The sequence below is a fragment of the Hyla sarda genome, chromosome 3 (genome assembly GCF_029499605.1).
Source record: "Hyla sarda isolate aHylSar1 chromosome 3, aHylSar1.hap1, whole genome shotgun sequence".
NCBI lineage: Eukaryota > Metazoa > Chordata > Amphibia > Anura > Hylidae > Hyla > Hyla sarda.
Genome location: NC_079191.1, coordinates 81,315,052 through 81,387,140, shown reverse-complemented (window position 1 = coordinate 81,387,140; position 72,089 = coordinate 81,315,052). Strand labels below are relative to the sequence as shown.

General features: G+C 44.3%; 1 protein-coding gene across 2 annotated transcripts; it reads right to left on the bottom strand.

Annotated features, from left to right (window-relative positions):
* Positions 1–16,882: 16,882 nt before the first annotated feature.
* On the bottom strand, positions 16,883–57,681 carry AMOTL2 (angiomotin like 2). Of its 2 annotated transcripts, none has more exons than XM_056564400.1 (10): positions 57,659–57,681; positions 25,959–26,753; positions 24,775–24,928; positions 23,783–23,927; positions 23,254–23,346; positions 21,012–21,307; positions 20,612–20,907; positions 20,326–20,510; positions 20,060–20,212; positions 16,883–18,112 (listed from the first exon to the last, which is right to left on the bottom strand). In XM_056564400.1, the coding sequence occupies exons 2-10, from the start codon at positions 26,645–26,647 to the stop codon at positions 18,054–18,056; spliced, it is 2,070 nt and encodes a 689-aa protein (XP_056420375.1). In that variant the 5' UTR covers positions 26,648–26,753; positions 57,659–57,681; the 3' UTR covers positions 16,883–18,053. The 2 variants fall into 2 exon arrangements, with proteins under 2 accessions (XP_056420375.1, XP_056420374.1); XM_056564399.1 differs by lacking the exon at positions 57,659–57,681 and adding an exon at positions 28,311–28,477.
* Between the last annotated feature and the right edge of the window lie 14,408 nt (positions 57,682–72,089).

The following is a 72,089-nucleotide window of genomic DNA, read 5'->3' as shown; positions in this document are numbered from 1 at the left end:
CGCTGCACTGTCATGGCCGTTGGGGATGCGATTCGCACAGCGGGACGCGCCCGCTCGCGAATCGCATCCCAGGTCACTTACCCGTCCCGGTCCCCTGCTGTCATGTGCTGGCGCGCGCGGCTCCGCTCTCTAGGGCGCGCGCGCGCCGGCTCTCTGAGACTTAAAGGGCCAGTGCACCAATGATTGGTGCCTGGCCCAATTAGCTTAATTAGCTTCCACCTGGTCCCTGACTATATCTGACCTCCTCCCATGCACTCCCTGGCCGGATCTTGTTGCCTTGTGCCAGTGAAAGCGTTTAGTGTGTCCAAAGCCTGTGTACCTGAACTTCTGCTACCCATCCTGACTACGAACCTTGCCGCCTGCCCCCGACCTTCTGCTACGTCTGACCTTGCCTCTGCCTAGTCCTTCTGTCCCACGCCTTCTCAGCAGTCAGCGAGGTAGAGCCGTTGCTAGTGGATACGACCTGGTTGCTACTGCCGCAGCAAGACCATCCCGCTTTGCGGCGGGCTCTGGTGAAAACCAGTAGCCTCTTAGAACCGGTCCACTAGCACGGTCCACGCCAATCCCTCGCTGACACAGAGGATCCACTACCTGGAAGCCGAATCGTGACAAACACAATCTTCGGGAAGTAGTTTTAATTTTAACTGTTTAAAAACAAAAGTTATTCATACAGATTTGACTATTTTGCTGCATATCTGAACATTTTACCCAATAGCCAAGTGGGTGGTAACAATCTTAAGTTCAGAGGTAGAGAGTGGTGAAACTCATGTTACACTGCTCAAAAAAAATAAAGGGAACTAATCATATGAAATACTTTTATCTTTAAATAGTTGAATGTGCTTACAACAAAATCACACAAAAATTATCAATGGAAATCAAATTTATCAAGCCATGGAGGTCTGGATATGGAGTCAGACTCAAAATCAAAGTGGAAAACCTCACTATAGGCTGATGCAACTTTATGTAATGTCCTTAAAACAAATCAAAATGAGGCTCAGTAGTGTGTGTGGCCTCCACGTGCCTGTATGACCTCCCTACAATGCCTGGGCATGCTCCTGAGGGATGTTCTCCCAGACCTGGACTAAAGCATCCGCCTTCTCCTGGACAGTCTGTGGTGCAACGTGGCGTTCGTGGATGGAGTGACATGATGTCCCAGATGTGCTCATTCGGATTCAGGTCTGGGGAACGGGCGGGCCAGTCCATAGCATCAATGCCTTCCTCTTGCAGGAACTGCTGACACACTCCAGCCACATGAGGTCTAGCATTGTCTTGCATTAGGAGAAACCCAGGGCCAACCGCACCAGCATATGGTCTCACAAGGGGTCTGAGGATCTCACCTCGGTACCTAATGGCAGTCAGGCTACCTCTGACCCACCGCCAAACTGGTCATGCTGGCAGATGTTGCAAGCAGCAGAACATTCTCCATGGCGTCTCCAGACTCTGTCACATGTGCTCAGTGTGAACCTGCTTTCATCTATGAAGAGCACAGGGCATCAGTGGTGAGTCAGCCAATCTTGGTGTTCTCTGGCAAATGCCAAACGTCCTGCCCGTTGTTGGGCTGTAAGCACAACCCCCATCTGTGGACGTCGGGCCCTCATACCACCCTCATGGAGTCTGTTTCTGACCGTTTGTGTGGATACTTGCACTTTTTTGGCCTGCTGTAGGTCATTTTGTAGGGCTCTGGCAACGCTCCTCCTGCTCCTCCTTGCACAAAGGCGGAGGTAGCGGTCCTGCTGCTGGGTTGTTGCCCTCCTACGGCCTCCTCCATGTCTCTTGATGTACTGGCCTGTCTCCTGGTAGCGCCTCCATGTTCTGGACACTATGCTGACAGACACAACAAGCCTTCTTGCCAGAGCTCGCATTGATGTGCCATCCTGGATGAGCTGCACTACCTGAGCCCCTTGTGTGGGTTGTAGACTCCGTCTCATGCTACCACTAGAGTGAAAGCACTGCCAGCATTCAAAAATGACCAAAACATCAGCCAGGAAGCATAGGAACTGAGAAGTGGTCTGTGGTCACCACCTGCAGAACCACTCCTGTATTGGGGGTGTCTTGCTAATTGCCTATAATTTCCACCTGTTGTCTGTTCCATTTGCACAACAGCATGTGAAATTGATTGTTAATCAGTGTTGCTTCCTGAGTGGACAGTGTGAGTTCACAGAAATGTGATTGAATTGGAGTCACATTGTGTTGTTTAAGTGTTCCCTTATTTTTTTTGAGCAGTGTATAAGAGTTGGATTTTGATCTCTGCTATGAATGGTGGATGATCCAGTGTTATCTACTGGTTATTTCTTGTCTGTGCTGAGAAGAAAAGTGTTAGTGGGAAATGATCTGTACTGAATATGAAGCCTCAGCTTAGTTTTATACCTAGTGGCCAGAATGGAGATTTCAGGATTATTATAAAATATTGATAGAAAAATTGACAATTAAACATAAAACGTCGCCAAGAATTCTTAACACATATGGGTAACATAAAAACTTGATTTTATGACACATTCCCTTTAAGGTCCATCAGCATGTTTTTGTGCTATGGATTTAAAGGGGTTATCCATTAGATAAACAGAGCTGATTTCTTCCAAAACAGCGCCACCCCTGTCCTCAGGTTGTGTGTGGTATTATAGCTCAGTTTCATTAAAGTAAATGGAGCCAAGTTGTAATACTACACACAACCTGAGGACAGGTATAGTGCTGTTTTTGAAAATAAAAAAAAACATTTAAAAAAAAATTAAAAGAAAAAAAAAAACAGTTTTTCTATCCCAGGATAACCCCCTTAGCTACTGATGTGTCAATGTAGAAGTGAGAGATGAGCAGCTCTGATGCTAATAGTAGCGTTCCCCCTTTTGGATAGTTGGACATACTTTACAGGCACCAGACTGGATTGATGTGGAATGTTGGGAAGAATGTTGGGAAGAATAAGTAAGGGGGGGGGGCACCTCAGCAGATATTCCTGGCAGACTATCCAAAAAGGAGTACTAGAACATTTGACTGACACTTTAGAGATGTGGTGAACATAAATGTGTGTGTATGTATATGTGTGTGTATGTGTGTATGTTCCAGCATCACGTCCAAACGGCTTAAGATATTAACATGAAACTTGGCATACATGTTACTTATATGTCAACAACAAACATAGGATAGGTGATTTAACCCTTACTCACCCCCATTTGCCAGGGGTGGGGTTTATGTTTAAAGTCCCATACAAGTCTATGGAAAATATATGTTACTGCATAACTTCCAAACGGCTGGAGATATTTCGATAATACTTGGTCACATGTTACTTATATGTCCACTTAAAATATAGGATATTTAATTTAACCCTTAATTACCCCCATTTGTCAGGGTTTTTGTTTAAAGTCCCATGCAAATCAATGGGAAATGTATGTTCCCACATATCTTCCGTACGGCTGGAGATATTTCAATACCTGGTACACATATTACAGGTCGGGATAGGAGGTCAAGATAGGAGGACGGGAAAGGAGGACGGGATAGGAGGTTGAGATAGGAGGTCGAGATAGGAGGTCGAGATAGGAGGACGGGATAGGAGGTCGAGATAGGAGGTCGAGATAGGAGGATGGGACATGAAGACGGCATATGAGGTCGGGATAGGAGGACGACATAGGAGGTCGAGATAGGAGGACGGGATAGGAGGAAGGTATAGGAGGTCGAGATAGGAGGATGGGACATGAAGACGGCATATGAGGTCGGGATAGGAGGACGACATAGGAGGTCGAGATAGGAGGACGGGATAGGAGGAAGGTATAGGAGGACGGAATAGGAGGTCGGGATAGGTGGACGGGATAGGGGACGAGATAGGAGGATGGGATAGGTGATCTGAATAGGATGTCGGGATAGGATGTCAGGATAGGAGGTCGGGATAGAAGGTTGAGATAGGAGGTCGGGATATGGGGTTGGGATATGAAGTCAAAAGATTCTTCTGTTTATTTTCCTCCACAACAAAGATTAGGAAGGAAAAACCGGACAACACCGGGTACTCAGCTAGTCTATATATATAAAACTCAATGTGTGTGTGTGTGTGTATGTATGTGTGTGTGTGTGTGTGTGTGTGTGTGTGTATGTATGTATGTGTGTATGTATGTGTGTATGTTCCAGCATCACGTCCAAATGGCTAAAGATATTAACATGAAACTTGGCACACATGTTATTTATATGTCAACAACAAACATAGGATAGGTGATTTAACCCTTACCCACCCCCATTTGCCAGGGTCAGGGTTTTTATTTAAAGTCCCATACAAGACTATGGGAAATATATGTTACTGCATAACTTCCAAACGGCTGGAAATATTTCGATAATACTTGGTCACATGTTACTTATATTTCCATTTAAAATATAGGATAGTTAATTTAACCACAACTACCCCCATTTGTGAGGGTCTGGTTTTTGTTTAAAGTCCCATGCAAATCAATGGGAAATGTATGTTCCCACATAACTTCCTAGATATATTTCAATAATGCCTGGTAGACAAATTACATATATGTCAAATAAAAAGATATGATAGTTAAATTAACCCTTACCTACACACCCTTACATAAAAGGTGTTTTTTTGTTTCAAGCCCCATTCAAGTATATGGGACTACCAGTACAATACTCCACAAGCTCCGCTCTGCATCTCCTGGTGAATGTGTCAATCCGGCTTGCAAGCCACACCCCATCTTGCAAAGACACGCCCACATTTTAAGCCCCATCCTTTTAATTATCTATCCTTTTTGTGCATCGGTCCGGCTTGCAAATCACACCCAGTCTCACAAAGCCACACCCCCTTCTTTTTCAGTTTACAATATCTTCATCACAAATCAGTCCCACCTGAGGACAGGATATGAGGATGGGATATAAGGACGGGATATGAGGTCGCGATATGAGGATGGCATATAAGGACGGTATATGAGGTCGGATATGAAGACAGGATGTGAGGACGAGATATGAGGACAGGATATGAGGTCGGGATATGAGGATGGGATATGAGGTCGAGATATGAAGACGGAATAAGAGGTTGAGATAGGAGGTCGAGATATGAGGATGGGATATGAGGATGGAATATGAGGTCGAGATAGGAGGACGGGTTAGGAGGTCAGAATATGAGGACGGGATATGGGGTCAGGATAGGAGGTCAGGATATGAGGCCGAGATAGGAGGATGAGATAGGAGGTGGGGATAGGAGGACGGGATAAGAGGTTGAGATATGAGGACGAGATAGTAGGTCAGGATATGAGGTCGGGATATGAGGACGGGATATGAGTTGAGATATGAGTATGGGATATGGGGTTGGGATATGACAACAATATATGAGGACGGGGTATGAAGTCAAAAGCTTTCTCCTTTGTTGTCCCAACAAGGATTAGGAGGGAAAAAAAAGGGGCAACACAGTTTTCTTATATAATGGATCAGATTATTATTCTGTCAACGTGTCAGATTTTTGTTTTATAGACAAGACTTCCAGAAAGGTTCAGGAACTCCTCGCCGATAACCGGGAAAAACACTACGGAGGTGTATCGACTATGGATTAAACATTTTATTATCCAAGATGCAGTGGCGTACCAAGGGGGGGGGGGGGGGGGGCGGGGGGCCCGCCCCGGGTGCCGCTCTCAAGGGGGGTGCCAGGGGCGGACTGACCCGCCACCGCAACTACTGAGGATCTGGGACACTCGTCCCAGATCCCCAGCAGACAGCGGTGCCTTCTCCTGTATGCGCGATAAACGCACATACAGGAGAAGGCGTCCCGCCTCTGCAGCTTACACAGAGGAGACGTGACCTCCGCCCCCACGCAGCACGCAGTACAGACGCCGATGACGTCACTCATCCGGCGCCTGTACTGTGGAGGGGAGAAGACGTGGGCCCTGCAGCTGAGGAGATCGCTGCATGGGATATCAGGTGAGCATCCTTTTTTTTCTTCTTAATCTTAGGGAAGGGGGGTGCTCTGCATATACCTATGGGAAAGGGAGGGGGTGCTCTGCATATACCTATGGGAAAGGGAGGGGGTGCTCTGCATATACCTATGGGAAAGGGAGGGAGAGAGGGGGGTGCTCTGCATATACCTATGGGAAAGGGAGGGAGAGGGGGGGTGCTCTGCATATACCTATGGGAAAGGGAGGGAGAGGGGGGTGCTCTGCATATACCTATGGGAAATGGAGGGAGAGGGGGGGTGCTCTGCATATACCTATGAGAAAGGGAGGGAGAGGGGGAGGGTGCTCTGCATATACCTATGGGAAAGGGAGGGAGAGGGGGGTTCTGTGCATATACCTATGGGAAAGGGAGGGAGAGGGGGGGTGCTCTGCATATACCTATGGGAAAGGGAGGGAGAGGGGGGGTGCTCTGCATATACCTGAGGGAGAGGGGGGTGCTCGGCATATACCTATGGGAAAGGGAGGGAGAGGGGGGTGCTCTGCATATACCTATGGGAAAGGGAGGGAGAGGGGGGGGGTGCTCTGCATATACCTATGGGAAAGGTAGGGAGAGGGGGGTGTAGCCTTGCATATACCTATGGGGAAGAGGGGGTGTAGCTCTGCATATACCTATGGGAAAGAGGGTGGGGTGTAGCTCTGCATATACCTATGGGAAAGAGGGTGGGGTGTAGCTCTGCATATACCTATGGGGAAGAGGGGGTAGGGTGTAGCTCTGCATATACCTATGGGGAAGAGGGGGGTGTAGCTCTGCATATACCTATGGGAAAGAGGGTGGGGTGTAGCTCTGCATATACCTATGGGGAAAAGGGGGTAGGGTGTAGCTCTGCATATACCTATGGGGAAGGGGGGGTGTAGCTCTGCATATACCTATGGGGAAGGGGGGGTGTAGCTCCGCATATACATATGGGAAAGAGGGAGCAGTGTAGCTCTGCATATACCTATGGGAAAGAGGGGAGTAGTTCTGCACATACCTATGGGAAAGAGGGGGGGGGTAACCCTGCATATACCTATGGGAAAGATGGGGGTTGTAGCTCTGCATATACCTATGGGAAAGAGGGGGGGAGTGTAACTCTGCATATACCTATGGCAAAGAGGGGGGTAGCTCTGCATATACTTATGGGAAAGAGGGGGTGGGGGGTGTAGCTCTGCATATACCTATGGGAAAGAGGGGGGTGTAACTCTGCATATACCTATGGGAAAGAGGGGGTTACCTGGCTACCTACCTATCTGCCCTTTTACTGTGCAGGACACCACGGAGGGTATTATTACAGTTTGTGGATCTATAGATGGAAATATTGTAGAGGAGGGGAGGGCACTGAAAAAATGCAGAGTCTTACATGTTTTTCCTGCAGATGCTAAGAGATCCACATGGCGGTCTTATCCGGACGGAGAAGAAAAGGAAAGAGGACGACGCTGATCAGAAAATACGTAATTGCGAGTCCCAAAATGTAACTGTAATCACTTATATGGTATACACATCCTGTGTACAGCTGATATCTACCGCCATATGGTCCTGTATATAATCACTTTTATTGTATACAGATTCTTTATAGTATACTGGTCTGTATATAGTGGTTTTATTCAGTACAGTATGGCGGTATTGTCCAGTTATTGAGTGGTGGTATATATTTAGTCCTTGTATACCAGTATTATTGGTCATGGAAATTTACCTACGTTAAAGTGTTTCTTATATATGTAAATTTTAATTTATTGTGTGTGGGATTTGGGTGGAATAGGAGCGTGGCAGAAGATTGACGAGCTGCAGAGCCTTGCAGGGGCCCTTGCCTTTTTTTTGGTCCGGGGGCCCCGAGTGTTGTCAGTCCACCCCTGGGGGGAAGGGAGGGAGGGGGTGTAATTAAGGGGGGGGCCGTGTGTGTGTGGGAGGGGGGGGGGCAAACACAGGGTCCGCCTCGGGTGCCAAATGCTCTAGATACGCCCCTGCCAAGATGCAATGCGTTTCACTGCTGTCACGATGCCGGCTGGCAGGTAGTGGACCCTCTGTGCCAGAGAGGGATTGGCGTGGACCGTGCTAGTGGACCGGTTCTAAGCCACTACTGGTTTTCACCAGAGCCCGCCGCAAAGCGGGATGGTCTTGCTGCGGCGGTAGTGACCAGGTCGTATCCACTAGCAACGGCTCACCTCTCTGGCTGCTGAAGATAGGCGCGGTACAAGGGAGTAGGCAGAAGCAAGGTCGGACGTAGCAGAAGGTCGGGGCAGGCAGCAAGGATCGTAGTCAGGGGCAACGGCAGAAGGTCTGGAAACACTGGCAAGGGACACACAAGGAACGCTTTCACTGGCACTAAGGCAACAAGATCCGGCAAGGGAGTGCAAGGGAAGTGAGGTAATATAGGGAGTGCACAGGTGATAACTCTAATTGGAACCACTGCGCCAATCAGCGGCGCAGTGGCCCTTTAAATCGCAGAGACCCGGCGCGCGCGCGCCCTAGGGAGCGGGGCCGCGCGCGCCGGGACAGAACAGACGGGGAGCGAGTCAGGTAGGAGAGCCGGGGTGCGCATCGCGAGCGGGCGCTACCCGCATCGCGAATCGCATCCCGGCTAGCAGCAGGATCGCAGCGCCCCGGGTCAGAGGACGTGACCGGGGCGCTGCAGCGGAGGAGGTGAAGCGAGCGCTCCGGGGAGGAGCGGGAACCCGGAGCGCTCGGCGTAACAGTACCCCCCCCCTTGGGTCTCCCCCTCTTCTTGGAGCCTGAGAACCTGAGGAGCAGACTTTTGTCAAGGATGTTGTCCTCAGGTTCCCAGGATCTCTCTTCAGGACCACAACCCTCCCAGTCTACTAAAAAAAAATTTTTTCCTCTGACCTTTTTGGCAGCCAAAATCTCCTTGACCGAGAAGACGTCCGAGGAGCCGGAAACAGGAGTGGGAGGAACAGATTTGGGAGAAAAACGGTTGAGGATGAGTGGTTTGAGAAGAGAGACGTGAAAGGCATTAGGGATACGAAGAGAAGGAGGAAGAAGAAGTTTATAAGAGACAGGATTAATTTGACACAGAATTTTGAAAGGACCAAGATAGCGTGGTCCCAACTTGTAGCTAGGGACACGGAAGCGGACATATTTAGCGGAGAGCCATACCTTGTCTCCAGGGGAAAAAACGGGGGGAGCTCTTCTTTTCTTATCCGCGAACCTCTTCATGCGTGAAGAAGCCTGTAAGAGAGAATTTTGGGTCTCTCTCCATATAATGGAAAGGTCACGAGAAATTTCATCCACAGCGGGCAGACCAGAGGGCAAGGGGGTAGGGAGGGGGGGAAGAGGGTGACGGCCGTACACCACGAAAAATGGGGATTTGGAGGAAGATTCAGAGACCCTGAAGTTATACGAGAATTCGGCCCATGGAAGGAGATCTGCCCAGTCATCCTGGCGGGAGGAAACAAAATGTCGCAAATAATCACCCAGGATCTGGTTAATTCTTTCTACTTGTCCATTGGACTGGGGATGATATGCAGAGGAAAAATTTAATTTAATCTTGAGTTGTTTACAGAGAGCTCTCCAGAATTTAGACACGAATTGGACCCCTCTATCCGAGACAATCTGCGTAGGCAACCCGTGAAGACGAAAAATGTGTACAAAAAATTGTTTAGCCAACTGAGGCGCAGAAGGAAGACCAGGAAGAGGAATGAAATGTGCCATTTTGGAGAATCGATCAACGACCACCCAAATAACGGTGTTGCCACGGGAAGGGGGTAAATCAGTAATAAAATCCATACCAATCAGAGACCAAGGCTGTTCGGGGACAGGCAGAGGATGAAGAAAACCAGCGGGCTTCTGGCGAGGAGTCTTATCCCGGGCACAGATAGTGCAGGCTCGCACAAAGTCCCCAACATCCGTCTCCAGAGTTGGCCACCAATAGAAGCGGGAGATGAGTTGCACAGATTTCTTGATGCCCGCATGACCTGCGAGATGGGAGGAGTGACCCCATTTGAGGATTCCGAGGCGTTGGCGTGGAGAAACAAAGGTCTTTCCTGGAGGAGTCTGTCTGATGGAGGCAGGAGAAGTGGAGATCAGGCAGTCAGGTGGAATGATGTGTTGCGGAGGGAGATCAACTTCTGAGGCATCCGAGGAACGAGAGAGAGCATCGGCTCTAATGTTCTTATCGGCAGGACGAAAGTGAATCTCAAAATTAAATCGGGCAAAGAACAGAGACCACCGGGCCTGGCGAGGATTCAGCCGTTGGGCCGACTGGAGGTAGGAGAGGTTCTTGTGGTCGGTGTAGATAATAACAGGAAATCTTGATCCCTCCAGCAGATGCCTCCATTCCTCAAGTGCTAATTTAATGGCTAGAAGTTCTCGATCCCCGATGGAGTAGTTCCTCTCCGCTGGAGAGAAGGTCCTAGAGAAAAAACCACAAGTGACAGCATGCCCGGAAGGATTTTTTTGTAGAAGAACAGCTCCAGCTCCTACTGAGGAGGCATCAACCTCCAATAGGAAGGGTTTGGAAGGGTCAGGTCTGGAGAGCACGGGAGCCGAAGAAAAGGCAGACTTGAGTTGTTTAAAGGAGTCTTCTGCTTGAGGAGGCCAGGACTTGGGATCAGCATTTTTCTTGGTTAAAGCCACGATAGGAGCCACAATGGTAGAAAAATGTGGAATAAATTGCCTGTAATAATTGGCGAACCCCAAAAAGCGTTGGATAGCACGGAGTCCGGAGGGGCGTGGCCAATTTAAGACGGCAGAGAGTTTGTCTGGATCCATCTGTAGTCCCTGGCCAGAGACCAAATATCCTAGAAAAGGAAGAGATTGGCATTCAAACAGACATTTCTCAATTTTGGCATAGAGTTGGTTGTCACGAAGTCTCTGAAGAACCATACGGACATGCCGGCGGTGTTCCTCTAGATTGGCAGAAAAAATTAGGATATCGTCCAGATATACCACAACACAGGAGTATAATAGATCACGAAAAATTTCATTGACAAAGTCTTGGAAGACGGCAGGGGCATTGCACAGTCCAAAGGGCATGACCAGATACTCAAAGTGTCCATCTCTGGTGTTAAATGCCGTTTTCCACTCGTCCCCCTCTCTGATGCGGATGAGGTTATAGGCGCCTCTTAAGTCCAATTTAGTGAAGATGTGGGCACCTTGGAGGCGATCAAAGAGTTCAGAGATGAGGGGTAAGGGGTAGCGGTTCTTAACCGTGATTTTATTAAGACCGCGGTAGTCAATGCAGGGACGTAGGGAGCCATCTTTTTTGGAGACAAAGAAAAATCCGGCTCCGGCAGGAGAGGAGGATTTACGGATAAAGCCCCTTTTTAGATTCTCCTGGACGTATTCGGACATGGCAAGAGTCTCTGGGGCAGAGAGAGGATAAATTCTGCCCCGGGGTGGAGTAGTACCCGGGAGGAGGTCGATAGGGCAATCATAAGGCCTGTGAGGAGGTAGAGTCTCAGCTTGTTTTTTGCAGAAAACATCCGCGAAGTCCATATAGGCCTTGGGGAGACCGGTTACTGGAGGAACCACAGAGTTACGGCAAGGGTTACTGGGAACCGGTTTTAGACAGTTCTTGGAACAAGAGGACCCCCAACTCTTGATCTCCCCAGTGGACCAATCCAGGGTTGGGGAATGAAGTTGAAGCCAGGGAAGTCCAAGGAGAATCTCCGAGGTGCAATTGGGGAGGACCAAAAGTTCAATCCTCTCATGATGAGATCCGATGCTCATAAGAAGGGGCTCCGTGCGGAAACGTATGGTACAGTCCAATCTTTCATTATTTACACAATTGATGTAGAGGGGTCTGGCGAGACTGGTCACTGGGATGTTGAACCTGTTGACGAGAGAGGCCAAAATAAAATTTCCTGCAGAACCAGAGTCCAAGAAGGCCACTGTAGCGAAGGAGAAGGCAGAAGCAGACATCCGCACAGGCACAGTAAGACGTGGAGAAGCAGAGTAGACATCAAGGACTGTCTCACCTTTGAGCGGAGTCAGCGTACGTCTTTCCAGGCGGGGAGGACGGATAGGACAATCCCTCAGGAAGTGTTCGGTACTAGCACAGTACAGGCAGAGGTTCTCCATACGGCGTCGTGTCCTCTCTTGAGGTGTCAGGCGAGACCGGTCGACCTGCATAGCCTCCACGGCGGGAGGCACAGGAACAGATTGCAGGGGACCAGAGGAGAGAGGAGCCGAGGAGACGAAACGCCTCGTGCGAACAGAGTCCATATCTTGGCGGAGTTCCTGACGCCTTTCAGAAAAACGCATGTCAATGCGAGTGGCTAGGTGAATAAGTTCATGTAGATTAGCAGGAATTTCTCGTGCGGCCAGAACATCTTTAATGTTGCTGGATAGGCCTTTTTTGAAGGTCGCGCAGAGGGCCTCATTATTCCAGGACAATTCAGAAGCAAGTGTACGGAATTGTACGGCATACTCGCCAACGGAAGAATTACCCTGGACCAGGTTCAACAGGGCAGTCTCAGCAGAAGAGGCTCGGGCAGGTTCCTCAAAGACACTTCGGATTTCCGAGAAGAAGGAGTGTACTGAGGCAGTGACGGGGTCATTGCGGTCCCAGAGCGGTGTGGCCCATGACAGGGCTTTTCCGGACAGAAGACTGACTACGAAAGCCACCTTAGACCTTTCAGTGGGAAACAGGTCCGACATCATCTCCAGATGCAGGGAACATTGGGAAAGGAAGCCACGGCAAAACTTAGAGTCCCCATCAAACTTATCCGGCAAGGATAAGCGTATCCCAGGAGCTGCCACTCGCTGCGGAGGAGGTGCAGGAGCTGGCGGAGGAGATGACTGCTGAAGCTGTGGTAGCAACTGTTGTAGCATAACGGTCAGTTGAGACAGCTGTTGGCCTTGTTGCGCAATCTGTTGTGACTGCTGGGCGACCACCGTGGTGAGGTCAGCGACAACTGGCAGAGGAACTTCAGCGGGATCCATGGCCGGATCTACTGTCACGATGCCGGCTGGCAGGTAGTGGACCCTCTGTGCCAGAGAGGGATTGGCGTGGACCGTGCTAGTGGACCGGTTCTAAGCCACTACTGGTTTTCACCAGAGCCCGCCGCAAAGCGGGATGGTCTTGCTGCGGCGGTAGTGACCAGGTCGTATCCACTAGCAACGGCTCACCTCTCTGGCTGCTGAAGATAGGCGCGGTACAAGGGAGTAGGCAGAAGCAAGGTCGGACGTAGCAGAAGGTCGGGGCAGGCAGCAAGGATCGTAGTCAGGGGCAACGGCAGAAGGTCTGGAAACACTGGCAAGGGACACACAAGGAACGCTTTCACTGGCACTAAGGCAACAAGATCCGGCAAGGGAGTGCAAGGGAAGTGAGGTAATATAGGGAGTGCACAGGTGATAACTCTAATTGGAACCACTGCGCCAATCAGCGGCGCAGTGGCCCTTTAAATCGCAGAGACCCGGCGCGCGCGCGCCCTAGGGAGCGGGGCCGCGCGCGCCGGGACAGAACAGACGGGGAGCGAGTCAGGTAGGAGAGCCGGGGTGCGCATCGCGAGCGGGCGCTACCCGCATCGCGAATCGCATCCCGGCTAGCAGCAGGATCGCAGCGCCCCGGGTCAGAGGACGTGACCGGGGCGCTGCAGCGGAGGAGGTGAAGCGAGCGCTCCGGGGAGGAGCGGGAACCCGGAGCGCTCGGCGTAACAACTGCGCATGCGTTGTATTTTTCCCGGTCAGCGCCGATGAATTCCTGACCCTTTCTTGAAGTCTTGTCTATGCTCTGTGTTACATCAGAAAGGCTGCAGACGGGATACCTGTCTCTACACGAGTGATGTACATAGTTATGTATGCAGGTACACAACCTGAGTTGGTAAGTGACTGCCTACTCCCTTCCCCCTTCACTAAAATACTGGAGCATGGAGCGTGACACCAGTATATAGATAAGACGGTAAGTGATGTCCACCGCTTAGCCCTCCACTCCCTTCCTGAGTATATACCTTTGAATAGGTCACAGAGCATGCACAGAAGACGTTCCAATTCTAGTGACTGGGTCAGGGTCCACTATTAGTGACTGTTTACAAGTTGTAGGTAACTGCAATGAAAATGGACATCCTTTCACTTTTGATATTTCTACTTGAGCCCAGCCCCTGACAGCATGTGCGTCTCAGCTCTAGATGACAGACAGTGGTGTACATAGAAGCAGCTCAGCAAAGATCAACATGGGCTTCCTGACCTGGCATCTTATTTTGCCCCCTAGGACATAAAAGTTTGGTGTTTATTTCTCCTTGCTTTCCATGACCCATGGGCCAATACCCCCTATGCAGTTCTCTAGGGAAAGGAGAATTCCACAGTTTCCTACCAGTAGCAAAACTTAGGCTAGGTTCAGACTACGGAATCTCCGGGCAAAAAATTTCCGCCCGGAGATTCCAAGTGCAGCCGGCACCGACTGAATCAGTCATCGCTAGGACCATGCAGACACTGTAGTCTCCAATAGACTGCAATGTGTTCCGCCAGTATTTCCGCCTGAAGAATAAGCAACGCCATTGATCAGGCGAAAATTTTACATTTTCCGTTCACAAATTCTGCTTCACAAATTCCGAAGTGTGAATTTGTGAACGGAAACCCATTCACTATACTATACATTTTAGTAAGTGGAATCTCTGCCTGCAATTTCAAAGCGGAATTGCAGGCGGAAATTCCGTAGTGTGAACCTAGCCTAATGGTAACAACTAGTACTGGGCCTCCTCTCTCTAAGGGTGCGTTCACACTGAGGAATAGGAGAGGAATCCTCTCCGCAGTGGAATCTGAGCTGTAAGGAACACAATACAGCTTGCATGCTCATAATGAGGCCTTATAGGTCTTTCGGACAGCATGCGTCTGAGTCAGACTTCCCCTTTTATATGAATAAAAATATTTTATAATATTTTATGAAATTATTCAATGTTGGTGATAAAGTGCACTGAAGCTTGCCAGGTTTACAAATATCGGTGAATGCACTGATTCCGAACAGAGAAGGCAAGACAAAAATAGTAGTAGGAGCTGTAATAGGAAGAGAGACAGACAAGAAGGTGAATAAAGACTTGGCAGACGGGGAAGGGCACTAGCACAGGAATGTGTAAACACATCGCGGCATATTTGCTCACTAATAGCTCTTCTGATTATGAAAGGTTGGAATTTTTGCTTCGTTTCTTTCATTCAGCTGTTAAAACTAGGAGTGGAGATGTCGCTTCACATTATCGGTCCCTAAATAGAGGAGTCTTTCCGAGCCGCTAACTTACAAAACATAAAAGTTGAGGCAACCTTATTTTTGAGTTACTGTATGACATAAAGGAAATATTTGTTATTTTTGTAAGAATATTTTTGTAAAGACATCTGTTGCCTACGCACATGGTCTATGCACCATTTTGAGCATAAAGTCGGTTTCTTTGAACACAACAACATAAATTAATTATTTCAGAAGTGAACTAACAAAATAAAATAAAAAATAATGTAAATATATATTATTCAGTCATCGTCCTTAGGCTATGTCTGGCACTGCAGTGTCTACAGTGTCTGGAATTTTTTTTCCCCCCCTAATCTCATGTAACCCTTTAAATGGTTACTCTGCCCCTACACGTTATCCCGCCAGGGTCCCGCTGCTGGGGACCCCCACGATCTCCGTGCTGCACCTGGCATTCGTTTAGAGCATCGGGTGCAGTGCCGGAGGCTCGTGACGTCACAGCCGTGCCCTGCTTGTGACATGGCCTCTCCCCCTCAATGCAAGTCTATGGGAGGGGGCGTGACGTCACGCCCCCTCACATAGACTTGCATTGAGGGGGCATGGCCGTGGCATCACAAGCCTTCACCCCGCATTGCTAGTCATCCGGCATGGACCAAAGTTCTGGGGTGCCGCAGCTTAGATTGCCGGGGTCTCCAGCGGCGGGACCCCCGCGATCATACATCTTATCCCCTTTGGATAGTGGATAAGATCTCTAGGGGCAGAGTACCCCTTTAAGAAAAAGTCGTTTTTTAATAATAATTCTAGCATTGATCCTTTTTATTTTCTCAGGGGAAGACATGGAAAAATATACTAACGCATACCATCTGCAATATATTTTGTTTTCTGTTCATTGGGAGGCGGGGCTTACTCTGTATAACCTGTGACAACCCTTGAATTATATAAAAAAAAAAAAAAAAAAAAAACAATCAAAGAAGACCATAGAAAATCTTAAAAGTATGGCTATGTTCACACGGGAGAACGTCTGTACGCACATTCCCCAGACATCGGTGTGCCGGAAGAACATGTCGGCACTAGGACTGCTCGGAAATGCGCCGTCTCATAAATGGCAATGCATTTCCATGTAGACTCCACAAAAAGAATAGGCATACCCATTCTTTCTGCACTCTCCGGATTCTGGACACATCACAGCAAAATCCCATTTATATCAATGGGACTCTGCTGCTGCGGAATCTCCGTGTGGAATTCTAATGTGGAATTCCTCACGGAAATTAAATCCTGTGAACATACCCTCACTGCTCTTAAACTGATGTGTAAGGGGGCATGCTTATTCTGGATAGAATAATGTCTTAACATGATGCTACAACCTACTTCCATGATGCATTCATGATGAATACTATACAACAAGCATCATTTGTGTAGCAACTTGAATGGAGTATAGGCGTATATCTTATGATGCAGTTGTACCATTGTCCTAGTATAAAGACTGAATGGATGATTGTTTATTGAAAGATATCAACATTAGGAATCTAACTGGGGTATCAAGTAGTACTGTTTGCTTTCCATTTTTACCAAATTGAGCTACAAATGTGTGAAATAAATCTAATGTATATAAACCTCTATATTGGAAGTGACACCTTTAAAGAATACTCTATAGTGGGTTATTCCTAGCAGAGGGCCCAAGGAAGAGAAGCATGATTCTCTGTTTGGCACTTGAGCTATACAGTGCCCCCTTAGGCCAGCACTTGGCATAACACAGTGCATGAGATTTGTATGTTAAGTTAGGTTCAAATGCTTGGTGAATAAAACAAATATGTGACCACACAACTTTCATTTCATTTTAAAATTTATTTATTTAATTTCATATTTAAAATAACAAAATTCCGGTCTGCAACAGCAGAACCAGACGGCATCCAGGCAGCATACATTAAGCGAATAATATTAAGAAACAACAGCCACGCTTACATCTTTAAATACTTTCGATAACTTAAGTAAACTCACAAAAAATATATATCAGATTCATACATCTTTGGAATAAAACAGACTTTCACAGCGCAGATAGGCAGAAATACCAATACAAAAAATATATTACATTTGTAACCCATTCTGATGTGGAAAAGGAAAGGGAGGGACTATTTCTAGAAGAAAATCTTTAGTAAATTGCATTATGCAATTTTCTTCTGATCTAATTTTGTAAACAATGTACAAGAACAGAAATTAAAAATGGTCACCGTTGACCAGCAACAGTAGCCAGAAGAGAGAAAAGGGTCGGAGCAGGGAAGGTTTTTTTTTTTTAGATATAAAATAAATACAATATAGGATCTAGTGGAGATGTACAAGGAATAGTATTTGGCTTGTACTAGTGTGAGCTTTTTTTTTCTAAGTATCAACCTATGAGCATCAGCTCAAGTATTGACCCATGTATCATGGTGAAACAATAGTACACCATGGAAGGTGTCAGAACAAGACAGAAACATAGATGTATAAATACATGGGGAATCAACAGAAGAAGGACTTATAAAAATAAACACATATAAACAAGTATTTACATGACAAATGTTCGGGACGAGAGTCCGACAATTTTAAACCACTTCAAACCCCTACATTTATGTAGGTATTTCTAGCAGCAACAGGGATTGGCCCTTGGCTTTCCAAAGCCAAAAGTAGACTTTATTCATCTCCCGCTCCGTGTATCAAAGCCTGGTGGCTGAGTTGTAGTTCCAAAAGATCAGACACTGTATCACATTAAAATGAAGTTGCATTCTGTCTTCAACTTCAGATGGGTGAAAATCTTAGGAGGTCTTTCTCGATTCTTCTTTTCTTCCTAGCAGCCGGTGCTCACGCAACATTCAAGTCCATCTACATTTTAGGTCGGAGCTTCCAAGCTGCACACACCTTGTTCTGGTAGTAAGACGGCCTCGTAGTTACAGGCTGAACGTGGCATTCATTCCGTGTAGACTACAGCTGATCGACCAGCTATGGTTTTCCTGGTCGTGTAAGACTTTCTCAACATTTCAACGTAGGAAGCTCAGATGAGGATTTCTACCATTTCAGAAATGTTGGAGCTTTTTGCAGTAGACACGGTTTCTGAAAAATAAAAAATAAACTGGTTATTAATTAAATGACAATAAATTGGTTTGATGAAGTTAACTATATATTCATTTTTGGACCCTTTTCCATCACTTCGAAGAGCCCTCTTAATTCCCCCATTAGCAGACCGCCCAATACTAAGCCGGAAAACTGGTCATGATAAAGTCATTATTGTAATGTCAAGTATGGAGCTGACATCTAATGACGCGCAACATTCACGCATTTCATATGTATTGGACACACTACATTGCAATATTTGAGATGCCAGCACATGAGAAGCAGCAGGCCGACAGATATTAATATACATTCAATGGATGTCGTGTCAGCATGAAAGCAGATTGTCTATGCATGACTGGATTTTATCCATCTAAGCACTAGCTATGCACCCTAGTGATTCCATTCTCTGATTCACCCTTCACAAAGGCCATTGAATACACAGATGATGAGACAACCATGTGATCAGTCATGTTAATATGTGGCCACGTAAAAAGGAGGACTGCATTCCATACGATGAATTGTAAGAAGGAGTGAAGCCGGGACAGTGGGCCTTCCTTGTTATGTGAAAGGGTTTGTCTGGGATGATGTATTCAGCGCTATTGCTCAAGAATCCAAAATGAGTGCACTGGGTCACAAAGGCCTATTTTCTTTGGCTGTATCGTGAAGTGGTGGTAGTGGCGGGGGGGACATTCCAGACATGTCTGTGGCCTTATGGGGGGGGGGGGGGGGTTGAACTGACTGTATCTGTATGGTGGGATGTAATGGGAACGTGACAAATAGGAGAAAACCTTAGCACTCTATTGCCTAATTGTTCTTAAAGGGGTACTCCGGCCCTAAGACATCTTATCCTCTTACGGACGGAGTACTCCTTTAGGCACCTTATAACTAACAAAAGCATCTTGGTGACACTGAAACTAAGAGATCACATTACTTTTTGTTTCTAATCTGGGAATTTGTAAGAATATAAATTTTCTTCATTCCATTATATGTCACATATAGTCCTATGTCCTATGGCATTCATCAGATTTGATCCTACAGGACAGTGGTCTTCAACCTGCGGACCTCCAGATGTTGCAAAACTACAACTCCCAGCATGCCCGGACAGCCGTTGGCTGTCCGGGCATGCTGGGAATTGTAGTTTTGCAACATCTGGAGGTTCGAAGGTTGAAGACCACTGCTATAGGAGAATGCGGGCAAGGGATCAATAATGTATTCTTTTGTACATCAGAGATGTTCCCCTTCCCCCTTCTTCCCTCAATCTTTGGCCTCACACCTGCATTCTGTTCCCAGCTGCATAGCTGAGATTCATTGGCATTAGTCATCACCAAGGGAGGCCAAGCCTTGGCAGCGATTGTGAGAGGAGAAAGCTCTCAGCTATGCAAGGCTCGGCACAGGCTCAGCCTGGGGGAGGGGAGGTGAGCGAGTGCAGCTTCTGCCATTGCGAAACGTCTTCTGAGGATCAGCATTGAAAGAACAGGCACCCGTTCTAGCAACACAATGTCCACACTTGCATTACAAAAGTATCGCGGAGTGAAGCCTGCTGAAGGGCGAATAAAAGCCTTGTTGATGGGTTTACGTCCAATGTTTACTGTAGTAGTGTTTACGTTAAGTGTGCGCCAAGAGCACACCCTTTCTGCAAATCCATAGTATTTTGTGGGAACTGACTTGTACTACTGGTATAAGGCTTACGAAAATGATAGGCCCAGATTTATCAAACTGTGTGAGAGAAAATGTGGAGTGATTTCCCCACAGCAACCAATCACAGCTCAGGTAACGAGCTCTGGTAAAGTGAAAGCTGAGCTGTGATTGGTTGCTGTGGGGAAATCACTCCACATTTTCTCTCACACAGTTTGATAAATCTGGGCCATAGTCTCTATTAAAAAAAAATCATTTCAATTTCCTACACATCCCCTCTAAACTGACCTAGGATGGACACAAGAGACCTACCTAATGAAGCTGCGATATTGCCCAGAAGGGAGTCTGTGACAGCTGGTAGCTCGGTTGAACAGTCCGTCTGGGTGCTGCCATCTTTGCTGCCATGTTTCGAGTGCACAGGTAAGATGCTAGCATTGGCAGGTGGGGAACAGTTTGATTGGCTGCCTGGAATAGAAACACAAGACATCGTTAAGCAAAATAATTCTGTTTAGAAGGATGACCGGAACTGTCAGGTCTGGTTTTCTTGAAATGCGTTAGTTATATAGGTGTGTAATCACCTGTTGTTTTCTGTGGCATGTTGACTTGTCGCTCTCCAGCCGATGAGTTTGGAGTTGATACAGATAGAGTGAAGATAGAGGGCACAGATTTAGCCGGTCGTAATGGGCTCTGATAGGGTTTGCGTTGCTGCAAGACCTTAATGACTGCATCTTTCTCTAGTATCTGGGCATGTAGAGCTTTAATTCTGTATAGGAAAAACAAAATAAAAATACACTTAGTTATAAATTTACAGAAAAGGTGAAACTAGTGTAGCATTAAGTAAGAAATGTGGGATAGCCTTCATACCTGTTTTCCATTTCTTGGTGCCTGTGGCTGACCATCAGGAGATCCTCATTGAAGCTATTGTTTGGCGAGTGGCGAGGTGAGTGATTGATGATGGTGGTATCTCGCTGGGCGGCAGCAGTAGCGGCAGCATCCATTGCAAATTGGCGCATGGTGCGTTCTTCCAAGTATTTTTGCTCCCACTTGGTCATGTCAGCCTCCAGGGCTAATATCCGTTCTTCTTTTTCTCTCAGCTGCTCAGACAGTACTTGGACAGAAAGCTCAGGTGACTGACCGCTGCTCTGCAACAATGGTTGTCTCTGTTGGACAAAACAAGTTGTGAGTTTCTCTTGTATTTAATAACAGATTGATAATCTAGTGGATATAGTCAGTGTAAAAAACTTTGCACTAAAGTCATCCCTACCTGCTGAGCCCTTAAGTTTTTCAACTCTTGCTCCAGCCTTGTTCTCAGACGCAGTTCTAGCTGTTCTCTCTTTTCGCAGGCAGCTTGGAGTTGGCTCAAAGCTTGTTGTAGTCTCTCCACCTTTTCCACATATGCCCTCTTCTTGCGGAGCTCATCTTCTGTACGAGCCGCTGTGGACTGGGCATTACTAAGAGCTTTCTCCAATAGCTCGGCTCTCCTCCGCTGGTCCTCATTCGCACTACGCAGTAGGATGATCTCCCTCTCCAGCTTCTCTTTGTCTTGCTGCTGTTCACGACCTGTAAGGAATAAACATGTATCATCAATAACCTGAAACTGTTGGTGATTTCTACAATAGGTAGCTAAGCTGATGAACTCTGAAACAGGTTAAAATGAATCAATTCAAAAAGTGAACTTATGCCTGGTGGGAACATCCATCCAGAAACAAATACAAGGCAGGTATAACAAAGAGGTGGTGAGCTGAAGAGTTCCCACTAGGTTTAGAAGACTTGAGACCTGAGAGGTACAATAAGCTCTGCAAACAGCCAAGAGGTCTGGGAGATCCGGACATGTTTACAGGAGCTTTGTCTGTATGTGGAACGACCTAACAAAAATATTCCTAAGTATATGCTAAACTTGACTGCTACTTCACTGTTCCATGAAAAGGTTAAGCAAACATGCAGGTTCCCAGGCTTGGAGAAGCCAGACACTGGGGACATAACAGCTCAAGGAACTATATCCTGGTAAGACCAGTTTTCTCTGGTGGTGTTCCCAGCACTCCAACATTGGGATGTGCACTTCTACCAGTTCATTATGCTGGAATAATAAGTCTAGGGTCCTGGTGCTGTGTTAGATATACGTAATACAGATCCATAGGAACCTGGATCAGCCACTAGTTATCATGATGTCTTAAAACATTACTGTCACTTAAAAACAGAGCTGAGAGCTTCGCTCCCCGGCTCACCGCTCGATCTGACTTGCTGCAGGAGACCGGCTCCATAAATGTAACATTGGGCCATCAAGTGCAACATCTTGGATCAGAAATCCAGGGAGAGAATTGTTCAGCCAAGTGTTCTATTGTGGGGGTCTGAGACCCCGACTGGTCAAAACTGACATGTTTGTGACATTTCAAAAGTTTTTTTCTTTTCTTTTTGTAGTGACATTAATGGTTTAAAAGGGTACTCCACTGCCCAAGTGTTCAGAACATTTTGTGGGTGGGTGCGGGCTGTGGGCCACGCCTCTTATGACGTCAATCCCCTCGTGATGTCATGCTACACCCCCTCCATGTAAGTCTATGGGAGGGGGCGTGGCATTCGCCACGCCCCCTCCCATAGACTTACATTGAGGGGGTTTGGCGAATGCCACGCCCCCTCCCATAGACTTGCATGGAGGGGGCGTGGCATGACATCACAAGGGGAGTGGCCTCGACGTCACGACCCCCCGCAACCAGGGTTCAGAACAAAATGTTCCGGACGCTGGGGCAGTGGAGTACCCCTTTAAAGGTAATGAATTGTAAAAACCCTCAAGTTTGCTGTCAGTATGCTATTTGTTTAATAAGTATTTGACTCATGTAATTTAATTTGTTTAGAAGAAGATTAAATATCACTATTGTGTACAAAGCACTATAATCTTATTTTCCATAGACAAGGACACTGGTCTATTTTTGAACACATCTACAGTACTTCCTCATAGCATCCATTTTTTTAAAAATCTTTTCTTAACTTATGATAATTTTCCACTAGAAAAAACTACCGATCTTATCTGGTAACCCCTGCAGTGCTGGCCAGTCATGTGTTTTTCTCCTTTTTTCCCTCCACTTCTCTGAAGCTAAGAAAAGTGGGAGGGGGGGGATGGGAACGCTGGGCTACTGGAATGCAAAGAATTCAGGTCACATTGAACTCTGTTTGTTTGCTAAAGCAAAATAGCCTTTTCTTCAGGAAGCAAAGAATGGACACACCTCCCCTGTATCCTCAGAAGTGCGTCAGGCCAGGTCCCACGTACACAGCGTTCGGGTTAAGACTCACTTGTTTATGAACTCCTATTAACCCAGGTGTAATGTTTGCAGAGTGTGTAATAGACGTTGAATAAGAATACATTCATCACTCTGTGCCTAGCAGGATATTGGATTCCTATTTTGCATACTAGGATCATTCAACCTGTGTTGGGGGGGGTTGAAGTTTTTTTCTACAGCAATGATCCCTAAACTCTTAAGTTATATAGTTGCTTTGTAAAGATTACAACTTACACTGAGCAAGCAGCTTGGATACAGCTCCATGGTTGTCCTCTCGGCTCTCCAAGCTTCTGGCTGCCAGCTGTTTGTTTGCCGATTCCAATCGTTCTAAAGAAAAAAATCAAAAAAATTATTTTTAGAATTCAGCAATAAAAACTTCCACACCGATATATATAACACAATATTCAACTCTACTCTCAACTTATCCCTCCTTTCACTTATTTCTGCGGCTTCCTCCCGAGTGGCATGGTCTTCTTCTCAAAAATAACATTTCGTATATAGAACAGCAGTGCCCCAGAATCTTGTCTATTACAAGACGATACTCTAATGAATACAATGTTAATGGGCTATGTAGGCTAATGAGCTTGGTCAGAAAACTTCATTGTCTTCCCTTTGATTCCATTGTCCGACTTCTCTTCCTACATGGCTTTTCAAGGACTTGATGGTCTTGAGAGACTGAGTCCACTCACTTAACACTAATGTCCATTGTGAGAAGATGATAATGATTGATAGCACATAACATGGCAAGTTACTCTTCCCTCACCTCTTAGGTCGCGGTTAAAGTCTTGCATGCGTCTCATCTCTCCTTCCATCTTGGTCCTCATGGCGGTCTCTAGTGACTCCCTCTTTGAGGACCCTTTCATGAGGCTATCATAGGCTTCAGAGATTCGCTGAATTTCTGTCTCCAGCTACAAAAAAAGAAGAGGTATGAATATTTATTAGTGTACTGAAGATTATTACACAACCATTATCTACTAAAGTTTTGGATGCAGGTTCTGTATGTGCATAGTACAATAATAATAATATTTAATCTATATAAGACTCCTACATTGTTTTATTTTTATAAAAAATTTGGTGTTTTAGGCACAATCTAAGTCTTAATAGGACTCCCGTCATCCAATATGGATCTCATTGCAGTTTCTTTATAAATGGAATAGTTTTAAAGGGCCCAGACAACACCATGGCACTTGCGGATTTCAGCACTGATTATGTCTGTAGACTTCATGCCACCTGCCTGTCTGGATTACACATTTGCTAAAGGGGCTGGCACCCCCTCCCTATTGCTTACAGCTGAGGCCTTCCTAACACAGGCACCTTTTCATCCGCACACAATGGCTCATTTGTGCCACATCAGGTCAGCTCAAGCAGAACACAAAACCCAAGCAACTGTCAGCGGCCTTCAGCTCTACGTGTGCCTTTAACAAATGGCTTATAGCTGCCTCCTTGTGCAAAGAGTCCTCGCAGCTGTTAAAAGGAAGACTATGAGAAAGAGGGGGGGGGGGGAATGGGGCGGGAAAAAGTGAAAGGGCTAACAAAACGAAACCGAGAGGGGTAGACACCCCACCCTCTATGACCAGCTGGAGAACCTTCACAATAACCTGTTTGTTGATGGGAATCATAATGGGGTTTCCAACATGTAGGGGCTGATGCACTAGACAAGAAAGACAGCTGCTAGGTAGCAGTTCCTAGATAAACAATTCACTTGTAGCGTGTGCCTTCAACAATAACACCAGGCTACTTATATTGGTTTTTTACCTTTTGGATTCTGACAGCTTTTTCGCTGTAAGTCTCAAGTTCCCTGCGCAACTTTTCATTCTCTCGTAGCAGAGCGTCCATTCGAGCCATGTGATTCCCCGCTGCATTAAAGGACACCATTTGGCCATATTGCATGTTAGGATCCTGCATCATCCTGCAAGGGAAGAACATTAAGTCAGATCTATCTGCATATATTAACTTAGCAACAGATCTTTACTTGTTTTATGATGTAAATCAGTTCCAAATGCTAATGCTAATTGATAAAGCTTCCTTCCTGTCCTAAAATAACCAAATGACTTCACCTTCCATTGGAAAGAGTTTTTATAACACTGTAGAGAGATTAGCATTAACTTGTAGATGAGACCTGCACGGTCTTGTACAAACTACACAAAGCTGCATCGTTCCCAGCGAATCGACCTCCAAAACCTTAATCTAACATATCAGCCTAAGAATATAATGAGACTTTAGGATAGAACTTGGCCTCCCAGTAGGCCAAGATAAAGCAGCACCATTCCATCTTAGGTCTGGAGTATGCCTGCAATTCACTATCAATATAATTACATAGCATATACATTATTGATCTTCCTTATCCTACATTTGCCACCTATGATCAAAATACCATTATAGAGCTAGCCCGGATGCCAACGTCTGGAAGGAAGGCAGTTGCTCTAGGTGCACTGCCTAAAGCCAGAAGAATACTCCTTCCTTTTCACTGTTCCTTGACTGGAACTTTAGGAATTCATAATGGCTATCACAATGGGGATGGTATTTCCGTCACTGAGACTGATCGCTGCCAAAGGGGTTACAAGAACTAACAAGGGAGAAAATTCTTTTACTATGAGGCTGAAAATATTCCTTCACTATTATCCGCATCTCTCGCATACAGAGCTGCTTCCTGCCTTTGCTTATCTCTTCCTGTGGGAACAATGCAGAATTGTCGGAGCCCACCAGCTCAGTGTTTAGTGTCTGCGATCTCTTTTAAATGCCAAAGAGATTTTTATATCTGCCTTTGAAGTAGTAGTATTCTAATACAATGTTGGTCTGTCTGTAAAGATGAACCCAATCTATGTGCTCAGGCAGTTACAGTTCACATAGTCAACTGTTTGAAGTCTGGTTTAAAGGGTATCATACAGAAGACCATGTTAGACTAAAAGAAATAGGACAATAGACATATATGTGCTTACCTGACATCAGGCTGATGGTACAATGGGAGCTCTCCAGAATATCTTCTTTGTTCGGGAGCATAGCCGCTGATCTGGTCATGTTGGCTATAAGCTGGGTATTCAGGTGGGGCATTTCTGTACTGTACTCCTCCATCTTGTTGTCCACGAGCAACTGACAGCTGGTACTGTTTAGTAAGTTGAGGGAAGCTGTGCGAAGAGCTCATGAGATTCTGTGACTTGGCGCCATTGCGTTCAAGAGACATCTGCAGTAACCTTTCACTTAGAGATCGTACATGGCCATGTTTCAGCTCCATAAGGGTCTGGTCTTGCCTCTGAGGAACAGGTTCAACTTTCTGGACATTTTGAACTGCATAATATTGAGAAAGGGCCGCTTTGGCTTCTTCGTAGGTTGGGAGCTCCTCACCTTTATGTTGGAACTCATAAGCTTTGTACATAGGGTTCTCCAAGTAGAAATGGTCACAATGATGCTCCTGCCCCTGAGGTTCCTGCCTTGTTGAAGGGCTCCCCTGCATCTCCTCTTGTTCAAGGCTTTCAAGGGATGACCTTGGGCTTCCATTGACCCCACCACCCCTCAAAGCCTGCTGTTGGATGGCCAACAATGTGCGATTCTCACTCAGATTCCCATATCTCAGTTGCTCCTGAATAAGACGGTGCAGGACCGTTCCAGACGAATCCTCCGCTGTTCTCATTCTTGCTCAAAAGATAAATATAAATCCCACAAGTGAAAAAAAATAAAAATACTGGATAATCCTTTCTCTGAATCTTCTGGTGATCTAAGGAACTGGAGATAGCAGCCTGTAAAACGGAAAGACAAAATATTAAAATTGATTTTGATAATGGTCTACTACACTCATCAGTTGATCTTCTACTGTATCTCTTATGATCTCCTTAAATGTTATTACCATTTCCTTCTCAAGATTTTATTTAGTGGAAACTCTATCAAACTAGGTGCATGTCAATGGAAAACATACGAAAGGACATGGCTGGAGGCTGAGGAACCCTGCTTATTACTGAGCATTTAGCAGCAAAGGATTGACCTTGATGCTACCTATTGTGGTTATTAGCAAATACCTTTCTGCTGCTTTTGTCCCTACCACCCGCTGTTTCCCAGTAACCTGGAGAGGTAAGACTTTTGACCTGTTTTTGTTTTAGAAAGGGGGCTGCATTCGTGATTGGAATTTCTCCCTCCCTTTTTTTCTAAAGAGATAAGGTCCAGTATTTCTTTGGTATGCCCCCCTGCAGCTTCGGTTTTGTAGCCTCCCTCTCCAAGACCAGATATCCTAGTTGAAGTTGAACAACAAACCAAACGATGTTCTATCTACAGAAGGGTTTGCAGTTGAGTGCAAACATAAATTTTATCAAAAATAAAACTGTTAATTTAGTAAATACATACAGCTAGAATAGGCTTAATATGTGACAATGGTGATGATGGGTTAAATAAATTCCCTGTATAAAATATTCTACACATTGCTGTCCGCAACATCCTTATGTGATGAATTTAGTGACCACAAACCTGTGGATTTCCTGCTATCTTAATGCCCAGAGCTGTTTTCCACACTGTATGAGATACTACCACCTGACGAATATCTACGACGTGACATCACTGGTCCCTTTGTGTTGCAATTGACATTCTTTGCGGATTGCAGCCCTGCCACAGCTATACAAAAGCTTATACTCAAAATAAGAACAATAACACAAAAAAAATCCCCTATGAATTCCTAAGCCATTGCTAGTGGTGACCAAACACCTGCATTTCTTTCCGTCTGTCCCCATGAAAGAATGCACCATTGTTAACCCTAAACACTGTAAACAACGTATACAAAACACTAGACCCGCATTATCATAACTATATATTTATGTCATTAACTATTTTGAAGACAAGCACATTTCTGAAGCTCAACAGAAGTAATGTCAACCCGACCAACACGAGACCAATTCTACATACACACATCTACACCACAACCATATCCACTATTTGCCACTATTTTTTATTTTTTTTATTTACAGAAAGTAAGCTCAGGCATTTTTATAAAACGAAATCATATATAATAAATATACAAACTAAGTCACGATACATCCATCAGCAAAAAATATTTTCTGTCTACAACAGTTGTGTTAACATATGTTGGGTGAAACCACGTTTACTATCACAGAATAATAACACCCATCTAAAAACAAACATCTACGCTTAAAAACACATTTGAGTAAATGCAACAACATTGTAATAAAAAGTTAAAAAATTGCAACATTTGCAAACTGCCTAAAATAAAAGCTGTGCAGCTAAATAATGCGGAAAACTAAACGCATACATGTCACGTAAGATAACAGGATGGAATGGTGGTGGGCTCTTACCAGATCATTGCCAATGTGTGCAGCAGTGTGGGTGCCAGCATGTGCCAGTGTCCTTGGTGTGAGTGATCGTCAGTGTTGGGAGCAGGCTGTGCACAGCCTGAGAGCTCAGAGCAGACTGACTCTCTCACTCACACACTGGCTGTACTGCCTCAATAGCTGTGCTATGCGAGGAATGTGAGAGTTTCAGGCTCCCCCTGGGATAACAGCTTTAACCACACATAACCTTTCTCCTGCCCCTCCTCTCCCCTCCCTCTCCTGGGACTATGCTCTCCGCCCTCTCTCCAGGAGCTGCACATACCTCTACACTCCACTAGGGGCAGCAGAGTCCCCTGCAGTCTTGTGTATTGAACAGCACTGGAAGGAGAGAAGAACAAAGAGCAGAATAAGGTCCCAACGTGCTGCAGTGTCTGAATTCACATCCAAAAATACATCATATCACTGTATAACATATATTGTATGTTATTATTGTACATACAAACGTACACATGGAACTACAACCTACCACTTTATGTCTGGTCTATTAAATAATAATAATAATTATTATTATTATTATTATTATTATTATTAAATAATAATAATCTACTACTACAGGGCTGGCTCCACCTATAGGCAAAATAGGCAGCCGCCTTGAGCACCCTCTTGATAGGGGGCGCCACTCTGCCTGCCACAAGAAAGTTAGACAGACAGCATTCAAACCACTAAAGGTAATTACATAAGGAGGGGGTTTGTCACAGTGTGTCACCCCAGTAGTAAGGAGATTACATGAGGAGGAGGTTTGTTACAGTGTGTCACCCCAGTAGTAAGGAGATTACATGAGGTGGAGGTTTGTTACAGTGTATCACCCCAGTAGTAAGGAGATTACATGAGGAGGAGGTTTGTTACAGTGTGTCACCCCAGTAGTAAGGAGATTATATGAGGTGGGGGTTTGTTACAGTGTGTCACCCCAGTAGTAAGGAGATTACATGAGGAGGGGGTTTGTTACAGTGTGTCACCCCAGTAGTAAGATAAGATGACATGAGGAGGAGGTTTGTTACAGTGTGTCACCCCAGTAGTAAGGAGATTACATGAGGAGGAGGTTTGTTACAGTGTGTCGCCCCAGTAGTAAAGAGATTACATGAGGTTTGTTACAGTGTGTCACCCCAGTAGTAAGGAGATTACATGAGGAGGGGGTTTGTTACAGTGTGTCTCCCCAGTAGTAAGGAGATTACATGAGGAGGAGGTTTGTTACAGTGTGTCACCCCAGTAGTAAGGAGATTACATGTGGAGGAGGTTTGTTACAGTGTGTCACCCCAGTAGTAAGGAGATTACATGAGGAGGGGGTTTGTTACAGTGTGTCACCCCAGTAGTAAGGAGATTACATGAGGAGGAGGTTTGTTACAGTGTGTCACCCCAGTAGTAAGGAGATTACATGAGGAGGAGGTTTGTTACAGTGTGTCACCCCAGTAGTAAGGAGATTACATAAGGTTTGTTACAGTGTGTCACCCCAGTAGTAAGGAGATTACATCAGGTTTGTTACAGTGTTTCACCCCAGTAGTAAGGAGATTACATGAGAAGGGGGTTTGTTACAGTGTGTCACCCCAGTAGTAAGGGGATTACATGAGGAGAAGGTTTGTTACAGTGTGTCACCCTAGTAGTCTGAAGATTACTTGAGGAGTTTGTTACAGTGTGTCTCCCCAGCAGTAAACTAATTACAAGAAAAGTGGGCTTGTTACAGTGTGTCACCCCAGTAGTGAGGCGGGGCATGTCAAAGGTCAAGAGACAAGGGGCAGCAAAATTAGCTTTTGGTTAGGGTGGCAAAAATCCTTGCACCAGCCCTGCACTACTATTAATGTTGCTACTAATATTAACAATAATGTACAGTATTTGTATTTTATAAACTATGCTCCATTGTTAATAGATACTACAGGAATGGTGCCGGAATGAATACTAACAGGCCTGCAATCAATTATGTATCTATTTTTCTTATTGCTCTACTAGATCAGCTCTCTGTCCCTTGCAACAAGTGAACTGGTGTACAGACAAGCTGTAGAAGAAAGCAACTGTCTAATATTGCAATATTAAGTAATTATATATATATATATATATATATATATATATATATATATTATTATTATTATTATTAATTTTTTTTTTTTTTTTTTTTTTTTTAATCCAGGCACCATGAAATGTAAAACTTCTATGTACAAAAAATGTATTTAAAGGATAGATTATAACTAGTTGATGTGTGGGGGTCTAACCACTGAGATCCCCCTGAAAACGAAAATTCAATTCAATTGCTCCCTAAGTGAATGGAGTGGCAACATGCATGTTTGACCACCAGTGCATGCTGCAACATTGTTGAGCACTGAACTTGTGGATTTTTGGAGGTCCTGTTGACAGTGAATAGGGGGGATTGCCAATAGTGATGAGCGGCAGGGGCCATATTCGAATTCACGATATTTAGCGAATATATGGACGAATTTTCGTCCTATGTTTCGCGAAACTCGCATATTCGCCATGTTCCTTTTTTTCATGCGAAAACTTGTAATGAAATTCGCATAGGGCACATGCGCAATTATATATTTCACCTAAAAGAAGGGAGGGATCAGCGTCCAGTCTGGAAGTGCCGATATTTGCATAAATATTTGCATAAATTCGATTAAATAAAAAAAATTGAAAATATTTGTAATTACTAATATATATACACTATATTCTAAATATTCACAGGACAGATGATAACTTGATGATCTGTTGGGGTCTGACTGCCGGGACCTAGACTGAATATGAAAAAGCAGATCATTCATCCCCCGAGTCAATAGAGCTGTGTCACCCATGCTTGGCAACTAGTGCTGAGTGCGACTATTCGAAATGTGAATTTTTACCGTGAATATCACCACTCAACACGCGAAGTGCTGATATTCACGGTAAAAATTCGCATTTAGAATAGTCGCGCTCAACACTAGTGTCCAAGCATGGGTGACACAGCTCTATTGACTGAATGATCTGCTTTTTCATATTCAGTCTAGGTCCCAGCAGTCAGACCCCAACAGATCATCATGTTATCATCTGTCCTGTGGATAGGGATGATGGGATAACCTCTTTAATCACTTTGCCACAGTGTCTCAAAATACTAAATTAATAGATATGGATTTTTACATTTTACACTATAGCAGTGCTCTTCAAACTGTGGACCTCCAGATGTTGCTAAACTACAACTCCCAGCATGCCCGGACAGCCTACGGCTGTCCTGGCATGCTGGGAGTTGTAGTTTTGCAACATCTGTAGATCCACAGTTTGGAGAGCACTGCTATAGTGTAAAACTATGAAAAATCTAAAATCTGCTTAATTCTTTGGCTGCATCAGTGTAGGAGGTTTACCTGCAGTCTTTTGTAAAACCACAGGTAAAACATTGCAAAGACACAATGATATATGGCAAACGACAAGCTAGCCTTTATACCTATATATGGCAAACGACAAGCTAGCCTTTATACCTATATATGGCAAATGACAAGCTAGCCTTTATACCTATATATGGCAAATGACAAGCTAGCCTTTATACCTATATATGGCAAATGACAAGCTAGCCTTTATACCTATATATGGCAAACGACAAGCTAGCCTTTATACCTATATATGGCAAATGACAAGCTAGCCTTTATACCTATATATGGCAAATGACAAGCTAGCCTTTATACCTATATATGGCAAACGACAAGCTAACCTTTATACCTATATATGGCAAACGACAAGCTAGCCTTTATACCTATATATGGCAAATGACAAGCTAGCCTTTATCTACTACCTATGGAAAGAACACACAGAACAATGAAACAACAGGTTTCAAATTTAAAGTACAATAGAAAATTCCCTGCAGCTCACGTAATGAAACAATTTGTAGATTATGTCTAATGTTACTTATGGAATGCTTTACATACAGGAAGGCAGGAGCATTACAAGAGCAGGTTGCGTATATATATATATATATATATATATATATATATATACACAGTATATATATATATATCACAGTCTCTATAGACATACCGTACCCTGTGGGTCAGACATAACACAGTGCATCTAGATAATAAATTCATGTATACAGTATCTCCCATAGGAGAGTCCACCCCTTACGTTTTTGTAAAAAAAAAAAATCTTTTCCTGTGACAACACTGAAGAAATGACAGTCTACTACAATGTAAAGTAGTGAGCGCACAACCTGTATAGCATTGTTTAATGTTGTGTCCCCCCCCCCCCCAAAATAATTCAATACACAGCCATTAATGTCTAAACCTTGGCACCAAAAGTGATTACACCCCTAAGTGGTAATATCCAAATTGGGCCCAAAGTGTCAATATTTTGCGTGGCCACCATTATTTTCCAGCACTGCCTTAAAGGGGTACTTCGGTGGAAAACTTTTAAATATATATATAGTTCATCAAAGTCAATGCAGCACTACTTAGCCAAAGATGTGTGGTGCCAGCGTCCCGACCCGATCACAGTCCGTGCAATAGAAGAAACTGGCGCAGCACTCCAAAAAACGGTAAAAATGTGGTAAATTTATTCCTCCATGTCAAAACAAGTGAGACGTTTCAGCTCCTCAATGGAGCTTTTTTCAAACATTTTATTTTTTTATTTATTATTTTTTTTTAAATCAACTGGTGCAAAAAGTAAACCGATTTGTAAATGACTTCTTTTAAAAATTCTTAATCCTTTCAGTACTCAATAGCGGCTGTATACTACAGAGGAAATTCTTTTCTTTTTGGATTTCCTTTCTCTCATGACCACAGTGCTCTCTGCTGACACCTCTGTCTATTTTAGGAACTGTCCAGAGCAGCATATGTTTGCTATGGGGATGTTCTCCTGATCTGGACAGTTCCTGATAAGGACAGAAGTGTCAGCAGAGAGCACTGTGGTCGTGACAGGAAAGAAATCCAAAAAGAAAAGAACTTCCTCGGTAGTATAGAGCTGCTTATAAGTACTGGAAGGATTAAGATTTTTTTTAATAGAAGTAATTTACAAATCTGTTTAACTTTCTGGCACCAGTTGATTTAAAAAAAAGGAAAAAAAAGTTTTCTACTGGAGTACCCGCCTCTTGGGCATAGAGTTCACCAGAACTACACAGGTTCGCACTGGAGTCCTCCATGACAACATCTCGGAGCCGGGGGATGTTAGAGACCTTGCTCTTCCCCTACCTTCAGTTTGAGGATGCCCCCACAGATGCTCAATAGAGTTTATGCTTGGAGTCATGCTTGGCCAGTCCATCACCTTTACCCTCAGCTTCTATAGCAAGGCAGTGGCCTTCTTGGAGGTGTGTTTGGGGTTTCTATCATCTCTGCGGCCCAGTCTCCGAAGGGAGGGGATCATGGTCTACTACAGTATGTCACATTAACCCAAGAAACAAATCACTCCCACTGGGATAAAGTATAGGGTAATAGAAGTACGAAGTATAATACTAGTAATGTTATTGGCCCCGTATGTATGGGCACATTGCTATGTGAACTCCCACAACCAAACAAACCAAAAGTAGAATAATGGAGTCACTTGAATAACTATAAAATATTAATCTATTGATATACATTAAAATAACACTAATAAAAAAAGAAGAAACAGCATAAAAAATATAGCAACATCACCAGCACACCTGTTAAAAGAATGGATAGTGGTGCGTGGGTAACAATTATATAGACACATGATATAGTGCATAAGGGACAGGTAATGGCACAATACGTAACATGAATCAGCGTCAGTGCACAATAGAATAAAGTGCCAAATGCATAAAGTGCCACTAACAAAATTAGAATACAGGCTACATCAGTGCATAGCAGGAATTATACAGTGCCCACTAAAGTGCAACGGGAAAGTACAAAGCAGGGACCGGGATGCCGCCACTCCGGGCATGGGCAGTTAATGTTTTGATCTACCATGGTGAGGTCTGTTCTGAATAAAACCTGTCCTGTTAAACCACAGTATGGTCTGGCAAACTGCACTGCAGCTCAATTTTTAGGGCAATCTTAAATCTTCTTATAGTCTATGCCATCTTTATGTAGAACAACAATTCATTTTTTTAGATCTTCAGAAAGTTCTTTGCCACTAGGTGACATGTTGTACTTCCAGTGACCAGTATTAAAGGGGTATTCTGCCCCTAGACATCTTATCCCCTATCCAAAGGATAGGGGATAAGATGTCAGATTGCGGGAGTCCCGAAGCTGGGGACCCCCGGAATCTCGGCTGCAGCACCCCGCTATCATTACTGCATAGAGCTAACTCGCTCCATGCGTAATGATGGGCGATACAGGAGCCGGAGCAACGTGATGTCACGGCTCCGCCCCTCATGATGTCACTGTCCGCCACCTTAATGCAAGTCTATGGGAGGGGGTGTGAAGGCCGCCACATCCTCTCCCATAGTCTTGTATTGAGGAGGCGGGCCGTGACGTCACAATGCTCCGTCCCCTGTATTGCCCATCATTACGCATGGAGCGAGTTAGCTCTGTGCAGTAATGATAGCGTGGTGCTGCAGCCGAGATTCTGGGGGTCCCCCGTGATCAGACATCTTATCTCCTATCCTTTAGATAGGGGATAAGATGTCTAGGGGCGGAGTACCCCTTTCAAGCGTGTGGTGAATTATTTTACACACCATTAAACACTGTTATACAGTCTGTGCACTCACTACTCTATATTGTAGCAGAGGGTCATTTCTTCAGTGTTGTCACATCAAAAATGTGAGGGGTGGACTCACTTATATTAGATAATATATATATATATATATATATATATATATATATATACATACCGCAAGCATTCTAGAAATATTTCATATCAAATATGTTTACCAGCTGTCCTGGCAAAATTCTTATATATTCTAAAACAAGGAAGCAGCTCATGTCAGCAGAGATATTCCGAAATAAGGTGCCACAAGTATTGTTAGTACAGTGAAGGATACCATTCCTTATAGAAAAGGCTATATATATATATATATATATATATATATATATATATATATATATATTAGAATCAGAAACAGCATTTTGGTGGGAGATGGGACAACTTGGCTACAGGTCAGCTGTCTCATGACTTTGTTGAGCTACAGAATCTACCTTACATAGTAGAGAACCTCTTTATTAGAACTGCATTTAAAGGGGTTATTCCAATCACATGTTTGGCTATCACTCCATTCGTGCTGTACTCGGAATGGCTTTCACTTGATCTACTGTACCTCTACTACTGTAAGGTGAACTTATTGAATCGTAAGACTCAACCATATCAAAAGATGCCCCCAGGCACAAAGGGTCAAAGGATGTCTCATTCCATGCTTTTCTGATCAGAGATCACATATGCTTATTTTGATTTAGATGCTTACTCCTTCCACCACAAAGAAGACCCACCATGACTACAGATTATGGATATCAGCAAGCACTTAAAGGGGTACTCCGCTGTAACAAACTGTTCCTAATGCTGGAGCCGGTGCCGGGAGCTCTTGACGTAATAACCATGCCCCCTCATGACGTCACACCCCGCCCCCTCAATGCATGTCTATGGGAGGGGGCGTGACGACTGTCACGCCCCCTCCCATAGACTTGCATTGAGGGGGTGGGGCGTGACATCATGAAGGAGCAGGGCTATGACGTCACAAGCTCCCGACGCCGGCTCCAGCGTTAGGAGCAGTTTGTTCTAAACGCTGAGCAGCAGAGTACCCCTTTAAGGGTGGCCATACACATTAGATAACATATGGCCATAAGTTGCTCACACTGTCCATATATGATCAATGACATCAGGTGAAGGGCGAAAAATATTTCTCGGAATATTCTAAGATGGTTAGAGAACAAAACATCTTTTGTTCATGAATGATCTTCCATGCAACTGTAACTTGAAAATTTCAAACATGGCTGACTTTTTTTTAACATGAGTCTGTCACCGGTCAGCTGTAACAGTGGTTCCCAACTTAGTGCTCAAGGTCCACCTACATTTAAGGATTTTGACTCCATTGGAGGTCTGGGTTGGAGGCCTCTGAGCTAAAACAATTATTCATTACATTTCAAACTATTCTTATTATTATTTTTTATGGGAAAAGGGGGGTGATTCTTACTTCTATTATGGAAGGGGTTAAAGGGGTACTCCGGTGGAAAACTTTTATTTTATTTTATTTTTTTATTAACTGGTGCCAGAAAGTTAAACATATTTGTTAATTACTTCTATTAAAAAAATCTTAATCCTTCCAGTACTTCTCAGCTGCTGTATACTACAGAGTAAGTTATTTTCTTTTTGAATTTCTGACCACAGTGCTCTCTGCTGACACCTCTGTCCATGTCAGGAACTGTCCAGAGCGGGAGCAAATCCCCATAGAAAACTTCTCCTGCTCTGGACAGTTCCTGACATAGACAGAGGTGTAAGCAGAGAGCAGACAGAAAATAAATTAAAAAAGAAAAGAACTTCCTGTGGACATACAGCAGCTGATAAGTACTGGAAAGATTAAGATATTTTAATAGAAGTAATTTACAAATCTGTTTAACTTTCTGGTTATTTAAAAAAAAAAAAAAAAAAAAAAAGTTTTCCACAGGAGTACCCCTTTAACTGACAGGCTGTGTGCCCCAGCAAACATACAGGCACCTCACATCACAATGGTCAGGGAAGCCATTGTAGTGGTAACTTGAAATTATTGTAAGGTCCATTGTGAAATTCAGAATTACTCTATGTAAAATGCCTAAAGTAAATTCTGCTGTTGTCCTGCAGACAACCACTGGTCAGAAATAGACTAGCTGATGGAATTGGGAAGCCTACTGGTAGTTGTGAATTACATTACAGAAACATTTCTAATTTTTTTATTGGATAAGGGCAAACATTTAAAGGGGTAGTCCAGTAGTAAAAGACTTATGGTAGGGGATACGTTTCAAATCGTGGGGGTCCGACTGCCGGGGCCCTCCACGATCTCTCTGTACGGGGCCCCCGGCTCGCTGGCCAGATAGCGCGTGTTGACCACCGCACGAAGCGGCGGCCAACACGCCCCCTCAATACTGCGCTATGGCAGAGCCGGAGATTGCCGAAGACAGCGCTCCAGCTCTGCCATAGAGTTGTAATGAGGGGGCGTGTCAGCCGCCGCTTCACGCGGTGGTCAACACGCTCCCTTCCCGCGGGCTGTCGGGGCCCTGTACAAGAGATTGCGGGGGTCCCAGCGGTCGGACCCCCCACGATCTGAAACTTATCCCCTATCCTTAGGATAGGGGATACGTGTTTCACCACTGGATATCCCCTTTAAAGCATACCCTTCGATTTATGCCAACACACTTGTTTTTCCCTGCGCACAGGTTTAAAAATTCATGTTGGAAAAATCTGCATTAGTTGTCCAACGATGATGATTTCCCTCTGAATTCAATGGAAAGCAGATTGCATGTGGATATTATCTCAGAGTCTGCATGGAATACAGTCGGTGTGAATTTAGCTATATTATGGAGCACAGTTAGGCCTTGTTGTTGCCAGGAGAGTCACTTTTTTTAATATAGAAAATGAATATAAAGATTATTCATGAAAAAAAGAGATTACAACTGTCACTGCTGTAACATTTAGCAACTTATCAAAGCCATAACGGTGTATAGCAGGGTGACAGCCACTCTTTGATCTGCACTATTATGGAGGTGCTCTAGCCTCTACATAGTCCACACATTGCACAAATCCAATACATAGAATAGAACCAGGCTGCACTCACCAGGCTGCACATATGTTTCGCGCTACCGCAGCCAGATGATGCGCAGGTAGCGCGAAACATATGTGTTGCTCTTCACGTGCACCCGCTGAATGTACTCCTAGTTGGATTGAATAAAGCACTGTAAAGGGGTACTCCCTCCGGTGAAAAACAAATCTTTTAAAATCAACTGGTGCCAGAAAGTTAAACAGACTTGTAAATTGCTTCTATTTAACCCCTTAAGGACTCAGGGTTTTTCCGTTTTTGCACTTTCGTTTTTTCCTCCTTACCTTTCAAAAATCATAACCCTTTCAATTTTGCACCTAAAATTCCACATTATGGCTTATGTTTTGCACCACCAATTCTACTATGCAGTGACATTAGTCATTTTACCAAAAAATCCAAGGAAAAATGAAAAAAAAAAATCATTGTGCGATAAAATTAAAGAAAAAATGCCATTTTCTAACTTTTTGGGGGCTTCTGTTTCTAAGCAGTGCATTTTTCGGTAAAAATTAAACCTTTTCTTTATTCTGTAGGCCCATACGATTAAAATGATATTCTACTTGTATAGGTTTGATTTTATCTTACTTCTGGAAAAAATCATAACTACATGCACGAAAATGAATATGTTTAAAATTGTCATCTTTTGACCCCCTATAACTTTTTTATTTTTCCAAATACGGGGCAGTATGAGGGCTTGTTATTTTCGCCGTGAGCTGACAGCTGTCACGCCCCTTCCCATAGGCTTGTATTGAGAGGGCAGAGCGTGATGTCACACGGGGGCGGAGCAGTGACATCACAATGCTCCGGCCCCGTGATCTCCAGTAATCAGACCCGGAACGAACATGCTCCGGGGACTGATTGTAATGGGGTGCTGCGTGCAAGATCACGGTCCCCAGCGGCGGGACCCCCGCGATTGGGCATCTTATCCCCTTTACTTTGGATAGGGGATAAGATGTCTTAGCGCCGGAGTACCCCTTTAATTTACAAATCTGTTTAACTTTCTGGCACCAGTTGATTTAAAAAAAAAAACAATAATAATAATCCATGGGAGTACCCCTTTAAAGAAGATGTGGTGAGTGTATCCTCGTTCTATTCTATTTATTGAATAGAAAGATTAAATGACCTAAGTTAAACTATCAAAGACCCCATTCAGCGCCGAACCTGCTCTTACCATCCATCCAGCTTCCCTGACGTAACCCTACCACTGACAGTTATATTGCCTATAGCTTTCTCTGTGCCTGTTCCCACATTTATGGCTTATTGTCCATTCAGTGACAGCAATGGCTATAGCAAGTGCTCAGAACACTTCCACCTGTCACCAGCTAATACAATTGGGCAACTGTCCCTTCCTAAGGTCTTCAGCAGGTGCCCATGTTATTTTGGTGGGAATATATGACTACTACTTCTAAGTGAGTCCACATGTGTTATACATTAATAAACTGCTTGAAAAAGATAACAAGGTAAAGTATTTTTACAGAAACGTGATAATTTCCTCCCCACTAATAAAGTCACAGATGTCCATAAAATGATTTAGTTGTTCTGTGCTATATATATACATATATATATATATATATATATATATATATATATATATATATATATATAAAGAGAAGACCTGACTCACTGACTCAAGCCCAGCCTAAACCCTTGGACCTAGAAAGCTGAATTTTTTCACAGGTGTTGTTTTTAAGACGTAGACGAGGAATAAGAAAGGATTTTTCGAAAAAGGGGGTGAAAAAGGGATTGAAAATTTGTATGGAATTTTGTCATTTTTGAAGCTAGAAGCATGAAACTTTGTTTTAGGCTAAAAATTAGAGATAAAGAAACACGTGTTTTAATATTTTCTCAAATTTCACCTCTGAAGGGGTTAAACGGGAGTTCAAAGTTTGTATGAAATAACCCCTTGCCGCAGAACGCCAGGTATACCCGGTGCTGCGGCACGGGAGGGTTATGAAGCGAGCTTAGGAGCTGAGCTCGCATCATACCCGCACGGTCCCGGCTGCTATTAACAGCCAGGACCCGTGGCTAATGCCGGACATCGCCATTCCGGTAGATGACCGGCATTAACTCTTTAGATGTGGCGATCAAAGTTGAAAGAATTTGGGTTGTTTGGATGCCCGTAGACTTTACCCAGAGCGGCCTCATTACTATAGGATCGTAAAAAGTAGATCTATGTTTCCCCAAATTTAAGGCAAGCGAAGCCGCGGGCAAAAGCTAGTTAATAATAAAATGGAAAACACAATAAGGAAGTGTGATAATTTATTAAAATTCATTGCCCCCCACACACACTTTTCTAGCATTGTCATTGCACTGAACTAAGGAGAAATGCGTGTCTTTAGCATGTCTTGTTCAGTCAGAAAAAGTGCATTGCCTGCCACAATAATGGTATCATTTAATGGTATAATATTATTTAATGGTATAATTAATATCAATTATTGCCCAGTTACTACACTGTATTTAAACAATATGCCCATTTGTGATTTAAATTAGTGGTTCTTCTAAAGTTGGTCCCCTGAGGAATACAGCGTTACAGGTATGTGAAATGCGTAGGAGGTTCAGGGACATCTAGGGCATACTAGGGCAAGGTTCCGGTGCGGAGCCGCCCTTTTTAGTGTGAGTAACGCTAGTCAAAAAGGACGCAATAGGGATTGTTAGGGATTGTTCTTATATCCTAATCCTCCTGCAAATTCCCTTTCTTTGACCAACCTATAATTCATATTTGGTTATTTGTACATATGGTTTGAATAAATTGTGCACTTTGTATACAGAGGTATTATTTTCAATGATATAGTAAAAGTTAAGTTTTATCTAATATGCAATTCCTTAAATCTGGTATATAATGGTTAATTGCAGGGGAACGGTCTTTATTAGGTCAGTAGCATACCTGATTTATCCAGCTAATGACAGTGGTCCCTCAGCATACGATGGTAATCCGTTCCAAACGGACCATCGTTTGTTGAAACCATCGCATGTTGAGGGATCCATGCAATGTAAAGTATAGGACAGTGTTCTACAACCTGCGGACCTCCAGATGTTGCAAAACTACAACACCCAGCATGCTCCGGGCATCCGGGCATGCTGGGTGTTGTAATTTTGCAACATCTGGAGGTCCGCAGGTTGTAGACCACTGTTAGAGGAAGTTGTGCTCACCTGTCCCCGCCGCTCCGGACCGTCACCGCTGCCCGGGATGTCGCCGTCCATCCCTGTCGCCGCGTCCCCGAGGTGTCCCCGAAGCTGCGGCAAGGCCTCTGCTTCCCCGGCATCCGCGCTCTCCGTCGCCGCCATCGCGTCGCTACACACGCGGCTCCTATTGGATGACGGGACGGCGTGCGCAGCGACGTGATGACGTCGATGGAGAGCGCTGACGATGCAGAGGATCCCGAAGAGGACGCGCCGGAGCCTCGAGGACAAGTAAGTGATCATCAACGGACCACACGGGGCACCGTAAACGGCTATCCGGTGGCAACTGAAGCAGTCAGCACTGCCGGATAGCCGTTTATGCGATGGCCCCGACATACAAAAGCACCGTATGTTGATGCTGCCTTCAACATGCGATGGCCTCTGAGAGGTCATCGCATGTTGAAATTATCGTATGTCGGGGCCATCGTAGGTCGAGGGGTCACTGTACTTTTTACTGTAATTTTTACCACATTCACACTTCTACTTCTTGGTGCTATAATGTATTAGCACTGTTTATGCATCAGCTTTGCAGTATTTTCCCTGTACAATCTTGACTTGTCTTTAGATCTCATAGTGGACTTACTCTCTAGTTGCCACATGTACTGATCGCTTTGTGCCCCACTCAGTAATAGTGCCCCACACAGTAATAGTGCCCCACACAGTAATAGTGCCCCACTCAGTAATAGTGCCCCACACAGTAATAGTGCCCCACACAGTAATAGTGCCCCACTCAGTAATAGTGCCCCACACAGTAATAGTGCCCCACACAGTAATAGTGCCCCACACAGTAATAGTGCCCCACACAGAATTGGTGCCTCTACACTGCATTATTTTCCAAGTTCACCAACATAGTAAAAGTGCACCCCTTTGTGTAACACACGTTATTACTGTCCCCAAGGAGCTCTGACAATCTGACAATCCCTAAATGATCCCCCCACAGAAATATTGCCTGTCAACAATAAGAAATAATTGTGTTTAACTGCGTTGGCATCAAGGCGCAGATACAACTGAAATTCAGACATGCCTTAGGATTTTCTGGTATATAAATTCCTTTATAAAGCACAGCAGAGCTCTTCATAGTGTAGTATATAAAGACATGGATGGTGACCATATGGGTAGGTGAGAGAAAAACACTTCCAGGTAACTGCTTACCTGATGCTGTTGTGTGGTAGACACAACAGCTATATGCGCAATCAGTGAACAAAATGGACGGTGCAGCCACTGGGTGCTGGTCTTTCATCCTAGATCCACCGGGACGACAGGTACCAGACAATTGATGAAGAAAAATACCCGGATTTCAGGCACAGGAACCGCTCCAAAGTGAAGGACTTGCTAAGGCTCATATTACTTAGCAACAAACGCACTTTATTATATGCAACAATATTAACAATATGTGGCTTTTAAACATTGTTGCATATAATAAAGTGCGTTTGTTGCTAAGTAATATTAGCCTTAGCAAGTCCTTCACTTTGGAGCGGTTCCTGTGCCTGAAATCCAGGTATTTTTCTTCATCAATTGTCTGGTACCTCAGGTTTTTCTGGGACAGGGGGACAGCTTCCAAAATCTTTCATTATACCATTGTCCTGCTGGATTTGGGATGGTGGGGGTGTGCCATAGTTATGCGGCTTTCTCTTCCATTACTTAGCTGCTCTTCAATGAGATACTCTGAGATCATTGTGGTCTTTGTTCTAGTGATCTGTGTAGTTATAGGGCAGATTTCTCTGTCAACTATCTAATGGGTATGGTGGACTTGGCATTCTCTCCCAAGAGATGACGTTAGGGGAGAAAAGGATCGGGCATGTTGAATTTTAGCTGCTAGATCTTTATGTTCTCAGGGAGATATGCTAGCACCAGAACAGTTTGGCAACAGCTTACCCCTCTCTCTTTATTTAGATAGCCTAGCTTCCATTTGTAGGGAGGAACCGGGAGACAACCAGTTGGCAAAAGGTGTATCTGCGTGCAGTCAATTTCCAAAACAGAGTCCCTCACATCCTGCATCTATTTACATACCCATATACAATTATCATAATCCCCAGTTCTCATCCTCACCAGACTGTAGCATGTATACCTGTGCTGAATACAATAAGGGATTTTTGGATTATCGGGCAGGTTCCCTTGGAGGGGTGTTGTATGCTAGTAGAGAGTACCAATGAGACAATCTTAGCCCTGTATCTAAATACTGTGGCCATGACAGTGAACTGAACCTTTGGTCTGGGTAAAGAAGAGCCTAGCTATGACTCTTCTTAGTTACATCTTATGTACAGTGATTTATACATAAGGGCATTAAAACCCTCATGTGTGCATGAACCTTCCAGAAGCCTGATACCCAATTTATAGCCTTGTTCAGTTTTAGCCAGTCTGAGATGGTATCAGTCATGTATTTGTTTTCAGTAATGGATTTAGCAGCCTGACACTGTCCTTGCAGGAGTCTACAGATGCTCCTCAACTGGGATAACAGATGTCATCCTGAACAGTGTTCCATTCATTCTGCTGGGGACCTTCTGTGTCCATATTGCCCTCCTTCTATTCATAATGAGGTGGGCGCTGGAACCTGTCATTATTCGTGACATAATCCCCAGAGTCCAGTTTAGGAGGCGTCTAATGGCTGCAAGAATTGTCACCTGTTCTTCAGAGACAAAAGAGACTTATTTTTTGACAATTCAGATTACATAACTGGAACTAGGGGAATTGCGGGCTATAACGCTGAATAGGTGGAAGTGATCTGCAGTTCCCTAGATCTCTTCATTTCATGCAGTTCACAGCTTACTTCATGTCATATAATAAGTAGAGATGAGCGAATTTTTGTAAAATTCGATTCGGCCGATTCGCCGAATTTTTGGAAAAAATTTGTTTCAATCCAAATTTATTTGTTGCGAATCTACATTAAAAACAACTATTTCTGGACTACAGAGAGCCTCAATAGGGGTGTAGAACACTTTGCTTTGTTCTAACACACATATGGAGTGTGCTAGGGTAGTGAAATAACACTGTTATTCAGAATAGCATGCAGATTACCGGCATCGCTTTTAGAATCACTGCCGCAGAGCGGCACAATGACAGAGCCTGGTGGTGGCAACAGTGTCAGGAGATCATATAGTGGCTGAATGACACAGCATGGAGGTGTTGGCAGCATGAGGAGACCATATAGTGGCTGAATGACACAGCGTGGAGGTGTTGGCAGCATGAGGAGACCATATAGTGGCTGAATGACACAGCATGGACGTGTTGGCAGCATGAGGAGACCATATAGTGGCTGAATGACACAGCATGGAGGTGTTGGCAGCATGAGGAGACCATATAGTGACTGAATGACACAGCATGTAGGTGTTGGAAGCATGAGGAGACCATATAGTGGCTGAATGACACAGCGTGGAGGTGTTGGCAGCATGAGGAGACCATATAGTGGCTGAATGACACAGCGTGAAGGTGTTGGCAGCATGAGGAGACCATATAGTGGCTGAATGACACAGCGTGGAGGTGTTGGCAGCATGAGGACACCATATAGTGGCTGAATGACACAGGGTGGAGGTGTTGGCAGCATGAGGAGACCATATAGTGGCTGAATGACACAGCATGGAGGTGTTGGCAGCATGGGCAGACCATATAGTGGCTGAATGACACAGCATGGAGGTGTTGGCAGCATGAGGAGACCATATAGTGGCTGAATGACACAGCATGGAGGTGTTGGCAGGATGAAGAGACCATATAGTGACTGAATGACACAGCATGGAGGTGTTGGCAGCATGAGGAGACCATATAGTGGCTGAATGACACAGCATGGAGGTGTTGGCAGCATGAGGAGACCATATAGTGGCTTAATGACACAGCGTGGAGGAGTTGGCAGCATGAGGAGACCATATAGTGGCTGAATGCCACAGCGTGGAGGTGTTGGCAGCATGGGGAGACCATATAGTGGCTGAATGACACAGCGTGGAGGTGTTGGCAGCATGAGGAGACCATATAGTGGCTGAATGACACAGCATGGAGGTGTTGGCAGCATGAAGAGATCATATAGTGGCTGAATGACACAGCGTGGAGGTGTTGGCAGCATGAGGAGACCATATAGTGGCTGAATGACACAGCATGGAGATGTTGGCAGCATGAAGAGACCATATAGTGGCTGAATGGCACAGCGTGGAGGTGTTGGCAGCATGAGGAGACCATATAGTGGCTGAATGACACATCGTGGAGGTGTTGGCAGCATGGGGAGACCATATAGTGGCTGAATGACACAGCGTGGAGGTGTTGGCAGCATGAGGAGACCATATAGTGGCTGAATGACACAGCGTGGAGGTGTTGGTAGCATGAGGAGATCATATAGTGGCTGAATGACACAGCGTGGAGGTGTTGGCAGCATGAGGAGACCATATAGTGGCTGAATGACGCAGCGTGGAGGTGTTGGCAGCATGAAGAGACCATATAGTGGCTGAATGGCACAGCGTGGAGGTGTTGGCAGCATGAGGAGACCATATAGTTGCTGAATGACACAGTGTGGAGGTGTTGGCAGCATGAGGAGACCATATAGTTGCTGAATGACACAGCCTGGAGCTGGCAGCAGCATGAGTAAACACTAGGGCTTCACAATCCCTAAGATTAAAAGATGAATTTTGAAATTTAAACTGAAGATTTATGGTAGCTAGTGCCCAGGCCCAGCATCATCAGTAAACCATATATTGGCCAAATGACACAGCCTGGAGGTGGCTGAAGCATGAGGAGACCATATATTGGCCGAATGACACAGCCTGGAGGTGGCTGAAGCATGAGGAGACCATATAGTGGCTGAATGACACAGCCTGGAGTTGGCAGAAGCATGATGAGACCATTGAAATTTAAGATTTATAAATAGAAATTTAAGATTTTGAAATTGAAATTGAGGATTTTTAAATTTACATTTTAACTCCCATGTTTTCTTGTCCCTGGCGCTGGAGTGTGGGTACAAAGGACAAATCTAACAAGGAGTCACATGTCCCATGGCAGAACAATGACAGAGCCTGGAGATGAAGTGAAAAAATTTGGTGCACAGGTAATAGGGATATTTCAGCGCTGTCCACAAACAAGGTAAAAGATAAAAGTATTTATTACATGTAACGCGTTTCAAGGACGCTCCGTCCTCTTCCTCAGACATCATGTAACGCGTCCTTGAAACGTGTTACATGTAATAAATACTTTTATCTTTTACCTTGGTTGTGGACAGCGCTGAAATATCCCTATTACCTGTGCACCAAAAAAAGTGCACATTTTTTCACTTCACGTTCCCTATGCCTAGCCAAGGGCGGGATAAGCTGCAGTCCTAGGTGGATATCCAGGTGGAGTCTCCATCCCAACCTTGCGAAAGGATTACATGCCTGCTAGAGCGTTGTGCCTCTATAGCACAACATTATCTGGTGAGTCTCTCCATTATTAGGGGCTCACCTTTTTTTGTTTGTTGTCCTTCACAGTGGAGCGCTTTTCCATCCTTTTTATTTCAGAGCCTGGAGATGGCATCAGTATGAGGAGACCATATAGTGGCTGAATGACTCCCTGAAGTTTGTGACAGCATGAAGAGACCATAGAGTGGCTGAATGACACAGCCTGGAGGTGGCTGAATTATGAGACCATATAGTGGCTGAATTGCACAGCCTGGAGGTGGCTGAAGCATGAGGAGACCATTGAAATTTAAGATTTTTAAATTTAAATTTAAGATTTATAAATTTAAATTTTAACTCCCAAGTTTTAGTCTCCCGGGCCCCAGCGTGTGGGTACAAGGGACCAAATTTAACAAGGAGTCACATGGCAGCACAATTAGAGAGCCTTGAGGTGGCAGCAGTAGTATGAGGGCCATGCCAACTGAGGATTAAGTCTGAGGAACCCACCAACTGTTGACTGGGGCTGTCGGATGTCTCTTGGGATGAAGTGGATGACCAAGTGAACCGATCAATCACGGCTGCGGGGCTGCTGGTCGAGACACGACTGCTAGCTGACATCGGGAGCTCAGACCTCTCGCTGCGACTCCGGCTGCCACACGCCCCTACTCTGCTGCGACCTCTGCCTGCGCCTGGTGAATTTAGGCCTCTGCCACTCCACTGTGCACATCCTGGCACTACTCTGCCTGACATACTTATTGCGTCTATGAGGGGAGTACAATACGCTTCACTACGCTTAAAACTGTATTTGTCTAGAACAGCAGCAGGTGGCTGTCCTTTAACAGTATTTAGACCCCTGACAGATTAACAGGTACAAAATAGTACACTATTTAGATGTAGGTATGTGGTATGCACTCATGAGGGTAGAAAAATGTGCTACAGTACACTTAAAAATACTTGTTTTTACCTTTGTCCGCTGCAACATTTTATATATTTTTCCATTTTTTTATACAAGAGTTTTCCTCAGGGCACTTGCTTAAAGTGTCCAAAACTATTTTATATATTTGTTTGTTAGGAGTCACAAAATATGATTGTGTTGTTTTGTAATTGTTATTAATAATTGAAAGATTTTGTGATTGAAATAATTGTTATGTGTTGGCTGTCTTGTATTAGAAAACGGAATTGGCACTTTTCAGCTCTTAAGTGAAAAATGAAGTCAGCACCCTTATCATCTGTTGAGCAGCGATTAAAAAGTGAAATAGTTAGTTTAAAAAAACATGCCATTTGAAAAAGTTTGGGGGGTTTGGTGTTCCCCAACAAAAGGAAAAACAAAAGGAACACTGCTTGTGTTATTTACACAACACAAGCAGTACACAACAGTGCTGCAGCACACAGTCACTGTGTAATAAACCCAAAATCTCACAGACTATTAGGAATGGACTGCTGGGTATGTATTATACTGTCTACAGACTAGTATAACCAGCAGACCATTTGTTGTGGAACAAAGAGGGCAGAAAAATGTGCTACAGTACGCTTAATAAATGTATTGGAGTAAAACACCAGCCGGTGGTTACTTTTGGCTCTCCTTTCACAGTATGTAGGACCTTGACAGATTAACAGGTACAAAATAGTACACTACTTAGATGTAGATATGTGGTATGCACTTATGAGGGCAGAAAAATGCGCTACAGTACACTAAAAAAGTATCTGAGTAAAAACACCAGCGGTGAGTACTTTTGCCTGGACTTTCACAGTATCTAGGCCCTTGACAGATTAACAGGTACAAAATAGTACACTACTTAGATGTACGTATGTGGTATGCAGATATGAGGGCAGAAAAATTAGGTACAGTGCGCTTAAAAAAATTTTTTTTAGTAAAACACCAGCCGGTGATTACTTTTGCCTGGACTTTCACAGCATCTAGGCCCTTGACAGATTAGGTTTCTTTCACACTATATTATTGTTCCGTTTAGGAACTTCCGTCAGAAGTTCCGTCACTATATCGGGGAAAACCGGCCGTTACAAAACCCCTGATGGCCGCGACTAAATCGCATTGCAGCCTATGGGGTTTTGTAACTGCCCGTTTGCACCCGTATATGCCCGTAATTCGCAACGGACGGTTTTCCCCGATATAGTGACGGAACTTCTGACGGAAGTTCCTAAACAGAACAATAATAAAGTGTGAAAGGAGCCTTAACAGGTACAAAATAGTACCCTACTTACATGTATGTATGTGCTATGCACTTGTGAGGGCAGAAAAATGTGGTACAGTACATTTTAAAAAAAAACTTTTTTTGCACAACACCAGCAGTACTCAACAGTGCTGCAGAACAAAAAAAGCTGTGTACTAAACACAAAATTGCACTCTGTCAAAGACTATTAGGAATGGACTGCTGGGTATTATACCGTCTACAGACTAGTATAACCAGCAGATGATTTGTTAGGGATCAAAAAATACAGAATTGCGCTGAAAAATTCTTCTTGCCTCCGCTGCTAAGGTTTATGAAGTTGGGGCAGCTTGTTGAAATGTATGAGGCAACATACAGCTCTCTGCCCCTCTCTGTAATACATTGCTGAAGAAAGTAACTGGGAGGTTAATGGCTGCAGTAAAAATCATTTTCAGTGGAAAAAAAACACTGCTCTCTGTCCACCAAAATGCTGATGTGACTAGGATGTGAAACGCTCCTGGAATGAGCTTTTCTGTGTAACACACACACAGTGATGTCTGTCCTATCTCTATGCAGTGTGGAAAGCGCCGACGATGCAGAGGATCCCGAAGAGGACGCGCCGGAGCTCCGAGGACAGGTAAGAGACATCACGGAAGCTCACGGGGCACCGTAAACAGCTATCCGGTGGCAGCTGAAGCAGTCTGTGCTGCCGGATAGCCATTTATGCGAGTGCCCCGACATAAAAAGCATCATATGTTGATGCTGTCTTCAACATGCGATGGCCTCTGAGAGGCCATCGCATGTTGAAATTATCGTATGTCGGGGCCATCGTAGGTCGAGGGGTCACTGTATATCAAATATACAGGTGCAAGCTGCTGCAGCTGAACTTCAAGTACAGCAGCATACTGCTAGCGCTAACATATATGTGTAATACTGCTTTTGAGAAAAATAGAGTTTCTTAGCTTATCATTTGGCCAAATAGTGTGTACCATCCCACCACAATATGGTGACCTCAGTTGGGGCAGACCCTACACTATAGATATGCCTCTCTTGTGCATTTTGGGGCTATGTCGCAGTTATACATTTTAATGCTATCATGTAGGTCCAACAACCTCCATGTGGCACACTTATAGGCCAAACATAGTCTACTAGTGACTACATTAGGTCTCTTTCCCCAAACACTTTGTTTTCAGGACTCAAAAGTGTAATAGACTGCAAATTAAACATCTGCCAGTGTAACACTAGTCAAATAAAGTTGCAAGAAGACAACGTTTATTCTATTAAGCCCTATGGTTACGCCATGCACATACCATTGTATATGTCGGAATACTTTTTTGACAATTTCCCAACATAAACCAGAAGTGGAAACCTGAAACAGGATGTGAACAGCCCCCAACAAATAGTAACTACTGACCAAAATACTTCTGTAAAAAAAAGTGTCCTAACTGAACCAGCCAAAATTGTTATTGGAATATAAACCTGCATCTGGTGAAAACAATAAAAATTGTTAGTAAAAAAAAAAAAAAAAAAAAGAAGATGGTGTGACTTAAAGGGATATTCTAGGAAAAAAAATTTTTTTACATTTTTTTTATATCAACTGGCTCCAGAAAGTAAAACAGATTTGTAAATTACTTCTATTGAAAAATCTTAATCCTTCCAATAATTATCAGCTGCTGAAGTTGAGTTGTTCTTTTCTGTCTGGCAACAGTGCTCTCTGCTGACATCTCTGCTTGTCTCGGGAACTGCACAGAGTAGAAGAGGTTTGCTATGGGGATTTGCTTCTACTCTGGGCAGTTCCCGAGACAGATGTCATCAAAGAGCACAGAAAAGAACAACTCAACTTTAGAAGCTCATAAGTACTGAAAGGATTAAGATTTTTTAATAGAAGTCATTTACAAATCTTTTTAACTTTCTGGAGCCAGTTGATGTATGAAAAAAAGTTTTTTCCTGGCTAACCCCTTTAACACCTTCAAAATGTGCATGGAGGGAACATTTCAGGTGTAGGATTTTCTGGCACTGAGAGGGCTAAAAAAACAAAAAGAAGAGGTGACTGGAGACATCACCTAATGAACTTAAAGAATTTTGGCTTACTTTTTATGCTTTCCCAAAATTTGATGTACAAATAAATTTTGTTTGGAAGGTTGTATGGAGTCAGTAGTGTCCTAGGCATCTAGGCTGGCGGACTTCTCTAGCACCTAATGGTTAAGATGGCAGCCGGGGGAGATTCCTCTGGTGGAGGCTTTTCTCTCTAAGAACATTGAACAGATTGAAATCCAACATTGCTTTCTCCCCTTTATCATTTGTCAAAGGGAGAGTCAGGAGGCCCCTCATGTACATTTGGCCGGTCCGGCTGAAATCACGTGTATAGGGTCCCTTGGTACTCTGAGTAACAAAGGAGTTTGATAACAACACACTGCAATACAATAGTATGTACAATACAATACAATGTATTGTGATCAAGGTATTGCTTATACAAGTCTTTTAGGGGGATTATAGGTAAAATAAATCTTTTAAAAACATTTAAAATTCAGAACACCTGTCTTTTTCTAATTATCACTGGAAAAATTAAGATAATTGTTACTGCCACATTCAGAAATGTCCTAACTATTAAAGTACCATAAGGCTAAGTTTCTACTTGGTTATTTGTCCTGCGTTTTTTGGGTTGAAAAAAACGCCTGAAAAAATGCCAGTGCAATGTCGTGCGTCTAGCGTTTTTTCTGGCATTTTTTCATTTGTGTGGAAATTGCACCTTGGCAGTTTTGTTGGGTACCAAAAAAAAAAAAAAAAAAAAAAGAAAGGATGCAGTAGTGATGGAAAATTTTTTATTTAACAAAATGCATATATTTTATAACAACATTTTAATTAACTGTTAATAAAGTGTACGTGTGTTTTACTTTTTTTTCTCTATTTTTTTTTTTTTTTAGGTAGTGCTACTACTCCCAGCATGGAACAGACTGTTCCATGATGGGAGTAGTAGTACCTGTACTAATAGACATTTAGCCAGGGGTCTCAGTCCTGACACCCGATGCGATCATCCAAAATATGGCAGAGATGCGGCTGTATACAGCAATCGCATCTCTGCTCTGTACTCCGGCCGGCCGGATGGTTGCAGCCAATCACCGCTCAGAGGGAAATATGAATGAGTGAGTGGCCGGCCAGAGTACAGAGCAGAGATGCGATCGATGTATACAGCCGCTCTGCATCTCTGCTATAGACAGGACGATCGCAGCGGGTGTCAGTACCCGCTGTGATCTGTTCTTACTTGCAAGTACTACTACTCCCAACATGGAGCACACTCTGCTCCATGCTGGGAGCTGTAGTACCTGCATTAATAGACAGATCGCAGCGAGTGTAACTTCTGACACCCGTTGTGATCCTCCTGTATAATGTATAGATGCGGCGGCCGCTCTTCTATGGTCCCCTGCTCTGCCGTATATATACACATATTCCTATTTCCCACAGAGAGCTGTGATTGACTGGAACCATCTGGCCAATCACAGCTCTGCGAGAAATATGAATAAGTGTATATATACGGCAGTGCAGGGGACCATAGAAGAGCAGCCGGCCGCATCTATACATTATACAGGAGGATCACAACAGATCCGAGGCGATCTGTCAGTTAGTACAGGTACTACTACTCCCATCATGGAACAGTGTGTTCGAAGCTGGGAGTAGTAGTACTACCTAAAAAATGTTTTAAAAAAAGAAAAAAGTGAAAAACACACACACACACACTACATTTTTATTATTGTCGGCTATATTTTTAGCCCGCACACATAAATTGATCCCTGTTTAAAAATTAATAAAAAAATTTTTATAAAAAAGATACCTTTCGTTAGATACAAATTTTTCCTTCACTACTGTATCTTTTCAATTTTTTTCTTTTAATGGTACCCTACGAAATTTTATTTAAAAAGGTATCTCCATCACTTTTTTGGGTTGCTAAAGTCCAAAAAAGAATAAAAAACGCCCAAAAAAACGCCAAAGTTAAAACCCGCATATCGTTTTTCTTGGTGTTTTTTCACTCCCATAGACTTCTATGAGAAAAAAAGGCCACGATTTTGACAAAAAAAAATCGCCAGTGGCTCAACATGCTGTGATTTTGGAAAGCCGCCAAGGAGCTGAAAAACACCAAAAAGGGTTAAAAAAAAGCCAAAGTGAAAAAACGCCAAGTGGAATAAGATTTTTGCGATTTCTCATTGATTTACAGCTAACAACTGGCCGCAGCATTTTTTGGCTGAAAAAACGCGATGCGGCAGAATTGGCGTTTTTCTTGGCATTTAAAAAAAAAAAAGTAGAAACTTAGCCTAACTGTATTCATCCTGCACAGTAATCATCAGAGACAAAAGAATACCAGAATGGATGTTATTTGGGCTGGATCCATAAGTTTTGACCACAGGATAGTGGTGTGTCGTGCACTCAGTTATCCATGAATTGCTGCAGTTTTGCGGCTATTACAGGCAAAAACCTAAGTTTGCAATGAAACCAAGGCAATTCTCATTATACTATGTGTGGCTGTATTGGTGTTGGTATTTAATCTTTTTCCACAAATACATATATCAACCTGCTCAGCCTTTTGCTCTAAAACATGGCCTCCAGATGGGACTGCATTCTTTACATGATGGATTCCCTTTAAAGGGGTACTCCACCCCTAGACATCTTATCACCTGTCCAAAGGATAGGGGATAAGATGTCTGATCGTAGGAGGGTCACTGCTGGGACCCCCTGCGATCTCCGACACGGTACCCAGTCATCTGGTGCATGGACTAAATTCTGCTGCATGCTGGATGATGGGCGACCACAGGCGTCACACCCCCTCCATTCATGTCTATGGGAGGAAGCATGACAGGTATGTACTAGCCGTCATGCCCCCTTACCATAGACATGAATAAAGCTTCTGTGTTACAAAAAAAGAAAGAAATTTTAAAAAGGGAAAAAATTGTGAATATGACCTTAAAGGGGTACTCCGGTGGAATTTTTTTTTTTTTAAATGAACTGGTTTCAGAAAGTTAAACAGATTTGTAAATGAATTATTAAAAAATCTTTACCCTTCCAGTATTTATTAGCAGCTGTATGCTACAGAGAAAATTCTTTCTTTTTGAACTTATTTTTTTGTCTTGTCCACAGTGCTCTCTACTGACACCTGATGCCTGTATGAGGAAATGTCCAGAGCAGTAGAAAATCCCCATAGCAAACCTATTGTGCTTTGGACAGTTCCTTACACGGATAGAGGTGTCAGCAGAGAGCACTGTGGACAAGACAAAAAAGAAATTCAAAAAGAAAATAATTTCCTCTGTAGCATACAGCTGCTAATGTGTACTAAAAGGATTAAGATTTTTAAATAGAAGTAATTTTCAAATCTGTACTCAAGTAGAAAACAGACATGGTGCACATCTACAATCTTGTACAATGATCCAATTGCTTCTCAGCATAATTTCAAAAACTAACAGGTTATTAGTATATATGTGTTTTGATCAAAAAGTACAAGCCCACTCGCCACGTCAAGGCCACCTATTCAGAGTGGGTCCCCAACGTCCCTAGCATAAAATGGCGTAGCACTGGGCGGCGACCACCACCGCCGCGACACTAGTGCCCACAGGGGGAACGACCGACTGGCAGAGCGGCCCCAACGCCACTCAAACCAGTCCATGGGTCGCACCTCCCCGCAGACACGGCACCACGGCAGCAACGGACGCCGCACAGCACCACACCAGTGTGAACAAGATGTTATAGCACACTTACCATGCTCTCCCAGTCAAACTGGGAGGCTACCAGGAAAGAAAAGGCCCATGTGTAGCTGGGAGAGCATGGTAAGTGAGCTATTACACCTTGCTCACACTGGTGTGGTGCTGTGCGGCGTCTGTTGCTGCCATGGCGCCGTGTCTGCGGGGGGGGGGGGGGGGATGCGGCCCATAGACTGGTTTGAGTGGCATTGGGGCCACTCTGCCAGTGGGTCGTTTCCCCCCCCGTGGGCACTGGTGTCGCGGTGGTGGTGGTCGCCGCCCGGTCTACGCCATTTTATGCTAGGGACGTTAGGGACCCACTCTAAATTGGTGGCCTTGACGTGGCGAGTGGGCTTGTACTTTTTGATCAAAAATGTATACTAACAACCTGTTAGTTTTTGATATTATGCTGAGAAGCAATCAGATCATTATACAAGATTGTAGATGTGCACCATGTCTGTTTTCTACCCCAATTCACACAAATTTTCAAATCTGTTTAACTTTCTTGCACCAGTTCATTTAAATAAAAAATAAAAAAAAAGGTTTCCACCAAAATTCTGTCATTTCCAAAATTAGTGCTTCTCTTTAATGTATTTTAAGCAAATTCAGGCTGTATAATGCTGTATACTGATGGTCACTGGACCTCGGCCTGTCATATATATATATATAGGCCTTTAAGTGCCTTAATGGTGCAGGACTAGCTGTGAGAGGCCAGGAGTCTCCTGCCATATGGAGTGTTAATAACAATGGTCACAGTGTGCGCAGACCCTATAATTACAGGTGACCCCCCTCCCCCAACTGCACTTTACCAACTTAACCCACTTGCTAGCATTTAGCTGCATCTGCCACTTTAACCCTTTAATGCAATGTACCAAAGAGCCTAGAGACAAAGGGCTTTTATCTCTTCAACCCAGCATATATTTTCAGCATCCCATAATCTTCTCACACCATCTCTCCATGGATATATTTAGTCTTTCTTTTCTCTGTAATCCAATACATTTTCCTGGTTTCAGGGGGCAACCTATCTGTACTAATCATATTTTTGTTGTTATTTCGATGGTATACATTTCTAACCATATATACTAAAGCAATGAAAAAATAAAAGTTTAAGCTGGCCACCGGTGTAACAATATTCTGTCATTTTCATCTTTTATATTTTGAATGATATAAAAAACAAAGTTATCTGGTCATGTTTTTTTTATAACATAAAATATGTTAAAGATAAAGGGGGAGATTTATCAAAACCTGTGCAGAGGAAGAGTGGTGCAGTTGCCCATAGCAACCAATCAGATTGCTTCTTTCATTTTCCACAGGCCTCTTTGGAGGCCTGTGGAAAATGAAAGAAGCGATCTGATTGGTTGCTATGGGCAACTGCACCACTCTTCCTCTGCACAGGTTTTGATAAATCTCCCCCAAAGAGTTATCTGATCTATATTAAAAAAAAAAAGCAACCAAACAAAGAGTATTGTATAGTAAACGCATATATTTATCAGATGGGTTCAACTTGTCATTGGTTAATAGTATGGTATCTGATGGACTATGAACAATAATTCTCTGAACAATGAAAAGGGTTTTTCTACAAGGGTCACTAATGATGAGAAGTGGGGGGTCCAACCACTAGGACCCCAGTGTTAACCAGAATGGGGCTTCTGTGTCCCCTTGGTTGAATAAAGTACAGCCCTAAACTACCATATATACTCGAGTATAAGCCTAGTTTTTCAGCACGATTTTTCGTGCTGAAAACGCCCCCCTCGGCTTATACTCGAGTGAACTCTCCTCCTGTCAATCCCTTCTCAGTGGTCTTCAACCTGCGGACCTCCAGATGTTGCAAAACTACAGCTCCCAGCATGCCCGGACAGCGATCGGCATGCTGGGAGTTGTAGTTTTGAAACATCTGGAGGTCCGCAGGTTGTAGACCACTGCGGCCTTCGTCATCATCCAGACCCCCCTTTAGTTTTCTACTCAACTCCCCTCGGTGGGAAGGAAGGGTGAGCTGGTCTGGGAGGTCCCTGCGCATGAACGTCCCTGTGCATCGTCGTCAAGGCAACAACACTAGTCCAGGGCCAGCCCGGAGTGAAGAAGAGGGCCTCCCGGTGAAGATTGACAGCCTGGAACGACTAACCCTCCCCACCGGACGGTCCCTGCAGCATAGATGGCCCGGACCAGCTCACCCTTCCTTCCCACCGAGGGGAGGTGAGTAGAAAACTAAAGGGGGTGTCTGGATGATGATGAAGGCCGCAGTGGTCTTCAACCTGCGGACCTCCAGAGGTTTCAAAACTACAACTCCCAGCATGCCCGGACAGCCATCGGCTGTCCGGGCATGCTGGGAGTTGTAGTTTTGAAACATCTGTAGGTCCGCAGATGTTGAAGACCACTGATGAAGGGATTAACAGGCGGTGATTATGTATTTCCCACCCTAGGCTTATAGTCGAGTCAATAACTTTTCCTGGGTTTTTGGGTTGAAATTAGGGGCCTCGGCTTATATTCGGGTCGGCTTATACTCGAGTATATACGGTACCTTCATCAGGACCATAGAGTTATATGGATCAGCAGTGTGCATGTCTGATGGCGAATAAGTGACTTTCTAGGGAAAATCCCTTTAAATATTAGGTGCATTTATTGTCTAGCTCAGTTACTTTGAGATTCATTTGAACCTTATCACAGGTTTTTATACAAATTTGGGCCCTGGACAACAAGCAAAGTAGGGTCCCTACTTCAATATAGTGTCCACATAAGGCTGCATATACAGTCCACATAGTACCGCCATAGAGTGCCATAATATTGCTGCCATACATAGTCTACTTAATACCAGCATACAGTGCCCAAATAATAGACCATCTAAATACAATTCTCACTACTAAAGCCAACACAAAAGAGTACAGTTCCCACATAATACCCTAATTAAATTCTCAAATGATACTAAAATACAAAATGAAATACTGGTAATTTGGTCTGGAAAAGCAGTCAGTGTATATGAGCGCCCTGTCCGACTACTAGGAAGTGGGCTACAGTGTTTTTTGCTTCACTTACTGTTCTGCAGATATCGCTTAAAGAGTAACTCTCATTAAAAATTTTTTTGCTATTGCACTCCTTATGTTAAATAAAAAATATATCTGTGGTGTCCCGGTACCGTATTGCATACCGTACCTTGGTAGAGGTCCCCAAAGTCAGAGTTCCTAGGAACGGTGGGGTCCCTCTTTTCTAGTTAGCCCCTCGTCACCCCTCAGTTAGCTAATATTCATATAAATATCAGTGTACATATGTATATTTAAATGCCTACCTGTTAGCGTTGCAGGACCTTAGGTCATGTGACTCGGTGTTCAGAAATCTATGGTTTGTTGAAGGACCTTCGGGGGTTCTTGTGTCAGGTGTTCACCCACAATGCCATGTAACGGTGAGTGACAGCTGTTATGGACCAATCCAAAACCGCTCAGCCCCTGCCGATATAAGGGAGCTGCAGCCAATAATCACTCTCTTGGGTTGCTGACACTGGATGAGGTAGGACCTCCGCAACTTCCAAAGATAGTTACTAGGCCAAAAGCCTTGCGGTTCTTACAATTCCCCTCTAACTCCGCAAGATCACTGGACCTAAACCTACCCCTAAATCCAGCGGGTCTATGCTACAAAATCCTCCTAAAGAGAACTTACCCAGTCCCAACCACTGTCAATCGCTGCTCAGCTGTATATAGACTCTGTTATCTGGACTCTTACCGGTTACTGCATGTTATAGAAAATCTTCAGTAAAGTTTCAACAAGTTTTCAGCTAAGCACTGGTTGTGGACAATCCGTTATTCTGCACTCACCTCAGCATTTAACCCTCACCCTGGCGTCACGAGTGACAAGGGTTAATAAACCCCTGATACCTGCTCAGCAACATCCCAGCTACCCTACACCCCTGAGGCTTACCACATATCTAATATATTTTGTTTAAAAAAATTAAGTTTTCTATGTTTTATTTGTGCTTAAAAAAGCTTAAGAGCAGGTTTTTTCCCATCTTATACACAGACTTTGGACCGAAGTCCAAACACAGGAAGTGCAGTCTGAAGTGCTGAGGGGGGTGTGTCCAGCCTCATCCAATCATAGCTCCTCTCACACTTAACTGCCATATGCTGTTGGTTGGACCCCCCCCCCCCCCCCCCAGCACTCCAGGCTGCATTTCCTGTGTTTGGACATCTGTCCAAAGTCTGTGTATGAGATGGGGGAAAATGTGCTCTTGAGCTTTTTTAAGCACAAGTAAAACATAGAAAGCTTCATTTTTTTTTTAAAACAAAATATATTAGAAATATTTTTTATTTACCATAAGAAGTGCAATAGCAAAAAATAGTTTTAATGAGAGTGCCCATTTAAGTCTCCACAGCCTGTTATATTTTCTAACACCTAGGCCTTTTTTTTTTATACTGTAATTTTCTATAAGAGCGCACACTTTTAGAATACATTTTTATGAAACGCCATGAGAACAGATCAGGTAAGGTGGCACATTAAGTCATGCCATGCCTCCATATGGCGCCTCTGTAAGGCACATTATTCAGTATTCTGAATAACCTCATGATATAGCATGGTAGGAGCGCTCACACGTGAGCGCTCCTACCATGCTATATCATGAGGTTATTCAGAATACTGAATAATGTGCCTTACATAGGCGCCATATGGAGGCATGGCATGACTTAATGTGCCACCTTACCTGATCTGTCCTCATGGCGTTTCATAAAAATGTACTCTAAGGGAAATCCCGCTGTGAGTTACACTACCATTCATTTGAATGGGTCCGTGGACAGTCCGCAAACCTGACACTATTGCGGACTGTCTGTGGACCCATTTAAATCAATGGAAGCGTAACTCACAGCCGGATTCCCGCAGCGGGAAAACCGCTGCTAGTTACTAGCGTTTGAACGCACCCTAAAAGTGTGCGCCCTTATAGAAAATGGCAGAAAATTGTACTATAAAAAAAGGCCTAGGTGTTAGAAAATATAACCGGCTGTGGAGACTTAAGATATATCTGCAGAACAGTAATACTGTAAAAAGTACAAGTAAACAGGTTTGACACTTTTTTCAGTTTTAGTAGTAGCGCTAGAAATAGCTACAATCCAGCAGAAAACCAGATGGATTGCGATGGGTTAACTGCCAACAAGCCATAACAATTTAATGGAAGCCCCAAAACATATCTTGGCTCTGGGGACTTGGCCGCTAAGAATATTTGCCTATTGTGTCCATATTAATGTGTGTTTTTAGCTGGAGGGTGTTTCGTGCTGTCTGCCAGCTGGCTCTCGGAGCAGAAATCCCCCTTATTTAATCAGTGTGAGGAGCGGCCGGGCTGCTAAGGTTTTGTCATGAATCCCCCACCACCTGAATCTGCCATCTGCTCCTTCTCCTCTCCGCACAGTGCCCCTCCTCACGGCTCCTCGTATGGAGGAAAATCATTTATATACAATTATAGTGTATACATGTGGTATATTGGTAAATGTATGGATATATATATATATATATATATATATATATATATATATTAGATTAATAGAAAACTAAAAATAACAACATTTATGTTAATTATAGTGAAAAAGCAAATGATACATAAACTAAGGGGGAGATCATTTAAGGCTGTCTGTGTTACCCATGGCAACCAATCACAGCTCAGCTTTCATTTTATCAGAGCTCATTAATAGGTATATAATAGCTAAGATGTGATGATTGGTTGCTATGGGCAACAAAGACAGCCTTACTATAAGACAACTTCATAAATCTCCACAAAGTGCTCATTTACTGTATTTTTCGCCGTATAAGACGCACTTTTTCTTCCCCAAAACGGGGGGGAGGGAATTGGTGCGTCTTATACGGTGAATACACACACCTATCACGGCGGTCCCTGCGGCCATCAACAGTCGGGACCCGCGGCTAATACAGGACATCACCGATTGCGGTGATGCCCTGTATTAACCCTTCAGACGTGGCGATCAAAGCTGACCGCCGCGTCTGAAGTGAAAGTGACACTAAACCGGCTGCTCAGTCAGGCTGTTCGGGACCGCCGAGGTGAAATCGCGGTGTCCCGAACAGCTTACAGGACACCAGGAGGGACCTTACCTGCCTCCTCAGTGTCTGCTCCGTGCCGGGATCCCCTGCATGGCCGGCGCTCTCCTTCAACGTCATCACGTTGCCGCGCACGCCGTCCCGTCATCCAATAGGAGCGGTGTGCGTAGCGACGTGATGACGGCGACGGAGAGCGTGGATCCCGGGGAAGAAGACATCCGGAACATCAGGGACACCCTGGGGACGCGGTGACAGCGATGGAGCGACATCCTGGGCAGCGGTGACGGGTCTGGAGCGGAGGGGACACGTGAGTATTACCTCCTATACCAGTGGTCTTCAACCTGCGGACCTCCAGATGTTGCAAAACTATAACTCCCAGCATGCCCGGACAGCCGTTGGCTGTCCGGGCATGCTGGGAGTTGTAGTTTTGCAACATCTGGAGGTCCGCAGGTTGAAGATCACTGTTGGGTTCAGAATCTTTTTTTCTAGATTTTGCACCTTTAAAATTGGGTGCGTCTTATATGCCTGTGCGTCCTATAGGGTGAAAAATATGGTACTCCCCAAATCAGCTGTTTGGCCATATTCATATCATCCCTTGATGACACTAAGCATCATTGTGATACTTCGAAGCTAAGAGTCCCCATAGACATGGCTTCATATGTAGCTTAACATAGACATGGCTTCATTAAGCCATATGTGGCTTCATATGTAGCTTATAGTTGGGTGCCTTAGTTATAAGGGTTTCCGATCTGGGAAAGTTATCCCTTATTCACAGGATAGGAGATAACTATCTGATCTTGGCGAGTCTGATCGCTTGGGCCTCCTAGACCCAAGTCTCCCAGTAGAGTGGAGCGTGGGGTTGCGCATGAGTGCCACAGCTCCATTCATCCTCAATTTCCATCAAGAATGAATGGAACAGAGGCGCAACTGGCAGGTCTATTTTCATGGTAGACTCTGGTCCCTGTTGTCGAAATAGCGGGGGACCCTAGTGGTCTAAGAGCTACCTCCTATCCTGCGGGAAGCCCCAGCAGTCAGACCCCTCCACCCTTCGTGATCAGATAGCTATCCCCTATTCTATGGGGGACCCTTGTGATCAGACAATTATCCCCTATCCTGTTGATGGGACAATCCATAGCAGGATAGCTGGACTCTGTTATGGATCCACAATACAGCAGTGTGCATATACAGGTGAAACTCGAAAAATTACAATATCGTGCAAAAGTTAATTTATTTCAGTGATGGAACTTAAAAGGGGAAACTATTATATGGGACTCATTAAATGCAAAGGAAGATAGTTCAAGCCGTGATTTGTCATAATTGTGATGATTATGGCTTACAGCTCATGAACACCCCAAATCCCCAATATATTATATGATTTGGGGAGCCATGTCATCTGCTGGTGTTGGTCCACTGTGCTTCATTAAAGGGGTACTCCACTGGCCAGCATTTTAAGCTAAATGTTCTGAACATTGTTTTCGCGATGCGGAGGTCAGCCACGCCCCTGTGACATCAAGATCATGCCCCCTCAATGCAAGTCTATGGGAAAGGGCGTGATTGCCATCACGCCCCCTCCCATAGACTTGCATTGTGGGGGGGGTCATGACATCACGAGGGGCGTGACCGACCCCGCAGAGTGAAAACAGCATTCGGGGGTCCCCTCCCACAGCGCTAAAACAGCAGTCGGAACATTTAGTTCTGAACACTGGCCAGTGGAGTACCCCTTTAAGTCCAGGGTCAACGCATCCGTCTACCAGGAGATTTTGGAGCGCTTCGTGCTGCCTTTCCTTTTAAGTTGCATTAATGAAATACAATGGACTTGTGCACAATATTCTACGTTTTCGAGTTTCACCTGTATACTAGCATATGGCAGGGAAGTGAAGAGTCAGTCATAATGGATTTCGACATGCCCAATTCTATTGCTCATGGGGAGATAAGCTGCTTCCTGAGGTGTCTGACAGCAGTTTTCTCCCCTCTCACTGTTCAGTATACATAGAGAACCATGAGAGGTGGCTGCTGGCTGAACAGAGCTGCAGTATGGTATGTGTATGCACCATAATTCGAGATCTACTAATTATTCAGCCAGACTCAGCTTATATGGCAGATGTGTTTGCCTCCAGGTTTACTATATTCCTCCATTACCCTCTCCAGATGGCTTGTTAGAAGAGCCTTAATGGGGTGTAATTCTATTACAATACACAACTTTAAAAAAAAAAACATTTGCATTCTGCTAGAAATTCAGTATTCGGTAAAAATCAATATATGCCATGTGCAAAGGTCTGTCATGAATGATGTTCTTGCCATATTGACCTTTGTTAATGGAAATGGTCACATATCATAGGATTCCAGATGAGGCCTGTGCTTGCAGCAGTTTATTGTCTGCAAATAGACAAGTCCTGTGCGCACAGAAAATTGGGAATTTCCATCTTGCATTGTTGCACTGTAAAGGTGGCCGTGAATAAAATGATGATGAGATGAAAAAAAAGGTGATAATCAGTGGTTTTTATTGTGTCAATATTATAAATATGACTTATTCTTGTTAGGCTGCTTTCACACTATAAAAACCCTTCCATTATGAACGCCCGTGAGGAAATCGGCAGTTATACGGCCGGTACAAAATCCCTAACGACCGTTAGAAAATCCTATTATAGTCTATGGGATTTTTCTAATAGCCGTTTTTACCCGTTATCGCCCGTTATTAATAACAGCCGTTATTTTGTGATTGGTGCATGTACTATTTCTCCCGTTCATTCGCCCGTCACAAAATAACGTCCGTTATTAATAACGGGCGATAACGGGTTAAAACAGCTATTAGAAAAATCCCATAGACTATAATGGGATTTTCTAACGGCCGTTAGTGATGTTGTACCGGCCGTATAACTGCTGATTTCCTAACGGGCATTCATAACGGAAGCGTTTTTATAGTGTGAAAGGGACCTTAGATGTTAATATTGAAATCATCATTTGCTGCCAAGAGTAAATTGTTCCATCTCTACCGGCCCATGGCCTGAAGTCAGATCCCTGTCGGTGTAATATTGATGTACTATTGGGAATAGACATGAGCTGGGCGGCTTATGTAATGTGTATGGCCAGCTGACTTTTTAGGGCTGGTTGGACATCTGGGAACGTCTGCACCATTGGTACATAACTTATGAGTGATAAAAGTTCTTGATATCTGAAGTCTATGGTGAGGGAAGTAATCTCTGTTAACCTCCATTATATTTCTATCCATTGCTACTACTACTATATCGTTGCTACTAAGTATGCTCAGAAAAAAAAAGAAAGAAAAAAAAATGGTTAAAAAAATAACAATTACTTCCGTTAACATCAGTTTTCTATCCGTTATGAATGACCTCCGTTATGTGTAAAAAAAAGGACATTTTGCAGTAGCTTTTCATGTCTATGGGAGTTTTTCATGTTACGCCCCCTCCCATAGACATGAATGGAGGGGGCGTGGTGTGATGTCCCGTCTTTGGCTACGGGAACCCAGCATCTATACGTACTGATTAGAATGCTGGGTGCAGCACGGAGATCGCAGGGGGTCCCAGCAGCGGGACCCCCGCGATCAGATATCTTATCCTCTATCCTTTGGATAGAGGATAAGATGTCTGTGGGCGGAGTGCCGACCATGACCCCCTGATGAAGGTTGCAGGAACGAAACACGTGGTGGGGTGGCGGCTTCCCGGCACTCCTGATCTTTCATTACTGCTGATGTGGTCTGTATTGCTGCTGTACTTTTGTGTCATGCATTGTCTGGAAGCTTAGTTATTGCACTCGCACTTTACTAAATCCTAAATTGGTCTGACTTCTAGTAAGGGTATTAGTGACTCTGCATACTGCTTATTGTTATACACATTGCCATCAGATCCATATAGTCCTTGTATACATTGCTGCTATTGTTGCTCAGTATAATACAGTCCCAGGTATGCCGCCCATTTTCTGGGGTCCATTTTCTCCTTTTAATAAAATTTTATATGTACGTCGTGTTTCTTATAAAGCAGCAGAGGAAAGAAATGCAGAGATGGCGCAATATAGTGCAGATAATCCTTATTATAAAGGTTGGACAGTTGTCCAAAATAAGAATATTGCTCACCTATGGGTGTTGTGCAGGCAGGCACAGCACTGGCGATTGCATGTAGCAAGTAGCCGGAAGCGGGGTTCAGTATTGGGAGGCAGCCGGCCGTCGGCCCCGCTATACAAGCGATATGGATACAGGAGAAAACAGCTGGTTCTGTGAGACCCTGGCGAGGTTCCTGCAGAATTCCGGCAGAAAATTCCGATTTCGGCTAAGAGGCGCACACCCAAGGACCTGAAGAAGAAGGAAAACCTTTGAAACGCGTTGTCCCGTTCACTCTGCATGTTTTATGAATTAAAGGGGGTATTCCAGGCCAAAACTTTTATTTATATATCAACTGGCTCTGGAAAGTTAAACAGATTTGTAAATTACTTCTATTAAAAAATCTTAATCCTTCCAATAGTTATTAGCTTCTGAAGTTGAGTTGTTGTTTTCTGTCTAACTGCTTTCTGATGACTCCTGGGAGCTGTGCAGTTCCTATGGGGATATTCTCCCATCATGCACAGCTCCCGGGACATGACATCATCATTGAGCAGTTAGACAGAAAACTTCAGAAGCTAATAACTATTGGAAGGATTAAGATTTTTTAATAGAAGTAATTTACAAATCTGTTTAACTTTCCGGAGCCAGTTGATATATATATATATATATATATATATATATATATATATATATATATAAAGGTTTTGCCTGTAATACCCCTTTAATAAAGCCTGCTTCTTTGCACAATATTTGGGTGTGCGCCTCAGCCGAAATCGGAATTTTATGCCGGAATTCTGCGGGAACCTCGCCAGGGTTTCACAGAACCAGCTGTTTTCTCCTGTATTTCTAATAAAGACATTGTCATTGTTATACTTTTTCAGTAGCTCCAATTCTTCTTGGTCTATATATATATATGTAATATAACGAAGTAGACATCTCCACCTAGGATTACCATTGAGACGGCAGACAGGATGCACTTTGTTTCTCTTCTCCAGCCCCTCCATCCCCCTCACATTTCACACACCTCATTGTACTGCTATCTATATGTTAATGTCAGGAATGCAGTCATTTCCTAATAATCCCACCACCCTGTCTTGTGAAATAGAACAAAATAGACCTCAGATACACATTCAGCTCTGCTCACCAGCCACCGTCTCCGTACGGTACGTCTCATATCCAATATACTTTGACGCACCATCAAAAGTCATCGAAAAGATATTTTCTATTTATATTTTATTAATAAAGTTTTGATAATGTTCTTGGTCCAATTGTTGGTCTAATTGTTGCAAAACTACAACTCCCAGCATGCCCGGACAGCCTTCGGCTGTCCGGGCATGCTGGGAGTTGTAGTTTTGCAACAGCTGGAGCCACCCTGGTTGGGAATCACTGGTCTAATAAGACAATCAGACAAAAAATTGGAGTATTTACAGGCGGCACTGGAGCACATCTGACTATGACTGGTACTATACATACTACACAGATATTCACTGGTAGAGAAGGATCTGGGTGTACTTGTAGATCACAGACTACAGAATAGCATGCAATGTCAGGCTGCTGCTTCCAAAGCCGGCAGGATATTGTCATGTATAAAAAGAGGCATGGACTCGAGGGACAGGGACATAATACTCCCCCTTTATAAAGCATTGGTACGGCCTCACCTGGAATATGCTGTTCAGTTTTGGGCACCTGTCCATAAAAGGGACACTGTGGAGCTGGAAAGGGTGCAGAGACGCGCGACTAAACTAATATGGGGCATGGAACATCTTAGCTATGAGGAGAGATTAAAGGAGTTACAATTGTTTAGTCTTGAGAAGAGACGTTTAAGGGGGGATATGATAAACGTATATAAGTATATAAATGGCCCATACAAAAAATATGGAGAAAAACTGTTCCAGGTTAAACCCCCCCAAAGGACGAGGGGGCACTCCCTCCGTCTGGAGAAGAAAAGGTTTAATCTCAGGGGGCGACACGCCTTCTTTACCATGAGAACTGTGAACTTATGGAACGGTCTACCTCAGGAACTGATAACAGCAGGAAAAATTAATAGCTTTGAAACAGTATTAGAACAAAATAACATTAATGCTTATGAAGAAATATAAAATCCCATCCCTTCCCCAATATCGCGCCACACCCCTACCCTTCTATTCCCTGGTTGAACTTGATGGACATATGTCTTTTTTCGACCGTACTAACTATGTAACTATGTAACTATATTGCAATTCAATTCTTACAGTATAAGATAAGAAAAAGCTCCGGATATTATTTGGTTTCTAAGGATAAACTATGGAAAAGCTCAAGTCTCCATAGATTCTAATGAGGTTTTCAAGAAACAAATGGGTAATCTTTAGGATCCATCATTGGTGATTGTCCAACTGAGAGTTGATAAAATGAGGGGCAAATGGGGCTCACCTGCAACCTGTCCCCTTCATATTGTCGATAGGTGGGGATCTTAGGACTTTGGCCCCCACATATCACACATGAGCCATACATTTTCTGAAAAAATCCTTTAATGTAAGATGGAGCGGGTGCCATCTTGCAGTCATCGAGTGCCAGCGTCACCATGCCTTGCCCATGCGATGTCCAATAGCTGCTCGATATTGCAGATCATTGTGACTTGGCATCTGCCCCCCTTCCAGGATATGCTGAGGGCAGAAGTGGGGAATCAGGGATCAAACAGGCAATACTGATTCTGCTCCCTAGACCACCCCTTTAACCACACAAAATAGGAATCCTGTTAAAGGGGTACTCCTGTGGAATATCGGTATAAGTTATCGGATATCTGCCCTAACCTCCACCAATTATCGGTATCGGCCCTAAAAAACCGATATCGGTCGATCCCTACTGTATACTACAGAGGAAATGGTTTTCTTTTTGGAACACAGTGCTCTCTGCTGACATCTCTGTCCATTTTAAGAACTGTTCAGAGTAGGAGAAAATCCCCATAGCAAACATATGCTCCTCTGGACAGTTCCTAAAATGGACAGAGATGTCAGCAGAGAGCACTGTGGTCATGATGTCAGCAGAGAGCTCTGTGTTCCAAAAAGAAAACCATTTCCTCTGTAGTATACAGTAGGGATCGACCGATATCGGTTTTTTAGGGCCGATACCGATAATTGGTGGAGGTTAGGGCAGATATCCGATAACTTATACCGATATTCCGGTATAAGTTATCGGCTATTTATCCCCCCACGACACCGCAGCATAGACGCCGCTGCGCAGTGACGCCCGTGCGCAGCGACGCACCTGACGTCACAGCGTAGCGGCGTCTATGCAGCGTACTAGGCCGGAGCCTGCCCGGAGTGGAGAAGAGAACCCCCGGAGAAGAAGGACAGCCCGGACCGGTTCACCCTCCACCCGGAATGCCGCCGGACACTACAGGAAGGATGGATGGCCCGGACCACCCCCATTACGGGTAAGTTTAATTTTTTTATTGACTCAGAGGGTGGGAGAGGGGCCAGACTGGTATAGCGGTATAGGCAAAAATCCATACCGTGGGAGAAAAAAAAGACAGTATCCGGTTCATACCGGTCGCGGTACGGTGGGGGCGGTGCGGGGGGCGGGGCATTATCGGCTTATCGGCAAGGTATTTGCCGATACCGATAATGCCCAAAATCGTGATTATCGGCCGATAATATCGCCCATACCGATAATCGGTCGATCCCTAGTATACAGACCCTAAAAAGTACTGGAAAGATGAAGATTTTTTAATAGAAGTAATTTACAAATCTGTTTAACTTTCTGGCACCAGTTGATTTAAAAAAAAAAAAGTTTTCCATGGTAGGACCCCTTTAATGTGACCCTACTGTTTCAATAGTTGTTAGACAAAAGCAATCTTGCACGTTCTTGCTATATACATGAACCTTTGGAATGCCTGAACTTTGTGGAAAGGAAAGGGGTAAGCATTTAGATGTACTTAATCGAGAGGGAAGCGGTAAGCATTCAGCTGTACTTTAAGGAGAGGTAAGGGGTAAGAATTCAGGTTGTAACATCCGCGCTCGGCCTTGAGCGGTCTGTCATGTCCCCGCTGCCAGCGGGGCTGGGATTCACATCCCTGTCCTCGCAGCCCCGGTGCGCATGCCCCCGCCTCTTAGGGAGCGCACAAGTGCTGGAGCTCTCACTCTTAAGGGGCCAGTGCTCATTTAAGTGTCTACACCTGCACCCTGGTCCTTAAATATCAGCTCCTCCCTTGGTTCCCTGCCGGATCTTTGGTTGTCTATTGCCATAGTGAAAGTTCTGAGTCTCTGTTACTGTGTACCTGTTCCTTGCTACCTTCACCTGTGTTCCTGCCTTGACCTGCCATCTTGCCACGTCCTGCCAGTCTCCTTCTGTGCCACGTCACCGCCCAGCTACCTGTGTGGACGAGTCGTGCCTGGGGTAGTGACCTGGGTGCCGCCTGACGCAGCAAGACCATCATGCTTTGCGTCGGGCTCTGGAGAAAACCAGCAGCACCTTAGACTACGCTCCCTGGCACGGCTCATGACATCATCCACACAGGCCCAGAGGATCCACCACCTGCCGTGACCATAACACAGGTGTACTTTATGGAGAGGGAAGGGGTAAGCATTCAGGTGTACTTTATGGAGAGATAAGGGGCAAGCTGCTGCCAGACTGCTCTGGTTGTGGCCTATATGTCTGAGAACAACAGGAGTGGGCCGGATCCTTATCGTCACACCAGCCCCCCTAAGCAGGCATACACTTTACACAGTCAGCGGGTCCTGACAAAGTCGGCGAGTTCAACTGACTTTTGTCTAAAGTATGGGACTTTTGCCTATACACCTTATGTGCTGGGGCGGAAATATGTGAATGAGGGTGCCCTGATCCACCACTTACATCAGATGTCAGGGGAAGAAAGGACCAAATGGTCAGGTGGGTTAGATTTAAAGATACCCATTCCTATTGTTCTTGGAAAGAAAAACTGCCCTCTACTTGCACGCTCAGCTGAATTAAGTGTGCATGTGTATTGGGAGATTTGTTCGGAAGCTATCTGAGCTGTCCTTAAAGCGTACCTGTTAGATCCCACAAAAAATTATAATAATATGTTACTCTGTACCTAATCCAGTTACTCTGTTACTCTAATACCTAATCCTGACCAGTCACCTATAATTATTATAAAAATCTCTCTTCTCATTAGCTCACAGTGTAAGAAATCCTCTCAGGGGAAGGGGGCGTGTCTTTGTGGTGGTGGGAGGTGCTTGGTGTGTCTGCTCATGCAGCCTTGTTTATGAGTCATCTCTTGTTCATGACTCATTGACAATCCTGATGCTGCTGCAGGACTGGTTAGTGTCCCAGTAGATATCGGGACCCCTAGTGGTGGGATTTTCAGGAGCTGTTTTATTTATTAAATATTTAAATTATTTTAAACAACCATATTACAACATATCTGTAATTTTTATCAGTAACAACATATAAAATGTTTTTGGATCTGACAGTGTCCATTTAAAGAGTACTAGTGTCTAATCATGTTATCAATAGAGGTGGGGCTGTGACAACCTTCTAGCCTGCTCTATAAAACAGTATGTGTTTGTAAATAGTATAAATGAAGTGCGAACAAGACAGATCTCAAAAATATCTGTGAAGATAAACAGAAGATAAACCAAAGTAATAGACTCTTCATTTTGTAGGTAGTTTTAGTGGTTATTCAGTAATATAAAGCTGGAGTAGAGGTAATGTTTCTCCTAGTTTTATTAGCAGCTTGGATGTGAACTAGAAAAATGGCTTGTGCCTGGAATGTGACACGGAGAATGTGCTGCATTATAGCAGGAAGTGGTGGGCGCATTCCAGGAAATGTTACAATGAAAATGTAAATACATTAAAATCGTGTTTACTTGGTGTGGACCAGACTTTTCTAGAAAAGGTTTGGTCCTTATTTTTACAAATTGTTTAGGAAACCAGAAAAATTTTGGGAAATAATTGTTTTACAATGACAATACTTTGAATTCTACAGAACTTACCGTTGGCTTTTTACCAACGTCATTAAAGATAAATGATTTTAAGATTATGTGCTGGGATCTCTTGTTCCACAATGTCATAACAAATGCAAATGGATTTTTTTTAGTAAGTGACATATCTGATAAAATAAGAAAAATCCAACAGCTTCACACTTACCGAACTGATAAGGAAAGACTGAAAAAATCCTTAAAGGGGTACTCCGCCCCTAGACATGGGATCATGGGAGTCCTGCTGTTGGGGACCCCTGCCATCTGTGCTGCACCTGGCATTCGTATAGAGCATCGGGTGCAGCGCCAGAGGCACGTGATGTCACTGCCGTGCCCGCTCATGACGTCACAGCCATGCCCCCTCAATGCAAGTCTGTGGGAGGGGGCGTGATGGCCATCACGCCCCCTCCCATAGACTTGCATTTAGGGGGCGTGGCCGTGACATCATGAATGGGAATGACGTCAGGAGCCTCCACCCCGCATCGCCAGTCATCCGGCATGGAGCAAAGTTCGCTCTGTGAGCCAGATGTCTGGGGTTCCACAGCCGAGATCTCAGGGGTCCCCAGCGGCTGGACCCCTGCGATCAGACATCTTATCCCCTATCCTCTGGATAGGGGATAAGATGTTTAGGGGCAGTGGACCTCTTTAATCTCTTCTAATGTATCTGTTCTTTATTTGTAAAATGCTTGAATTCACAAATAAAGATATGACTAAATTAATAACAGGTGTACAATGTGGTATGTTGGCATATTTCAGCTATATATCATCAACATGAGGCTAGTTTCAGATGAACCTGAACCTAGCCTTCCCAGGCCTTTCTTTGTAATACCTAGATGTGAACTCTTGCCTATAGGGTCCTCCAACAGCATACTAGGTAACATTTACACATTTACTATGCCTGATTAACTAGAATTTTTTCTCCACACTTTGCTTGACAAGGGTGTGCGGCTTACCAGTAAACAGGCGTGGTCTATAAGACCATGCCATGTGCCAAAATAACAAGCCAAAATTTTGGTGTGTTTTCCTTGGTGTAAACTGAAACTTGACACTGAAAACTTAGACTAGACAGTCAACAGATGCACCACTAGCAATCGGCCTGAGCCATTTGAAGTCTGTCTATCTAAGGATTCTGTCCCATGGTATAAGTATTGGCCCAATAGGATATTGTTACGCCGAGCGCTCCGGGTCCCCGCTCCTCCCCGGAGCGCTCGCTTCTCTCTCGCTACCGCAGCGCTCCGGGCAGCTCCACTGACCCGGTGCGCTGCGATACCGTCTCCAGCCGGGATGCGATTCGCGATGCGGGTAGCGCCCGCTCGCGATGCGCATCCCGGCCCCCGTACCTGACTCGCTCTCCGTCTGTCCTGTCCCGGCGCGCGCGGCCCCGCTCCCTAGGGCGCGCGCGCGCCGGGTCTCTGCGATTTAAAGGGCCACTGCGCCGCTGATTGGCGCAGTGGTTCCAATTAGTGTGTTCACCTGTGCACTCCCTATTTATACCTCACTTCCCCTTCACTCCCTCGCCGGATCTTGTTGCCATTGTGCCAGTGAAAGCGTTTCCTTGTGTGTTCCTAGCCTGTGTTCCAGACCTCCTGCCGTTGCCCCTGACTACGATTCTTGCTGCCTGCCCCGACCTTCTGCTACGTCCGACCTTGCTTCTGTCTACTCCCTTGTACCGCGCCTATCTTCAGCAGTCAGAGAGGTTG

Bases quoted from the DNA above. Each gene is read 5' to 3' on its own strand.
- AMOTL2 (XM_056564400.1), bottom strand. From the start codon at position 26,647: ATGAGAACAGCGGAGGATTCGTCTGGAACGGTCCTGCACCGTCTTATT. The intron at 24,929-25,958 runs GTAAGCACATAT...CTTCCCTTGCAG, and splicing joins TACCATCAGCCTGATGTCAG to GATGATGCAGGATCCTAACA. The intron at 23,347-23,782 runs GTGAGGGAAGAG...TTTTTTCTTTAG, and splicing joins CTTTAACCGCGACCTAAGAG to AACGATTGGAATCGGCAAAC.